The 72,089-nt window shown below is 40.1% G+C and overlaps 1 protein-coding gene across 1 annotated transcript; it reads left to right on the top strand.

Moving 5' to 3' along the window:
• Positions 1–59,319: 59,319 nt before the first annotated feature.
• On the top strand, positions 59,320–60,555 carry LOC119038988 (PC-esterase domain-containing protein 1B-like). Its single transcript, XM_037131630.2, has one exon. The coding sequence runs from the start codon at positions 59,320–59,322 to the stop codon at positions 60,553–60,555; it is 1,236 nt and encodes a 411-aa protein (XP_036987525.2).
• The last annotated feature ends 11,534 nt before the right edge of the window (positions 60,556–72,089 follow it).

The raw sequence follows: 72,089 nt of genomic DNA, 5'->3' as shown, positions 1-72,089 counted from the left end.
CCCCAATGAGCTAACCTCAGTGTGCCCTTTCCAAACTCCCAAAACATATACCCTATGAGCATAATAAAATGGTTACCATTTGGCCCCACTAAGACCAGGGAAGCATGCAATGCATCAGTAAGTATTTGGAACATATACCTCCTCCAAAGAGAAACAGTCACTTTCCACCAAAAGAGAACAAATAAGAAATCAATTAAAGCATCCAATTCTCTGAACACTCAAGAGAGCAAATAGAAAGTTTCCAAAAATCATTATGAGTACGTAAAACTGGTATAATTTGAGAAATTAAAGCATCTTGCTTTAAATAGAATTAAAATTGAATTATTAGAACATACATTTAGTGCCTAATGACTTCTTTACTGCAAAAGAAAAGTCATCAACTTCACTCTTAAGTGTTGAAAACCTTGATTTCGGCCTCGATCATCCACAGCAAAAAAACTAACCACCAAATAGCAGCGGAGAGAACTGTAACATTTTTACTTTGAGAACATGTATATAAGTACGTAAGAAATTTCTACAAGGGAAAAAATACATAAAGATCTTGAGAATAAATTGTTTTTTTAAAAGAAAAATAAGTGTAACACAGTTTTAAGCTACATTTCCTGAGAAAACACCAGAGTCACTAGATGAATAAAATGCAACATTTTTTAATACTACCACAGAGAGAACCTGCTTTATCTAATAATCTACGATCCCTCAGATCAACACAGAACACAGAGTATTCTGTGCTAGGAATGCGTCATTTGACTCTGTGGTACCATCTGAGTATAATTTCCTTGTTCCTTTGGGTTAGTGATTATTGTCCCATCTGGAGACATAAACGTCAGAAGAAGTAGATAAGACTAATTAAATAGTTCTTTGCCATAATACAGTTGTAAGGAAAAAGATCATTAAATCATTCACTCATAAAGTGGAATAAGTGTTAAATAAAGTGTAAGGATATGCTAAGAGACATCTAACAAAGTCTTGGGTTGGGAATAGGAGAGAAAGGTCTATGTCGGTTTCCCAAAAGAGGGCATGTCTAAGCTGATTCCTGAGCAGCAAGTCAGACTGCACTGGATAAAGAGACAAGTTGCAAGATGTTCCACCTCAAATCACAGCCCAAAGGAAAAAGCTTGGAGGAGAAGAAAGGTCTGGTGCACTGAGGAAACGAGTAACTCAGTCCGTCTGAAGCTTAGACGAGGAGCAGCAGAGGGTGAGTAGAGGAGACTGAACAGGGACACAGGTTCAGATGTGATACAACACAAATATCTTTCTGTAGGTCGGTTTTATGCTGTGACTTTGAAGTGTTTTAGATAAGGAAGTGTCATATCAAACTGTTTTTCTCTTAAAATGGAAGCAGACAATTAGAAGGTAGTTTGCATTGATCTGTGAAAAAGACAATACCGACCTCCAATAAAAACAGGGACAATGGAAATACAGAGAAGTGGATGAAAAAATTCAATTTATGTTAAAGTAGAAACATCAAGGATATGTATTGATTTACTGAATGTGGGGCTGAAGAAGAACAAAATTAAGAACTGAGAACACACCAAAGTATCTGACTTGAACAGCAGGACATGGTGGAGACCGTCTCGGAAACAAGAAACAGAAGCAGAATATTTGGTTCGGGTGGGGTGAAGTGAGGCTTCCACCTGTAGACTTGTTGCCTTTGAAGTGTCTCTATGGAACGCACAGGTAGAGACCTTAAGAGGCGGTTGGCTCTAGAACTCGGGGGATGATCGTTCTAGAGATAGTGAGTTGGAGACCAATGGTTTATAGACGGTACTTGAAACATCATGAATTAGTGAGAGCATCTGGCAAGTATATGTCCAGTGAAAGCTACAGAGGACTAATCAGATAAAAACCAATGTTATTTAGGGGCAATTATGTTAGGAAAAGGCGAACATTCAGATGGTGGGGAAAAGACTCAATCACAAAGGTAAAAGGATAGCCAAAAGAGAGCAAAGGCACAGAAATAAAGAAAACAGAACTGTTTATTAAAGAAAACTGTCAACAGTTCAAATGCTCACAGAGAAATCAACAAAATGAACACTGGAAAAGGGCCATTGGGCTTAGCTTTTCTTCCTGCTAGTCCTAAATATTCAACATCCTTGCCTCAGATATGCCTTTAAGTTTCTATTGCTTTCAGAAGGAGAACCTGTTCAATTATAGCAATCATACATGCATGGGCATTTGAGATACGCTGGGGTTTTTATTATTTTTATGATGTCATTCAAAATATACCGGAAAAGCATGAAGCAACATGTTTCCTAAAATTGCTTCTGCACTTAGTTCATAATAAATTCAATCTAATAATTATTAATTTGCCTCAAGTGTCTACTTTAAAAATAGGTAATTGAGTTACAGAAACATTTGGTTATTTCCTCAGGTTTCTTCAAGCACAGGAAGTGGTCTCCAGAGCAGGGCCTCCTGTACTCTGATGCAGACCTAAATTCAAGACTCTGAAACATATAGAGGCAAAGCAAATAATCTTGCTAATTTCCTGTAGGAGATTTTATAATATCACGTTATTCAGCCTTTATCATTTTAAGTAGACCGAAATAACTTTCAAGTTTCACATAATTAAAAGTTTTGTACTTTGTGTGTGATTCTTTAAAACCTTTATCAGTTTGTCAATTAACTAACAAACTAAAAAGCTCATTTATTCTAGCTATGCCTGGAAGCTGCTGTTTCCCATAAAAAAAAAAAAAAGGCTCCTTAACATAAATAGAAGTAAAGGCCTTAAAGAACTGACTCTCCCTAACTTCCAGAATTATAGAAATCAGTTATTGCTCTTCCTGAGTACATTCAATACATTCTAAGTGCAAAACAGACAGAGAATTTGCTAGCCCCTTCTGCACCATAACATCTCCGTGTTTAACCACAGGGATCCATCCGCACACGGGGTCGGCCGATGGAGAGCCACGGCAGACAGGCAAACCAAACTGACTCACAACTGCTGCGGAAACTCACTGTCTATTTGTCAAGGCTCATTCACCACATCCAGCGGAAGATAAATCCAGGGCATGGTCAACAAAATGCACTCACAGGGAAGGTAGTTTTCAGTGCTTAGAAGTTCAACATGTTTTATTCAAATGAAATATAGAAATACAATAAATTCATCATCCTAACCTCAGTATATGAGACCAGTAGCTGGCTGCACCGAGTGAGGCTCCCCCGTCAGGGTAATTTAGAAGTCAACCACCCCTGCAACAAAAATGACAGGTGCAGTGATTTAAGGAATTATCCCTTGTTTATCATCTCAAAGGACTGCTGCTGCATTTCTAACATTAAGCACTGAGGATGATCCACCCTTTAGAACTTAACGCCACAGCGGAATTCAGACTCACCCTATCCGTAGCCGGGCAAGGGAGAAAGGCCAGTTCTACTGAAGAGCACTGTCAGAGATCAACACAGGCCTTTCCCGCACACAAACCTTACGAGTACTTAGCTCTTTTCCTCCCGCAGAATGTGCAGTGTTAGCCTACTGTTTGTTTAGGTGTTTCCCTGTCTCACTGCGGGGCTGTCACCACGTTTCCAGGGGTTCACATCCGTAAGAGTGTGCGGATGTGTACACAGAAACACAAGGGCACAGGATTTTTATCACTTTCTTCTTGAGGAAAAATTATGCTCACGTCAGTCTTTTCTTGCTGCACATTCTACAGAAATTTTATTTCACTGAACTTACAAATATTCATTGAATGCCTCCTATCTTCAGAGTCTCCTGTTTGTCCCTGAAGGGATGAAGGGTGTACAAGTAACAGTTAAATGTGCGGATGACTTGGAGAAGGGAAAACATGGAGATGCTGAGGTCAGCGTTTAGTGGCTTGAACTAAAAGGGTGACTTGGGGCAAGAATGGAAGAACCGTGGCAGAAGTTAAAGATGACATAAAAAGGAAAATCAACAAGATATAAGGACTGCTGGCTCGTGGATGACACGGAGGACGCACAGTCAGCTGGAACTCCGAGCTGTGCGGGTTCCTGCTCTGGGCACTGTGCTACTACCATTAGAAGCAGTCAAAGCTCAGGAGATCCCGTTATGACTGATGAAAACAGGCAAATGGGGTGCAAAAGGCAAGTTTTTAGGTAATTAAATAATATCATTTTTGAAACATAAGTGATAAGACATCAAACTGAAAATATCCTGCTGAACTGAAGGGCAAAGGTTTAAAAATCACCTCTCAAGATCCATAAGGCTAAATGAAAAGGCCGAAGACAAGAAGGAAAAGATAAACACAGTATTTTTCCTCTTCCTGAGCACCAACATCTTCAAATATTTTTAGTCTATAATTATGTCCTCCTCACCATCCCCAAGTCAATGCGTTGCCAATTTTCACTAGGTCTGTAATCCCAGCCTTCATCATAAATCAAAGTTTCTATTCAGAGCATTATGGTATTGCACTGTAATGAATTCTCATAATTTGTCTACTTCTTTGTACAATCTCCTAATTACCCCGATGAACAGAAAAGTATTTTTATGCTGTGGAAGTGTACATGCAAAGTGTGTATATTTTGGAACATGGCCCAGTTCCTCTGTAGTAACATCACCCATGAATAGTATAGCTGTTTGCATGCATCTCAGGCAATTAAGGGTGTTTTTCAGGTTTAACAAGTATCACCAAAGCAACTGAGAGTCTGTAGTTTAAACCCTGTGGACTGATGGTTGCTTTTGATGTTGAACCCGAGAAACAGCATTTTTTTAAAAAAAGAGTGAAGGTTCTATTTTTGCTGAAGATAAATGATGTGTATGTATTTCCGTGATGCTGTGAGAGAGTAATTTAAATTATTATATCTCTTTATGTTTAGTGTGTATTTATAGGCACTTTTCATATAATTTCATTTTTAGAACCCAGCTCAACAGGACCATCAGTGAACCATGATTTGAGTAATCGCAGTCCACTTCAGTAGAAGCAAAACAAAAACAAAATATATATATATATATATATATGAAAATAAATAAAACTTCAGATAATTTAGAAGCTACTTAAAAAGAGTGCATGATTAAGCTCACTCCTTCATTGTTAAAGAAATGAGTTATTTTTATGGCAAAAGTACAGTGTGGCTCAGTTGGTTGGGCATCGTCCCGCAAAGTGAAAGGTCACCAGTTTGATCCCTGGTCAGGGCACATCCCTGGGTTGCGGGTTCGATCCTGGTCAGAGTGTGTATGAGAGGCAACCAACTGATGTTTCTTTGTCACACTGATGTTTTCTCCCTTTCTTTCTCCCTCCCTTCCCCTCTTTCTTCAAATCTTTTCAAAAGTGTATGGGGTGCCAAGGAACTATACGAAAGGTAACTTAGCCTTTTCTGTGGTGTCAGGGACTCTTCCGACCGAGTTAAGGTTCCCTCTGAGTCCTGACGGATAAGCGGGAGCATCCAAAAGAAGGGGAAGGAGGAGGCAGGACCCAGGTACAGGCAACAGATTCTCTTCCCACAAACTTCCATCCTTAAAAAACTAACAAAGCCATATCTGTAGCCTTTTAGAAATTTATGTGAACCACAAATATGAAAATCTATGATTCTATTAAATACAATATAAAATTTTAAATCTAATGAATTTAATATGTAAGACATCAGAATAAAATAACTACTGAAAAAAATGGGGTAATTATTTCACAGAAGAGAAAAAAGCACTTTTTTTCCATTAGTGCTGTTTCTCTGGAAATGGCACTAATATTGGTTGGAGGAGTTTCTACCCAAAGACTGAAAACCATCCCTAAAGGACATGAAAATAAATATGATAAAAGTACTATCTTTTCCCAAGGAAAACTCCTCCAATGATTCCTAATATTTATAAACCTCAGCTTAAAAAACAGTATTCTGAAAGTCTGGAAAGAACTGATAAATACTAACTAAACAGCAGCTATGAGATGGGAATGATTCTCCTTATGAAAAGAACCACAAAAAGAAACTGAAGCTCAAGGAATTTAAGAACTTTGCTCAAGCTCACACAGCTAGTAATTGAAAATATATCTAAATTCAGATTTTTCTAATTCTAAAATTCAACTTCTATCTTCAAGGTTAACAGAAGAGTTATAATTTTTCAGTGTTTTAGTAAATAAGATCTTAGTATGTAGCAAGAAAATCAAAACCACCAAGGAATTAAGTCTATTTGTTGCATATTAAAAAATATTCTATGTAATAGTGAAATTCAAAGTAGAATCTGAATCCAGAAACTGGTCTAATCGAAAACAGTATTAAATTAGCAAGACAACCAACTGTATGGGAAAACATATTTGCCAATGATACCTCAGACAAAGGTTTAATCTCCAAAATACACAAAGAACTTACACGACTCCACTCTAAGAAGACACCCAACCCAATTAAAAAATGGGAAAAGGACTTGAACAGACACTTCTCCAAGGAGGACATACAGAACATTCAGAGACACATGAAGAGATGCTCAATATCGTTAGCTATCAGAGAGATGCAAATTAAAACCACAATGAGATACCACTTTACACCAGTCAGGATGGCTATCATAAACAAAGCAACAAACAACAAATGTTGGAGAGGTTGTGGGGAAAAGGGGTCCTTAGTTCACTGTTGGTGGGATTGCAGACTGGTAGAACCATTATAAAACAGTATGAAATTTTCTCAGAAAAATAAAAATCAACCTGCCTTTTGACCCAGCAATTCCACTGCTGGGATTATATCCTAAGAATCCTAAAACATCAATATCAAAGAACCTATGCACCACAGTGTTCATAGCAGCACAATTTACAATAGCCAAGAGTTGGAAGCAACCTAGGTGCCCATCAGTAAATGAATGGATCAAAAAATTGTGGTACATATACACAATGGAATTCTATGCTGCAGAGAGAAAGAAGGAGCTACTACCTTTTGCAACAACATGGATGGAACTGGAAAGCATTATGCTGAGTGAAATAGGCCAGGTGCTGAAAGACAAATACCATATGATCTCACCTTTAACAGGAAGCTAAACAACAAAACAAACAAGCAAGCAGAAAAAAAAAAAAAAAACAAAGACACTGAAATAGAGAACAAGGGGATAGTGACCAGAGGGGAGAAGGAAGGGAAGTTAAGGGGAAAAGGGGGGAGGGATTTGGAGGAACAAATAGGAAGGACACAGGGACGAGAACTGAGGGGGGTGGAAATGGGAGGGAGGTGGGGAGCAAGGGGCGGGGGAGGCTGGGATGGGAAAAATAGACAAAAAACTGTACTTGAAAAATAACTAAATAAAATTAATTAAAAAAATAGTGATAAAAATGTAAATGTGGAGAGTGTCTGGGTAAAAAATGGTAGTGCTTACAGAATGTGTTCAGACTTAAGCAACCATCAACTTCAAGTAGACTGCTATAAACAGAGCTTGAAGTACATGGTAACCTCAAAGCAAAACCATACAAGAGATACAAAAGAAATAGAGGAATCCAAATACAGCACCGCAGTGATGCAAAAACACAGATGAGAAGAGAGCCAGAGAATAAGAAACAGAGAAGAACTGCAAAAACAGAAAAAGAAATAACAAAATGGCAATACATACCTATCAATAATTACTTTAAATGTAAATGAATTAGATGTTCCAATCCAAAGACAAATGCGTGGGGTGTGGTACACACATATAAGGGAATATTACTCAGCCATAAAAATGAAGTCTTAACCATCTGTGACAACATGGATGGACCTAGAGGGTATTGTTTAAGTTTTTTGATACACATACCTTTATATTACTGTTGGGTATTTTCATAAGGGTGTATTTTCCAGGCCATACCATTTATTATGCTCCAGTTGTGGAAATAAGCCAGTTTTTCAGTTTTATAATTTTTGGCTCCTGAACTTGGCTTCCAGCGAGTATAACTGTGAAAGTGCCAGCCCTTCCACATATTCCCTGACAGTATTAATTCAAAAATTCTGAAAGAATTTTTAGCCCATTTTGGTGGCCATAAAGAAGTATACCACTGTGATTGTAATGTTCTTGACCTTAATTACTATCATTTTATATGTTTATCGGACCTCTGGATATCCTCTTGGGAATTACCTGTTCATATTTTTTGCCCATTAAAAATGTATTTGGTCTGTAATTGTATTATTATTTTGCAGGATCTTGTATGTATTTTTATTCTTATATATAAGCACTATGTAGCTTTTCTTATCTTTTTTAAATGTCTTTCTGTAATAAAAATTTATTCATAAACTGATAAAAATTCATGGGAGATGGTATCTCATTGTAGTTTAATTTGCATTTCTCTGATGATTAATGACATCAAGCACATTTTCATATGTCTATTGGCCATCTGTATGTCCCCTTCAGAGAAGTGTCTATTCAGGTCCTTTGCCCATTTTTTAATTGAGTCATTTGTTTTTCTGATGTTCAATTTTGTAAGTATTTTGTAAGTTTTGGATACTAACCTTTCATCAGATTTATCAGTGAATATGTTCTCCCATTCTGTGGGCTGTCTTTTTTATTTTGTTGATTGTTTCCTTTCCTGTGCAAACTTTTTACTTTGATGTAGTCCAATTTGTTTATTTTTTCTTTTGTTTCCCTTGCCTGGGGACATATATCTGATAAAAAATTGCTACAAGCAATGTCCAAGATTTTGCTGCCTATGTTTTCTTCTAGGATTTTTATGGTTTGGGGTCTATCATTTAAGTCTTTGATACATTTGAATTTATTTTTGTGTGTGGTGTAAGAAGGTGGTCAAGTTTCATTCTTCTACATGTATCTGTCTAATTTGCAAAAAAACATTTATTGAATAAACTATCTTTAGTCCATTGTATGTGCTTGCTTCCTCTGTCAAATATTGGGAGTTTATTTCTGGGCTCTCTGTTCTGTTCCATTAATCTATGTGTCTGTTTTAATGCCAGTACCATGCTGTTTTGATTATTATCACCTTATAGTATAATTTGCTATTAGGTAGCATGATTCCTCCAACTCTGCTCTTCTTTCTCAGGATCACTGTTGTTATGCAAGGCCTTTTACAGTTCCATATAAATTTTTAAAATATTTGCTCTAGTTCTGTGAAATACATCATTGGAATCCTCATAGGAACTGCAATGAACCTAGATTGCTTTGGGTAGTATGGCCATTTTAATGATGTTAATTCTTCCTATTCATGAACACAGTACGTGCTTCCACTTATTTGTATCTTCTTCAATTCTTTCTTCAGTGTCTTATAATTTTCCAAGTATATGTCTTTTACACCCTTGGTTTGATTTATTCTTAGGTATTTTATCCTTTTTGGAAGAATTGTGAATGAGATTGTTTTCTTAATTTCTCTGTCTGTTGGATCATTATTGGCATATAAAAATGCAACTGATTTCTGAATATTAATTTTGTATCCTGCCACTTTGCTGAATTCATTAATCAGTTCTAGTGATTTCTTAGTGGAATCTTTGGGGTTCTCTACGTGCAGTATCATGTCATCTTCAAATAAAGACAGTTTTACTTTTTCCTTTCCAATTTGGACGACTTTTATTTCTTCTTTTTGTCTGATAGCTGTAGCTAGGACTTCCAGCACTATGTTGAATAAGAGAGGTGAAAGCAAACATCTCTGTCTTGTTCCTGATCTTAAGGGGTATGCTGTCAGAATGGCTATCATCAATGAATCAACAAACAATAAGTGCTGGTGAGGATGTGGAGAAAGGGGAACCCTTTTGCACTGTTGGTGGGAATGTAGACTGGTACAGCCACTGTGGGGAGCAGTATGGAGTAATGCAAAAAATTAAAAATGGACCTGCCTTTTGACCCAGGTATCCCACTTCTGGGAATACACCCAAAGGAACCCAAAACACTAATTTCAAAGAACGTAAGCACCCCTATGTTCATTTCAGCATTATTTATAATCACCAAGCTATGGAAGCAGGCCATGTGTCTACCAAGAGATAAGTAGACAAAACAACTAATGGGCATTTACACAATGGAATACTACTTGGCCATAAAAATGAAGAAATTTTTACCTTTTGCGACAGTATGGATGGACCTAGAGAACATTATGCTAAGTGAAATAAGCCAGTCAGAGAAAGACAAATACCATACGATTTCACTTATATATGAAATCTAATGAACAAACTGAACAAACAAAAAAATGGGGACAGATCACAGATGGAGAGCAGATGATAGCTATTTTGGGGGGAGGAAGGTTAGGGAGCGGAGGGATGGAGCAAAAAAGGGAAAGGACTCGTGAACATGGACAACAGTGAAGTGATTGCTTGGAGGCAGGAGGTATAAAGGGACTGAAGGGTAATGAAAAAATACAATAAAGATTTTTTAAAGTTTTAATTGGCAAAAATTAGTTAGTCAGATTACTTACAATAATACCATTCCCAATTACATCAAAAACACAAAATGCCTAGGAATAAATTTAATGAAATCTGTAAGAGGTCTATTCCCAGACAACCATAAACCACTTTTGATAGAAATTTTAAAAGCCCAGAATAAACAGAAGGCCACACCATGGTCATGGTGATGTAGGCTCTGTGTTGTAAAGGTGTTGATTCCCCCAGTTTACGCATGAATTCAGTGCAATCCAAATTTTAAAATGAGTAAGTTTCCTATGTGAGGTTGAAATCAAGTGGTAATAAATTTTTTTATGAAAATACACAGAGGCAAGAATATTGAAGGTAATCCTCATGAAGCAGAGAGAAATTGATACTGTATACCAAGACTTATTATAAAGCTAAACTAGTTAAGACAATGTAGTATTATCACCAAGACAGACAAGTAGCCTAATGAAATACTGAGTTCAGAAACAGCCACATATACATTCACCCTTGATTTCTGACAAAAGGGAACAGCTGAGGAAAGAATGTCCTTTCAATAAATGGTTCTGGGTCAACTGGGTATCTGGATGAGTACATGCTGCTCTCAACTTTCTTTCTGCTTAGTAGTGTATTCTAGCAGTCTTTCCATAGTTAACGCTTGCCAATCAAACTCATTTTAATAGCTATATAATAGTTTATTGTGTAAATATATCTCAACTCATTCACCTGCTGCCATCTCAATTGATATTTAGCTTGTTTCCAGTTTTTGCTGTGGGTACTTTTTGTAAGTATACCCGTAGTATAACATTCTAGAACAGAATGTTCAATAGAAGACTGTGAATTTAAAATTTTTGACATAGTTCCCTCCAAAAGTCCACCACTACATACGCTCTTATCAAGAGCTTCTGAAAGTGCCCAGATTGTAACATAAGTGACAGATATTCCCATTTGTTCCACTTTTACTGTTCATGACTCAAAAAGGACTTTGTGAACAAATGTAATCATAGTAAACACTGATAAATGAGAATAAAAGCCACGCTGACTCCACAGAGATTAAAGGGCTGGCAGAGCAACAGGATGAACTAATCAGTGTGCAAAAGTGGGCTCGGAACATGGGCAGCCAAAGCAGAGAAACACCCTTCTCAAAAACAAGGCCAAGGACCAGCTGCCGGTCTTGGGCTCGGTGGCGAATGCTAACTCAAGAGGCAATATGCTGACTCCAAGTAAAGTGTCCTCAATTTCTATGCTGATTAAATGACACCCAATTGCCAGAAATTGAGTACATCGTCATGTCATCAAGGAATTTTGTAGTACTGAACACTGTGTGGTATTTAAATAAGTGGGTCATCTGCTGGGGTGCAGAAATCTCATTAAAGCTTTTCATTGAAATGGCACTTCTGTAACTGGATTGGACTTTTATTGCACCCAAGCAATTGAGTTAGTGCTTCTCTCCTTGGGAAAAAAAAAAAAGACTCTTTTTCTTTCAAATTAGACAAATTCTCCTCCCATCTTTCAAGGTTCAGCTCAAGTCCCATTTTCTCCCTGAATATCCCTTCAAGACTCTACTCTATATTAGCAGAATTTTTCTTGCAGTTCAGGGTTGCACTGTATCAAATGCAGTTCTGTGGTATTCCTTCCCTGGTTCGTGTCTAATTGTATCATGCATTTCCACTGATTCCCCAAAATTTACTCGGAGAGAAGGATGAGATGGGAACCTATCTTGCACTTTTATTGTGCTCGGCATTTTAGCATGATATTGAATCATTACAGCTACTCCCTGAGATATGTATTATTATCCCCGTTTTTCAGATGAGAAAATAGAATTCCACCTCGCCTGGCCACACACCTACTTAAGTGTAGGTTCAAACTCAGATTCAAACTCAAGCTAATTTTATTTCCAAGTCACTCACCACAGCATCTTCCCAGACGCTACTCGTTATGCTTGTTGCGTTGAAGAAATTATAGCTAGTTCCTAAAGGCATTTCCATCTACAATAGCAGCACAACCCCCACCCACTAAAGCAGAAAGGTCACGGGCTCCAGGGACTAGAAACTCGAGTTCCGATCCTGACCACACTGCTCTGAACCCCAGTCTCCCCTCTTTTTGAGACAGACCAACCTCTGAAATCCACAGTCAGTCTGTACATAGTCCATGCAATGCTGTATACATGTGAGTGCACACAGGTGCTCAAGTTAGGCTTTCAAATAAAAATAACTCTGGTTCTGCATACAGACTTACACGACTCCTGTGCCATCCTCATTTCAACACTTTATTTAATTTCTCTAAGCTACCTATCACCGTTTGTAAAACGGGTTTGATTGTTGGCATCTCACTGAATCGTTAAAAGGATTAAATAAGATTCTAGTAGGTAAATTCTGTATCATACCGTTGCCCCGTAGAAAGTGGTTCATGAAACTGCATTTGTACTCACACCCACTGAGTTAATAAAAAACAGGCATCTAGTAATCGCACAGAAACACAGAACCTAAATCAAAGGAAAAATTTTGGAAAAGGAAAAATATTATCTTACTTCATTTAGTCTTGGTGTTTCATGTTTAGTAGGTCCAATGTCAAAGGACTAATTAGACTATGCTTATAACTCATGATGGTGCAGCCAGAAATGTTTTGAAATTTTATAAGGAAAAAAATGGTCTTTTCCTAAATTGACTGGAAAAATAAGTTTATGACATAAGGTTTTCTCAGTCACTTGTTTTTGTTTTATCGCAAGATTTAGTACATCAGGACTCCTGTCATAAAGATACATTTCATGAATCCTGTGTATTAGCTAAGATAATAAAAACATAAAACCATCCTATTGTCTCACTTTTGTTTGTATTTAAGTAATAAAAACAGACAGATCTAGAACCAGTAGCACTGACTCAGTAAAAAATGATGAACACAGACTCTAGTTCTCTTAATGAGAATATTTTTTAAATAGTCAAGGAAACACATGACTTTTAAATGAGACCCCATGTTAACGCGTGTTCTCAGACTTCTATGGAGACGTGCAATTAAAGGTGGCAGAGCCTCTGTATGTGACTTTATATTGTGGACACCTTTATAGGGAGAAAATATTATACTATATTTTTTAAGTTCTCTTGTATGAAAAGTAGCTAAAGGATGCTGATTCAACTGACTCAAACTTCATCCTAAAAGCTTGTACACTTCTTTGAAAAAACTTCCAATGCTAGCCTATGGAATCAAGCACAGCTATTTTACAAAGAAAAAAATGGACAGCAGGAGTTACATTTGATTTTCATTAACATTAAGGGACTTTCTTGCTCCATTTAACTAATATCTTAGTCAGTACAGTGTGACAAACAAATTTTAGTTGTTAAAATCTATTATACCTGCTTTAAATTGCATCTCCCCATAGCCAGAGGCTCAATAGTTGGTTAAATTCAATTTGAGTTGCCAGGGGCTGTTAATGAGTAGGCTTTTCTATTTATTCTCTTAATTGTTCTCTAACTAAATTATCACTGATGATGAAATCTATGTGCGCCACATTCCCACATAATCAGAAGGTCTAAATAATTTTTCCTTTTCAGGATAATGATATGGCAATAAAAGCCCATAAAAGTCTTTAGGGATAGTTTCTTGTTGTTGCTGTCATTGCTTTTATAACATGCCACACTGAATTTCAAAACAAACTGAGTGTTATAACTGCTAAACCCACAGTAGGTTCTTAATAATTGTACACGTGTGTGCTGATTGACTACCACTGTGCATTTCTAGCATTATGATGTCCTTCTAAACCTTTAAAATGCAATTGTTCTGCACTGAATACAGCTTTATAATTAAGGTGTTAGTGTATGGCATGACACTGATATGTCAATTTTTAATTAGTTGCAAAACTCATGATGTTATAGCCACAGGGAAACGTAAACAATGAATTGGAAAGCAGCATCTATACCAATCACTTCCAGCAGAGGTCTCTGGAGAGCAAGTAAAGTTATGGAAATAAGGAATGTATGTTTAGTAATTTAAATACAAAATTTAACTCTTCAGCTTTATGGGAGCCCTTTTTTTTTTTCACCCACACTGCTTTCTCTTTTGATGTCTGTGCTCCTTCATCAGATAAAAGGCTGTCTGAAAAAACTGATCAGAAGTAGACACAAGAGAACAGGTTAATCCCAAGTGCACCGGTGTAAAGTGTCACAAAACAGACAATGTAATTATCTCAGCAGCCAGTTTAACCAGCTAATTCGGCAGCTTTGCATACCAGGGGTGAGCTCATCTGCTCACTGCATTACCTGCCAGGATGTTTTCCACCAAGATCACTACAGTTTTACAAAGGCTTGTAAAAGCCTGAGGACTGAGTGACTCCTTGCATGTGGTATAACTGATTTTTGCAATCTTTTATTTATAGGGAAGCAATAGACTAACAAAGAGAAGAAAATGAAGATTAGTGTTGCATGATAGCCAAAAAAATGCAATCAATGACATAAATCTCTGTATGTGTTCATTTAAAATGAAATACCCTCTTTTTACCAGACATCCCTGGAGAAATGTCAAATGATTTAACAGAAATGTGATTTTGGTGGCAAAGGTATATAAATCTCAATCCACTTTTCTTAGAAGTAAATGTATTGGCCTCACGAGCATTCTGCACTTTGTTAGTACTAGCACAGTTTGGGGTCATCGGTGCAGGCTCTGGGTTCACATCGACCTGTACCTGAATCCTGGTTCTTTGACTTTTTTATCTCCTCATCTTTAGCAAGGTAGCCCCACAGTTTCCTAATCTTTAAAATGTGAACAATACCTGCATATTGCATGGTTACTGACAGTTTAAATCATGTCAGGAAAATACTTACCATAAAGATATAGGTAAATAAATAGTAACTATCTTACTACATGATATGCATACAGATGTAACAGACAAAATTATACACATGTACAGACACATACATACATGCATTACATATACCTGATGCTTGACTAATGCAGGGCTTAGGGTATCAACTCCCACACAGTTGAAAAATTCACAAAGCTTTAAAAAATTTTGTTTTATCCTAACTTGAGGACATTTTTTTCATTGCTTTTAGAGAGAGGAAGGAGAAAGAGGAAGGGAGAGAGAGAAGCACCGATGAGACAGAGAAATATTAATCAGTTGTTTCTGCTACGTAACTGGACCAGGGGTTGGAGACTGAGAATCAAACCTGCAACCCAGGCAGGCACCCCGGCCAAAACTGATCCTGCAACCTTTCGTAAAGGATGACACTCCAACCAAATGAGCCACACTGGCCAGGGCCATGTATAATTTCCCATTCCCCCAAAACTTTACTACAATTGTCTCTCAATATCTGTAGGGGACTGTTTCCATGATCCCTGCAGATATCAAAATCTGTAAATGCTCAAGTTCCCCACATCAAATGGCATGGACCAATGCGCACAGTCAGCCCTCCGCCCCCACAGACTCCCAACCACAGACTGAAAACCATGCAGGTATTTACCAAAAACAAAAATCTGCTGTATGGGCCCAAGCAGTTCAGAGTCAACCGTGTGTTTAGCTCAGTAAAAAAATAACAAAATAAAATAACCAAAACTTCAGGAAACATTCATGTATTATCCCAAATCTGTTCCTTAAAATGACTACCCACTGACCAGTGACACCACCGTGTAACTGCAGGTCCAGCAACTAGCAGAGCCTCATGTGCTCAATAATATTTGTTGAACAAAATAAACAGAAATGAGAGGAAGAAAAGTACTGCAGAATAGATAATATTAGTCAACAATACTGACAATATTTTAAAGTGATATGTTTTGCTGTTCAGTATTCTCAACAGATTAAACTTTCACATCAAGTGACAATAACTTTTGTGTCTAACAGCCTAGATGTCAGTTACACTTTTGATGTCACGTGTCTCATTTGACATAGTTAAATGGCAACAGGAGCAGGAGAGTCAAAGTCTTAGATGATAATGAAAACAGTCTTTATCGTGAGGCAGAGATAAATAAAGGTTTGTATTTATAGTAAAATCTGCAGAAGTGCCTATTACTACACTAACGTGATTGAGAAAACTCAAATGGGCTACAAGTGAACTGTGAAAACCCACAGGGAGATAAGGAAAATCTCCAGACAGGGAGGAGTCCAGAAGATCGACTAAAGAGCAAGCCAAACACCAACTTTCTAATGCCATGGCATAGAGGTCTCAGATCTTCAGTAAGTTCAAAATCGGGGGGTGGGGGGGGGGAAGGACAGAAAGTCTCCCTGACTGGCTTCCTTTTGGCTCTCCATAGAGACTTTTCTCCACACATCAGCTGAAATGAAAACTGATTATGCAGCTTGCATATCCCAAATTCTCCTGCAAATCCTGCTATGACTGTACCATTACCTCTCCCAAGACATTTTAAACCACTCTTATTTCGAAATGCTCTGTGGAGACCACACTGGCCTCGTTGCCATTTTCTTTAAGAGCCTCGCACATTTTTATCTACCACTGTCAGTTACGTCTCTTCCTTCTGAATTCTGCAAGGCTTGCTTCTTCACTCCATTGCCCCAAGTCCCTGCTCAAATGTCACCTCCTTACAAAGGTCTTAATTGATCACCCTCTCTAAAATAGCAATTCCAGGCACTCTCTGCCTTTTAATGCTGCTTTACTTTTCTTCATAGCACTTGCCTGGACCTCGGTTTATGTTATTTATTTGCTTGTGTATTTACCCTCTCTCACCCCACTGGAATAATTAGCCCAACGAAATGAGGGATTTTATTCCATTCACTGGTCTATCCCCAGTGCCTGGAAAGGTCCCTAGCACACCTATCGGGCTCCCATAGCTAAGTCTTGATACAGATGGAGCTCCAGAGCCCTTCCCTGCATGACGGGTACAGAGACTAGGCACATGGGCAAGAAGGAGGCACTGCACAGCTATTGGAAGAGGGGCATCGCAGGGAAACCTTGGCTTTGACCACTACTCGTGTTGTACTCTTTTGCTTCACTCACCACCTGGGCTTTACCAGATGGAACTGCTTTATAAAGCAGCTTGGAAACTCCAGCAGATCACCTTCAAAAAGACAAAACGACACGCAAGCTTTTGGAGGTGTTGGCGCTTTGGGGCGTGTCTAACACTGCAGCTGCATGGGAACCGGTGGTCACTCTCAGTTCTCATCGGACCCTTCACTGTGAAGTTATTGATTGAATTTCTTTGATGTGCCGTTTCCACCACATTTCGTTTATTCTAGTTTCATGCTGCACAGGAATCATGAATTTCCAGGTTCTGCTGCTGTCATTAATCTGTCGGCTCCCGAGGCAGGGCAGGGCCTGGAAATTGGTTTGAATTTGATTACGTGTGGCACACTGTGGCTGCTGAGGAAAAGTGGCCTCGTGAACAAACATTTTAAAAATACACACGAGACCAAATATCAAAGCCACTAACGTATCTTTAAAAATCAAGATTCATAGCATATTTCCAAAGGTAACTAAACATGTCAAGATAATACTTCTGTGATGTGAGGAGTGAGCATCCCAGTAACAAATACCTGCCTCAACCATTAATGAAAAGTAGAAAATACTGATTTTATTTCATACAATATTCCATGTCCCCTGGCAGGGGCCCCTTATTATCATCCCTAACTTACAGTTGGGAGAACTGAGGCAAAAAACAGCTGAGTATCTTGCCCAGAATCACACAGCTAATAAGTGCCAGGATCTGTATCCTAATCCTATAAACAAATTTCTTTGGGAGCCCTTCAGTATCTGCCCTGCAGACAGATATTCTACTATTTCAGACACTATTTCTTCCATATGCTTCTATCATTAATACCCAATTCCTACTTCTCTGCTCCAATAATCAAGTTAATACCACTAAACTAAGCACTTAAATACTGCAAAGCTTCAGTAAAATTTGAGTATCAAACTCTCAAAATGTACTTAATAACAAATATGCATCCCCCCAAAAAGGGGTTGGGTTAACAAAGGTTAATGTTGTCCTTGGGGTAGTAGAATTTAAATCTCGTAAGAGTCTCCTAAGAGAGACTATTTCATAAGTCGATTTAACGGAGAAAAAATATTGCTACCTCTTCATAAAACCTGCATTTCAAGGCACTTTGATGATTTATGAATTTCTCTCCCATAGAGAACAAGTGATGTATAGCTGGAGTCTAATTCATTCCAACTCATCACATGTATTTTGTAACTTCATATCACTTTTCAAAATCAATAGACAGTTAATACTGAGGAGATGAATTAAGGTTTGAAAGAAGATAAAAATTAGACTGTGAGTGATTCTTTGTATGGGATCCTGTCCTCCTATTTTCGTACAGCATCAGGTCAAACACCTTAACTTGTTTTTGTTTTCTAGACTCACTGTCTGGTATCTTCAGCTCCTGTATAATCTACTCTGATACTAAGCCTACAGGCCATATTAATTTGCATGGATGTGCAAGGGTCATTACTGCTAAGTATCTATGGCAAAGATGAAGGGTTACATAATCAGTTACCGCATGTCCCACATTATCGTCCCTTCCTCAGAACCTTTACTTTTAAATTTTGTTCATCTTTATTTTATCATATAACATATAGTTCTGTTCACCAAGCTCATCATTTTGAGCTATCTTTCCTTTAGTCACATATTTATCTATTCATTTACTCAACAAATATTTATTGAGGGCCTATTATAATGGACTCTATGATCGTCTATTATGGTGGCACCTGAGAAAAGAGTCCTCTGGCAAACAAAAAATTTAATAATGAATTAAATCTGTAAAATTGGTAAAGAAAAAAACAGACAAAAAGTAAAAATCAATGTCCAAAGGCATCTCTGAATGCCATTATTATTATAAAGTTAAATGAATAGTCACAACCCCCTGGCATATGTCAGAAACAGGGCGGGGACATGAAGGAATACTTTGAGGATTCCATCAATTCTCTCCGTTTACTAAGGTAAAAAATATATATACAATGTAAACACATTAGCTTGTCTAGTATTTGAACATGCAAATTATAAATAGACAGGTTGCTCTACATTCTACTGATACTAAATAAAGCATATTTGAAAATTATTTCTCTGGAGTCTTTGAAAAAATACTGTTCTATCATTTGGTCATGGTTTAGGTGTGTTTGCAAAGACAGAGGCGTGGGTTAAATTTTCAACCACTGTCCTGGTGTTAAGAAGGAACCATGCGAGATGAGGCAGAGTCTGTGTGTGCCTAGGCCAGCGGTTACTCCCAGGGGGTTAGAGATGGTCACGGCGGGAGATAACGTTGAAACTGCAGTTTGGCGGGGGTGTTGAAAGCTGTGCTTGGTTAGTCAAGGAGTTGACAGCTCTTATGCAGAAGCGTAACAAGATCAGAACTGGGCTCTTCACAGACTAATCTGACCACAGGAGAGAGAATGCATAGGGGTGGGGGAGGGGAGAAGTAGAGGGGCTGAAGGGGCACCTGGGTGTCAAAACCAACGCAGGCCTGAACTAGAAGAGCTGAGTATGAACATACAGGTAAGAAGAACAGGTGCTGCAGGAGGACAAAGCCTGGGAAGCATTAGCTTTGGGCTGAGAAGAATCTTCACACAAAACATGACCCCTTTTTTAGCATTTGTCCCAGTATAATTTCTGATATAACAAATCAATACGAGGATTTTTTAAGGTCTCCTTTCCTGAGACAGTCTCTAGCCAATAGAGTTGACTATGTAGAAAACATTACTATTTCTTAATAATAACATATTATGTAATAGTATGTTAAATATTACATTTGCATATATTGATTAAAACCGTTTTAATGACAGATTAACATTCACTGAGCATGGACAAGATAGCATGTAAAAATGTACCAGACAGCATGCTGAAGATTAAACACATTGCATTCACTACCCAGTCAAAACCACAACAAATTTACAGGTAAATTCAGTTGTTATCCTCTTTTTACAAGGGGCATGTTAAAAATTGGAGGACAAAACCACATCCAGCCATAATGTGAACTCAGCTCTCCCAAAGTGCAGTGTGAGCACTTAGTCAGAGTTCTACGTGAGTCAATAACTTCTTCACCTTGAAGACCAAAGAAGTGACAGAGTTAGTCCCACCTACTTATCAAGATGAAACCTTCAAATCTTTTGTTCACATAAAGTGAATGTGTGCTGAGCCTCTAGCAGGTGCCGACCTCAGTTTCAGATGTTCAGACACTGACTTCTTAAGCATTAAATTACATTCATTAAGTAACATGCATCAGGACTGCTCTGAGATAGGGCCCTATATCTCAATGATTATAATCTCTAATAATCATTAAAGTAGCAAGGCTTAAGGACAAATGAATTCCTTTTTCTTTGTAAATTAAAATAGATTAAAGGATAGTCCCATAATAGTGGTGTCCCTTTAGTCAAGTTCTGAAATCATTTTTTTTTTTAAGTGGGTGAAAATGAGGTAGAGACAAATTAGTAGGAAGACAGTGGAATCTAGTCTGCATGGAATGTGTAACCACAATTAGAATCAACTACCACGTGAAGTTTAGGTTATTGAAATAATCTACTTAGGGGAAAAAGGGGTGGGGAGTCAGGAGTGGGAGGGAAAATCAGGGACTGAAAGTGGCAATCTTAGAAAAAGCTCCTATTCACAGGTAATGAGACCCAACCCTGGGTCTCCAAATTCCTTAATCCTACACTCAGCCTCCCCCCAAATTCTAATACTGAGTCTGTGGATATTAATGAGGCATATACCAAACATTGGATCCAAAGCTCACTACAGTAAATCTGCTATCTCTGTATTTTAAAGAAGTAGATTGTTATACTGTTTTTGTCTTTGTTTTGCTTTGCATCCTATTTTCCCTGAAACAGGATTTCTCCCCTATGTTTTCCCATCACATATGGATTCATGTTATTAAACTGGACATTACACTCTGACAAAGATGTGGGAGAAAAGGTGAGTGAGGAAAAACCCCTGCTATGACTATTAAACGTCAAATCTTGCTTGCCTTTTGCCTATGGATCGATCTCCAGACACATTTTTACCACTGACCTTACTTTCATGTTTGAACACGGTTTTCACCTTTGTCCCGATACGTGCCCGGATTTCTTGTTCCATTTCTTGGCAAGCTATGTCTTCCTTCCTTTAGACTCCAGAACAACTCTGGCCTTACTCTTCTACCACTCCATTCCCCAAACCAATCCCATCCTCGAGTTTCCTGCTACATTACTGCTGAGCCACAGGGAGGGGAGAAAGATCAGACCAAAACAAGAACAGGAGCCCAGCAGGATGTGAGTGCAAGCGTGGCAGAGAGCAGATCGTGTCTTGAAAAGTTCACATAGACAGGGACCACGGGTATCATGAAGTCACTCAGGGAGAATCTGGGTTGGCATCTAAGATCTGAGATCCAACCCAGAGTCTCGTGAGATTCAGAGTTTGAGTCAGCCAGCTGAGGCTGACGACCAACACGGATCCGAGTTAGGCGTGGTGAGAGGCAAGCTGAAGGTGGTCAGAAATCCAGAGTAAAGCAGTGACAGACAGAAAAGGGTACTGGACAGTCGAAATCAAGAAACCTAAAAATCATTTAGGTGTGGTGTACATAAGCAGCCCAAAGAAGAATGAACAGAAGATATGACCCTAGGGCAAGGACTAGGTACCTTGCATCCTGATTATAAATGTTCTTCTTGGTGTGGGTAACCTTGACTATTCTGAATCAGCATTATAAAGGTAAATGTTTGTTGCTAATTTTAACAGGAATTGAGCTACATATTTTAATGCTACACAGCCAAATATATAATGCATTTGCCTTATATTAATAGTTTTCCCCCAGAATAGGTGAACATTTTTGTATACAAAGCCTGGTAGAAGTAACACCTACTTGAGTGTGGTTGGTAGGGTAATAATATGGGTGTAATAATTTATAGTTTTAACCTGAACATTTCACCTAAACTGTCATATGGTATGCTTGAGTGTAATATTATTATGTTACAGAATTACATGCTTATGATTTTGTAATAAAAAATGTGTTTGAATAAAAAGGGCAGTTATTTGTGCCAGACCCTGTATAATTTCTGCTCATTCAGAAATCAGTTATAATTTAATGTTAACTAAATGGTAATTATTGACTCTATATAAAAAAATACTTTGTCTTACATAATCTCTCAGACAATAAACCATTAAATGCTGCCCTGTGCCAGATGATAAGCATATTTTATAACCTATTAGAGGGGTCATGGACAGGTAGGTTAGGGGACTGAGAGAACAGATATCACTGAGCCAGTTTTGCACCACAGGTAGAACAAAGAATGCAGATTTCTGTCCTCACTACTGCCAGCGTTGCTGCTGCCAAGTGTGTTAGATTACCTGATTTCCCCACCCTATGTTTACTCTTCATGTACTACAGACCATACAAGGGCTAATTGTGAAACTGTAGGTTAGACTACATAAGATCTTCTGAAAAAACATATCTGTAAAAGTGCAACATATTGTAATTAAGATATTTCCACAGCGCTGAAATCCTTGAAAGGCCCCAGGCTTGGTTTGGTGTGGTGCCAGACAGAGCAGGTTGACAGCCAACGATCATTGCTTATTTTAATTTTTTTTTAATAAAGAGAAGCCTCCTGGCATACTACTCTTGCATGTTACATCACCACACTACCACAGGAGTCTGATGAGTCTCCATTGATTTAAATCAGTACTCAGTGTAAAATGAGGGCTGCTGACTGACGTGTGAGGCCAGGGCAGACGGTTTTACCTTGGTGGATGGGGGCACCACACAGGTGTATCAATAGAGAGGCTCTGGACTCCCAACGGAAGTGGGAGTGAGGGCAGTTAGGGAAATGGCAGGGGGCAATCAGAGAGAAAAAGTCTAGTAAAACAAAGTCAAAAAAGACTTTTTAAGGGTTGGGGAAAGGAGTATACTCACTTCCTCACTGCCTGAATGGCAGGAGCCAGCAGGTGAAAATAGATTAAAGACACAGTTGAAAGAACAGAGTACTAGGTACATTTTGAATCCTACCTGTGTGTTCAGCCGTCGCTGAGATCCTGAGACTAATTCTTATCCCGCAGTCCATAGGCCACATGTGGCCGAGGATGGCTATGAATGCGGCTCAACACAAAATCTTAAGTTTACTTACAACATTATGAGATTTTTTTTGCGATTATGTGTCACAATACATTTAATGTGTGGCCCAAGACAGCTCTTCTTCTTCCAGTGTGGCCCAGAGACGCCAAAAGTTTGCACACCCCTGTAAGGTGTGACGTGTATGTTTTTTACTATCTCCCTAGCCATCCCCTACCTCCTTCTTCCTGGTAAATACAACCCTCATTCTGCACGATTCTCAAGCAACTGTATGTGTTAAGAGAGACTGAGCTCCTTCCCACCCTAGGAAGGGGGATTTTTTTTGTCACAACCAGTTAATGTAAATTCTATTCCCCTGGACAGTGTTTTCGAAAGGGTAATGTCAAAATTCTCATCTTCTGCTGGTCCTTTAGAAGAGAATAAGCCCTGGAAGAAGGATTTCAACTTTTTCTACTTGGTGTCTGTGTCTACACAGAATACCTGGGATGTGGACCCAGCCAGTGACCAGGAAAGAAGTAGCCAGGACTGCTGAGCAGGAAGAGGGAGAGAACCTGGGTCACTACAATACCGGTCAGCCTTGGAATTGCTGCCTTCCATCTTCCTGCTATATGAGATGATCAGTTTTCTTGGATACTTCAAACAAAAAGTATTCTACGTGACATATTGCAGAAATAAAAGCTAAGAAAAACTGATGTATTGAGGGCATACTATTTATCAAATATGTATATGTATTAATTTTTACATATTAGAAATGGTAGCTAATGTTTATTGAACATAGACTGTATGTCAAAGTTTCCCAAGTTTTCTACAAGAACAAACTCATTTAATTCTAAGAACAGTGCTCTAATACGGGTACTGCTAGAATCATTTAACACAGGTACTGCTAGAACCATTTACCATCACCATATTTATGGATTATCAGAACATGCACACAGAGGACAATTAAGAGAATACATGAAACCATCATTCTTTAAGATTTATGTATAAAAAAGCCTTCCAGGACAAGTTAGTTATTATTAAATTTCAGTAAATTCATACCACCGAAAACCACTTCTATTTGATTTAATTTTCATTAACAACCCTGTGAGGTTCCTATTCGCTCCCCGTTTAAAGACAGGCTGACTCAGAAGCCTGCATCTCCCCATGAGGTTGAAGACACAACAGCCTGACACCAGATGCTGGTCTGAATCATTAAGTGGCACTTCAATGCTTCCTTGATACCAGTTTCTGGACTTCAGGAAGTCCAGTAGAATGAGCACAGACTGAAAAACATACAAGACTGTTCCCATCCTACTGCATTTGTTAACTAGATAAATGAAGACAGATTATTCAGGTACCAGATTCTGTGTTGATAGCTGTTAAACACAAAAGTACCTACCCCAAAGACTGGTGCAGCATTACATTACATCAGGGTTCTTTCAACCAGTGAGCCGCAAGAATCTGTAAAGCATGCAACACCTGCCTATTTAGTCAGGGACACTGACCTCTTCTCCCTTAGATAGTCAAGTTAAAAAATGACAACAGTCCTTCCATTCTAAATGAAAGTTTTGCTGGATAGAGCAGTCTTGGTTGTAGGTCTTTGGATTTCATGACTTGGAATACCTCTTTCCAGCCCCTTCTTGCCTGTAAGGTCTCTTTTGAGAAATCCTCTGACAGTCTGATGGGAACTCCTTTGTAGGTGACTGTCCTCTTATCTCTTGCTGCTTCTAGGATTGCTTCTCAGATAAGATCAAATTCAAGGAGTTCATCATCACCAAGCCCTTATTATATGAAATGTTAAAGGGACTTATCTAAGAAAAAGAAGTTAAAAAAACATGAACAGTGAAAGGACAGCAAACTCACAATTAACAACCACACCTAAAACAAAAGCAAACTAAAAAGACAGCTAGATCAGTAGTGGAAACATAGAAATGAAGATCTCAAGGAGGGTTAGTAACAGGGGAGTGGGAGGAGGAGAAGGGGGGAGAAGGTACAGAAAATAAGTAGCATAGATGGTAGATAGATAATAAATGGGGGCAAGAATAGTGTGGGAAATATGGAATCTAAAGAACTTGAGACACATGGTCATAAACTAAAGAGGGGTAATGGTGGGGATGGGGGGGTGCAGGGTGGAGGGGAATGAAGGGGGAATAGAACAACTGTAATGGCATAATCAATAAAAAATAAATTAATTTTAAAAAATGACAATGGCCACCACAACAGCAGCCATCTGGTGTGAATCAATCAAAATTATACGTATTTTATGTCAGATAGGCAAAACTTTAGTACTTAGTTTATGTGTGCAACGATATGAAAAAGCTTGAAAATTCCTGAACTGGATAATACCTGTATAACAGACTGCAAATATCCCTGCCAATTTAGATATATAAAAAGTATACTTTATCTGTATGGATACTGCTATAGCACATTACACAGTCACTTTTTATAAATCACATCATAGAATTTCAGGAAATGTGAGAGATGGCAGAGACGAAATTTTGTAATATCCTGATATTAACAGGTAAATTTTACCTAATTAAATTTTGTGATACCCTGCTATTAAGAGGTAAAAGATACCTAATTAAAAAACTAGCTCAGGGCAAAATATATAAATGACTTTGTTAGATGTTATTTTGAAAAAGCAAACTACAATGAATTTATATCACTGTTATGATAATAGTCATTTGAAGTTAATGACCAGCTAACTAAACATTGTGGCACAATTGCATGCAGGGAGAAGGAAGAGCACATCTGGTTAACATTTCGGAACCCAATCATCTTCACCGCATTTTATCATACCTGGCTGACAACTTTGTACCGTTGTAGAGCTGAAAGAACACTGAACTTGGAATCAAAAGATGTCGCTGGGATCAAACCCCTTCTGCATTATTTATTGGGTCTGTAACTTTGTGCAGGTCCTTCACCATCTCTAAACCTCAGCTTCTGTATCTTTAAAATAGGGGTGGTGATTTCCCTTTGCTTATCTCACAGGATGATTCTAATAATCAAAGTATATGCGCAGACTCTTGTACATTAAAATCTGCAGTCTACTTGGAAGGAAAATAATAAAAATTTCAGGAAGTACAAATGGTGAAAACTTTAGATTCTGCATTTTGTTAACATGTTCTTCAAGTTTTTTCCCCCCTTGGGATATTTACTCATTACTTATTCTGAAGTGTCAGCAGCCTTTTTGAAACCGAACAGTACTAACACAGCACAGTGCCATGGACGCTGCAGATTCAACCCGAGCCTTTTGATGATGATAATCTTTGAAGATTTCCCATCTACAGAGCTGCTCTCACTCTGCTCACTACAGTTGATAGAATCAAGCTATGGGTTTGGCATGTGATAGTCGGTTTGAGTCAAGGCTGGAAATCACTCAATCAAGAAACCACTCAATCCCTCTGTCTACAAAACAAGTGGATTAAAGAAAAAAAAACAACAAGATGACTCAGACCCAATTCTGAAAACGTTTTTTAGTGGGGCATTGATTTAGCCTGTACTGAATATTTACGAAAAATAAAAAATAATATCAGCAATACGTTTCGTGGAGTCTCTTCCAGACAGCTGTGACATCTTTAAAACACTTGGAACACTGTAGATAAAAATTACATAAAGTATAGCATCATCCTTAGCTATGATTATTTTTCTCATTCCAAAAGGCCTGGAATAAAATGAGCTATTTTTCCAGGAATGTCAGAAAGCTCTAAAAATTTGTAAATTTGATTCCACTACTCACTAAAATATTACTGCAATTCTTCGTTTATATAAAGTCCAGAATCCCTTTTCCCCATAGAAACTATGCTTTAAATACCGGTTGGATTCTCAGACTGGCCCAAACACTGATAGCAAATTCAATGTGATACAAAATAGGAAGGGGCTGTTCAGAAGGTCAAGGTAATCCATAGCACTGACAATGGACACTATACAAGAGCCAGAAGAAACCAGGAGCAAGAGGGTCACATACTAAATCTAAGGGTCACGTGTGAGGAGGAGTATGTCCAGAAAAGACCAGTGAGTAAACTGTATGGAAACCAAAGTTATCTCCCTCTTTTCCTTCATAGCCAAGCATCTGTTTTCTGAAGTCATTGTACCAATTTCTTATCCTACAAACAGTATATAAATTCTCATATAGTTGCGTATCCTGCTCAAATTTGATATAGGCAGATTTCTTAATTTTTGTCTAATGGATATGAAATCGCATGATTATGCCCTTAACTTGCATATTTTTCTGGCTATTAAAGAGACTGAGGGACTTTTTTTACTTATCTGTCATCTTGTTTCATGTTTGTGCATTCTACTTGTCTGTTTTTCTATTAGGTTACCTACTAGTTTTTCTTACAGTTTAGTTAACTGATTAGATATGTTATATATATATATATATATATATATGTGTGTGTGTGTGTGTGTGTGTGTGTGTGTGTGTGTATGTATATGTATATATATGTATATATATAATAATTGAAAACTAACCATTGTTAAATAGTTAAATGTGCTGCAAATACTGTCTCTAGTTTACTGCTTGTCTTTTTATTTATGTACCCTTTGATAAATGGAAACTTCAGTCCAGTGTAGTTAAATTTATCAATCTCTTCTCGTAAGTTAGTACTTTTTGTTTCCTACTTAAAAACTTCTTACCAAAGAAGCACGAGATAGTCTTCTTTATTTTTTCTAAAAGATTCAATTTGCACATTGAAGCCCTTGATCTCCCTGGAATTAATTTCCAAGCACAATGTGGTCCCTCCGATAACTTTCCAACCCACGTGTGTCTGGAACTGTGCTGCACTCGTCCCCGAAACTGCCCTGGCTCAGGCCAGGACTGGCTCTCGTGTTCTCAAATCCAGAGGACAATTTCCTGCCTCTGATTTTTTCTGCAGCATTTAAGAATGCTTTTCTTTTTGAAACTCCATCTTTCACCTTATCTATTACATTACTCTTCCCTGACTTTCCACGTTTTGATCCAAACTTTTATTGGCTTTCAGACCTTTCTCTATTTGCAATCTAGACGGTGTAGGGCTCACATGTGGGCTCCATCTTCCCCCACGCCTCTTCTCATCTACTTGGTCTTTTCCTCCCATAGACAGGTTTAAATAAACACATGTATTCTAATGACCTGCACATGCATTAAAGTCAGCCCAGGCTGCTGTCCAGAATGCTAGGCCCCTTGAGTCAAGTGTTTATAGACAATGCTCTTGGGATATCCAATTAAGGCACCTAAAAATAAAACATTTTTAAAATAGAAACTTTCTTCCATCTCTCCACCTTCCAAAATCTGCTCCTTCTACTTTGTTACCTAACTCAGAGATCAATGCCTCCCTCTACCCAGTCCGCGAGTTAGAACCAGGGAGCCCTCACACCCTCGTCCAACAAATCCTTTCACCTAAGTGCCTCTCGGGTGTGCAGACTCCTCCCCATTCCCTCTGTTACTACTTAGTTTAAGGACTCACCCTGTTTTCCTCGGGTTTTGGCAGGAGCCTTTTAGATGGCCTTCCTAGAGCCAGACTGGTCCTCCAGAAGCCACCATCTGCACCTGTCGGAGTGACCGTCGCAAAATGCAAATCTTATCATGAGGCAGGAAGGGAAAGCCCTACCCTCTTATAAAATTCCTGCGCCCTGGACCCTCCCAGTGCTTCAGCCCACACATCCAAGTCCACCGCCCCACAAGACAGGGTCATCCACCCTCCTGCAGGTGCCGTCATAGAAACTACTGCTGAGCTATCATCTTGGATGAAGGGGCCACTCTGCCAGTTCCTAGCTCACCGAGCCTCCCCCACAGTATGGCTTTTCCCCTTAGCCCCCTTCCCCTTCATCCAAGTTGCCACTCCTGGGTCTTCTTCTTATCTCTGAGACTCCCTTTCCACAACTTAAATGACTCTATAAATCTAAACTCTTTACCAAATGTTCTCTAAAGCTCCTCACCTGAGCTCAAAGCTGACTGTTGCCTGAAGATATACCATGAACTATCTCAGGTCACACTGGTGATTTCCTTACCCAACACAGGCTACAGTGCCCACGGAGAGTCCCTGTGATCCCAACTCCTCACTACCACTCCCAGGCTGTGACTGCTTCATCTTCATGCAGAATACATGAGGATCTACACACTCACTAGGAACACCACTACTCTATTATCCATTACCTCAGATACCGACAGATCAAGCCCCATAGTTCCCCTTTGACCTTGTTGCTATATAATAACTGTAACCATCTGGCCTCTACTCTTACAGAACCTAACATTGCCATTGACATTCACTCCAGCATCTCCTGCCATCAATCCTGGCCTATAGAGAACAGCCACCAGGGAGCTTTTTAATGATGCCGGTATGTCCACTTACTAGTGTATTTCCTATTCACTATTTTTTACATTCAATTTTTTAACTTAATTTTATTTTAAGTTAAAGTTGTTAAGTTTAACTGTTGATCAAGTACAGTTTTCTGCCCTTTTACCCCCATACGAGCCTAGCCCCTCAGCCCTCCCCACCTTCCTCCCATCTCCACCCCCCTTGTTATTGTCCATTTATACTAGTTCCTGCAAACTCTTCTCCCCTTTTCCCCTGAAATTCCCTCCCCTCTCCCCTATGGTCAGCCTGTTCTCAATTTCAGTGTCTTTGGTTATATTTTTGTTTGTTTTGTTGATTAGACTCCTGTTAAAGGTGAGATCAGATAGTATTTGTCTTTCACCGCCTGGCTTATTTCACTTAGCACACTGCCTTTTGACCTAGCAATTCCATTGCTAGGATTATATCTTAAGAACCAAGAAACACCAATCCAAAAGAACTTATGCACCCCAATGTTCACAGCAGCACAATTTACAATAGCCAAGTGCTGGAAGCAACCTAGGTGCCCATCAGTAAATGAATGGATCAAAAAACTACAGTACATCTACGCAATGGAATTCTATGCAGCAGAAAGAAAGAAGGAGCTTCTACCCTTTGCAACTGCATAGATGGAACTGGAAAGCCTATTCACTACTGTTTTAGTGAAAAGAGTTTTTTCCTGCCCTACTCCTACCCTCAAGGAGAACACAGAAAACTACTGAACTTTTTCATCTTCTATAGTAAGTGAATCTTAGCATTTACAAATCTCTAAGACCATGGACTCTTTTGTTAGTATCTTATCAAAGCTGTTTTGCTGTCTCTACTTCATATACTATTAGCCGTAGTTGTTTCTAAGCTTCAACTAAGACACTGCAGTAAAATATTAGCACCATCTCCAGGCATCATTATGAGGATATTAAACTAGAGACACAAACATCTCTCGTATCAACAGGCTGCCAACTATGCAGCTTATATTCCTGCCCCCAAGTCCCATCCATCACCACCATTAATACCAGGTATCTTCTAGTTCCTGTCGTTCCAGGTCCTCCCATTCTTTTGGTTAATACTTGCTTCCCTTCCATGGTGGGGGTCAGTACTTCCTTATTCAGATAATGCGGAGATGTGACCCTGATTGCTGGTCCAGAAGCAATGATGTGAGGCATATATAGATCTTATGGAGGTCAAGCATCCTCTTGCAACTCATTTTCCATAGGCAGAGTTTTTTGTGTTTTTTTTTAATGGAGTTCAGGCAATAGGAGCCCACGCTCCTCTACAAATAGAGGGAGCCACTTTTGCCTGCCCAGAGAAATCTGGAGGTTCAAAGTTCTCAAGCATGTTCACTAAAATGTCTACATCTTACATCATAGGATCTTCTTTCTTTCCTGACATTAGCACAGGAGACTTTGAACTCAGCCACCTTTGAAACTCTTCCTTCCACCCCTATAACCCAGACTTGGGCCTGATTAACAGCAATGTCTGCCCTCTGGCAATGGGAAGTAAGTATTTTTAAAAGCTGCTATGAAGACATTCTGGCTTTACCCTGAGCCCTGCTAATGGTTGGCCTGAAAATATCATTTTCTTCCTTCAGGGCTTCTATGGCTTTATCAGTAGCCAACCCGTTTCACAGTCCTTAAGATCATCAGCTCCTTCCTACCTCACATAATCCCAATTCATGAGAAATGAGACTGAAGATTTACTTAGTAAGAGTGATACAACGGCATGTTAGGGGCTATCAGCAGCCCACTTGTCACCAGGAATGGAGTTCCTGTTGCCATCTGACTGGTAAATGATCCAGTTCCAAATCCAGTCCTAAATATTTTCTGCTTAGGCCTATTTTTGGTACTAATTGTCTTCAACTGGGTTCTCTCAAAAGCAGATCTTGAGATAAAGGGTTTGAGTGCAAGTAGTTTATTTGAGAGGTTGTCTGAAAAAAGTTTCTGTAGATAATAGGGGGAAGAGAAACTAAGAAATTACCAAGCCAACACAGGGCACGTTACTATCCAGATTACCTCTTAGGATCACTAGGGCATAATCCCATGGGAGACCTCTTAAAGACAGGGCAGAGCATTTCTGAGATCGTCCCACTCGAGCGGTTAGGAAACTGGGGCACTTGTCCACCAATTCTCATTCATAGTTGGTTGAGGCCAGTCCTGAGTATGATAATGTCCCAGCCCTTCTTCCCTGCCCAGAACACTGACCGAGCATACTGACATACATGACGTACACATGTTGAGCAGTCACAGGTACCCACAACATGGAACGGTCAGTACATACAGAAATGGTGCATGCTGACCAGACACAGTCAGGGCACTGATATCTGCTATAAGCCTCATGTGTCAGTAGGAGCATGAGGAGAGATGCAGAAAATGTAGATGGTAATAACTGTACTAAGGGCAGTTCTAAACTAGAAAAATATGACGACATTTAAAAAATAATTTTTTTCTTCCACTTTCTGGAGTCAAGCATATTTCAACTAGGACAAAGGAGAGATAGACACTCTTTTACACAATAAGAGATAATAAAATTGCACAACGACGTGAAAATACTGATTATCTAGTAAATGCCACTCGAGGAGAGCACCCCACTGAGGACAGCCCATCCTCCTACTGCCTCTTCTTCATGCCCAACTAGCAGGGGAGTCAGCAAAGCTGACCGTGAGCTTGCACAAGGAGAGATATGACCCTGAGAATGAGGCTAAGGGGGCACAAAAATACTTGTTCAGGGGAAAGAGGACACAAAGTTCAACAGAACAAAAGCTTCTGAGGCTGGCCATGAGGACAGTGGGGAGGTTAATAGAATAGAGTGAAGGTTTGCTCTTGGACTTCTATACCAGCCTTACAGACAGACCTTGTAATGCTGATGGGTAACTACAACCTTAACCTGAAGTGGATGATGGTTTCATACATGTATCCAGATTCCTTCTGTGTTCTTGACTTGGGCGCCCTGAGACTTCTGGCTTTCCCCAAAACTGAAATCACTTTTGAAAGGGAAGAGGTTTCAGACCATCAGTGAGATTCAGGAAAATACAATGGGGCAGCTGATGGCGATTCCAGTAAAGGATTTTGCAGAGTGTTTTGAACTGTGGAAGAGACACGGGGAACTGGGTGAGACCCCAAGGTGTCTCCTTTGAAGGGGACTGATATGTCATTGTCCTATGCGTAATATTTCTTGTATTGTCTGATGTGTTGTCTCTGTGAACACTGATGACACTCATAATATGAAAAGGGCTTGTGATCTGGAAAAGACTGTTCCAGATGTTAAAACTGTCAGTGAATGGGGAGAAGATCAGAAAACCTATAGACAACACTGCAGTGAGGAATATACATAGGTTCACACAGTGGAATGACACAGGTCTTAAAGGAGAAGGATATTGTACAAGAAATACGGAGATCTACAAAAGAGAAAGCCCTCTAGCGTTGTACAGCTTCAGTTCAAGCAGACCTTCTACTCGGCCAAGTGACCCACCAGCTTCCATTTTCTAGAGATATCTGAGGTAAATGAAAATGCTATAAGCCTCCAGATTGAATCTAAGATTTTTGAGCAAGGCCATCTTCTATGCAGCAGAGCATGAGTGAACAAGAAGGTTCGGATACACTACTACTAGAGACTAAGTACTTGGACATTCACAGAGGCCTAAGAGACGATCATGGGAAATCCCACGGCAATGCAACTGAAAATGCCCATCATGAACTGGTCACCTTCACACCCCCATGAAGACAGTAGAAACTGACAACACAGTGGAAATGGGAATTGGGTCCTAAAAGGTGCAGAGAGTACAAGTTAACATGTTTTAAAAAGTAGCTCAGACCTACCCTTCTCCTTCAATTCACACATATGGCCACAAAAGGCATGTCTTATGACTTGATGGGCCACAAATTCACTGCTGATTCACTATAACCCAAGTCAGGGATGGCCCTGAGAGACTGTGATGAAGGCAGACTGAGCAGCACACCTGGTCGTCAGCTTCATGATATCACAAAGGCTAAATTCACTGCCAACCCCCACCCCCACACCCCACACCCCCATACCCACCCCCACCCCATACAAACAATTTAGAACAGCCAACATGTTAACTAAGGCAAGGGGAATCTAGAATCACTGGTAGAGGACACAAATGTTGGCCTTGGAACCACCTGCTGCGGCACTGTCTTGTCCCACTACTTGTTCCATTGTAAGTCTTTTTTTTTTTCCCATATGTGACCAACAACCTTGAAGATCCACTGACAGACGTGAGTGGACTCAGCTTGGAATACTGCACCTAAACACATTTCACTGCCAGCGTCAACAACTCTGCAGGAGTGCTTTCTCTGGCTGTAGGAGCTTGTTCAGTCTACCTGCTGGCCTGGAAATGCTGGCGAGTTTACATCCTTAAGAACAACCTTTGAGAAATAACAGATGGAATTTGATGGATGCATAGCCTGTCTCCCTCACCCCCAGATATCACAATTCTGAGGCATATTCTTCAAAGTCCCAGAGGCCCACAGTAGGACTGGGCCCCAGTATTTCAAAAAGGGCAACCTGGTCTTAACGCTTTCTGCACTGAGTTTCTTATGTTCCCAATCTTGCTTTTCCACTCTCCTCTGATCATGTTCTAAATAAACTACTTCCACTCAAATTCTTGTCTCAGAATCCACTTCTGAGGAATCCAATCAAATAGCAACTTTATTTCAGATGCTCAGGCCCTGCTGTGTCCTCTCCTAGTACGTCTTCCCCAACCATCAAGCGCCACCGCCCAGTTCTAACTAAGGTCTACCAGCCTTTTCAATCTTAGCATAATGATTATTTCCTTACGAAGCTGACTCTAATCTCAGGACCAATGAGATTCTGAAACCAAATACTCTCAGAGCTTCCCCTAGGCCCTGTCACAGCATCAGACTCATTATTAGGGTTTGTCTGTGTTTTCCAGTTGATTGTTAAGTATTAGGAAAACAGAGATGATGTCTTTGTTCACTGCAAATCCCACATGTCAAGGACAGAGCTGGTATACAGTAGGCACTCGGTAAATATTTGTTGAATGAAGTCACATACAGACTAAACTTATTACAATGGCTTCCCTCTATCTCAGTTTAGGAAAGTCTAGTCCTCTCTAATCTAATCTCCAGCTATTCCCTGAGATGCACCCTTCACTCCAGGGAATGGAACTTCTTGCAGCTCCCTGCATACATCATACTAAGTTACAGTGCCAAGCCCTTGCTCTCTTGTTTCGTCTGTTGTTATGGTGTCCACCTCCTCACCACCTGACTTATTTCTACCCAGTGTTCAGGCCTCATTAAGTATAACCATCTCTGGAAATCTCTCCATAAAGTCCTGTACACTTAGAGGTCTCTGCTCCCAAAGAACTCGGATTGTAATTCTATAAGAATTCTTTAATACACTATAATCATTTTTAAACTTTTCTCCCCCCAAAAACCTGTAAGCTGCCAAGCAATACATTTTTGAGAGTTTTGTTTTTATACAGTGAATACCACATTGCCAGGGTTTGGAAAAGTATGTACTTGACAAAGAGTTTCTGGATAAAAATGAATATAAAGCATTATTAAAGAGCCAAGGATGCTTAGCCTGGGGAGGAGAGGTTTTAAGGAAAGCGGGGCATCTGTTCTCAGGTGTGCCATAGCTATCTAATAGAAGGAGTACCCATCCCAACAGAGGTGCTTTCCTCTCCTAGTATAGCCGATTGCTTTTGACTTTGCAGAATTAGATGCTAGAGAGGAAGCAAGGAAGGAAGGTAGGAAGGGAGAGATGGAGGGAAAGAAGGCTTGTTAATTCCAACAACTGCTGATATATGTTACTTCTTCACATCAATTACCAAATACTGTTTTGGATATTGTTAACAGTTTGATGTGTATCTGTACTTGTTCATAGCAAAAGGCTTGGAATCTAGCTGCCTAGGTTCAAATACTAACTTTGACTCCTAGTAGTAGTACAACCTTGTCTCTTTAACTGAGACCCTTCCTGGGATGCATGGTCTAAGTAACACACACTGGAGAGTCATAATATTGCTACTCAGTCTACCATGTGCAATAGATGGGGGGATGCAGAAGGGCGGGGGAAAGGCTGAAAAACATGAGAAAGCATAAGGAAGTTCGAAATTCTCACTTTACTTTGCAAGACCCTGCACGTCCTGTGAAGAAAAGTTAAACAGCCATTCTCTGAGGCCCAGCCCTGAGGTCCTCTCTGTAAAAAGCACCGTCTTCTCCAATCGTCCATACTATCGGCACTGAGTTCACCGGCACCAGCACCCTCCGCCACAAATGATGTGTCTGACCCTGTGCACAGAGACTCTCTGCAGAAATGGTCTCTATTTTTTTCCTGATGGAGCTATTATATTATATTGCAATCCTTGTTTCACCACCATTTTTATTCCTTTCTATAGTGTGTTTTGGGTTGCATAAATCCAAGATCTAGAAAAATAAATTGATACAGAGATTGAATTGAATCTCTCAAGCAGAAGAGTCACTTTGAAATTCTCTAAGTACATTAGTGCAGGAACTAGAGTTCAACAATGAAGCCTCTAAAAAATTTACAGGCCTGACTGTATTTTTCTTGACCATTCTTTACATGCAAACTGCACAGGACACTAAAGCCTTCGTTAGCATGGAGGTGTTCTCCCCCAAAACCACGGAGACAAGTTGTAGCTCTAAAAGAACAACTCTATTCAGTTAACTGTATATTTTTTTGTTGTTACCATACTCTCCTCTTTGCCTATGTACTAATTAAAATTTGCTCCTCAGAAAACACTATTTAGAATTCCTAGTTTGAACTCTTAAACTGGCATTATTTATAAGAAGGTAAAATTCATACTATAGCTTATTTCTGCTTTTACAGTCTCTATATTGTAGCATTCTTGTCTTTGTGTTTATATTAAAGTCTCTAAGTATAAGGGACTTGTCTTCTAAATGGTAAACACACTAGTTTAAAGAGCAATGATAGGCAAACTCTCAAATTCTCTTTGCCAGATACACTGTTCAATTGCTTTTTCTTGTTCTTTTCTATGGAAGTAAAAAAAAAACAAAACTCTTTACTCTTTGGTGCCAAGTAAATGAAAGATAGAATAATTAGGGTTTATGGAAATATCCCCCATATTGTTATTAAATATTCTATAAAACAACATCTCTTAATAAACATTTGCTCAGTGAGTCTTCAAAGTATCTCTTTTTCTAGTTCTACCCTTTGGAGCTTATTTTATAGAATCTTGAGTAAATCAGCCTCAAATCCTTCACTTCCTATTTCATATAAAGTAAAAGGGCAATAGAAGTGTGAGCTCATAGACTGTTTGGAGAAATCCATTCTAAAGCCACCAGCAGACAAGTTCTTGAACTGCAATCTCTGTACCAGGAATGTCTCTCCTAGTGAGCCACACCATCCAGTATACTAGCTTCTTGCCAGCTCATTGCCATTACCAATGGTGTCCAATTAAATATTCCAGAGAAACAGGAACTGAAAGCAAGGTAGAACTGCCATGCCTCAGAATGCAACCTATGCGTCCTTGTTTTTTAAAACAGAAAATGTGATGGCTGCTAGAAATTTCACTAAGTACAGATGTGAAGAATTCCAGGAGTTTGGGTCATTATTTGTACCATGAGGACAGTATTTACACTAGTTCTACCTCCCTCCTTCCCTTAAATCTCAAAGATCGAAGACTTGCCCTATTTATGAGTTATCTGAAGTTTCTATTATACCGGGCTAAATTGTGATTTCCTTCTCTATAGTCTGTGTCCTCCCAGAAAATATTACCAGATGAAGAACTCTTCCTTTCATCTCCTCATTTCCCTTGGACATTTTATGTGTTACGTGGCTAATGGCACCAGATTCCTCCTATCCCAACAGGCATGTGTCTTCGTAATGGGGCTTGGTGGCTACTCCCATCTGGAGGCAAAGTTTATTTTTGTACTCCTTTGAATATGCACTGGCCTTGAGACTTTCTTCAATAGAAAGTGTCAGAGGTGACCTGTGAGTTCAGGTGTCTAGACCTTATAGGCCTTGAGGCTTTAGCCTTTAACCTCTTAGAATACTGCCCTGAAACTTTCAGGTAAGAAGCCAGGCTAGCCTATTGAGGAAAGAAAAGTCACATGGAGACCTAAGTGTTCCAGAGGACAATCAGCGCCAGCTGCCACCTCAAACATTCCAGTGGATCCTCTAGCAGAATGCGGTTACCTGAATGGTCCAAGGCAAGAGCACTCGCCTTGCCAACCCATAAAATTGTAAGAAATAATCAGTTTTGTTTAAACAAAGCCACTTTGGGAGTGGTTTGTATATAGTTACAGATAACCAGAACTACTTGTGTGAAAGTCCCATTTCCTCCACTCCATTCTGGTTTTCTGGTGGATCTGGAACAGCAGCAGCTTATGCTTCTTATATCTCTAACTCTGGAGAAAGTGAAAATATAAGAGTCTGAACCTGGGTTGATTCATGCTTTTCTACTTTCCTGGCTAAAACTGTCCTGCTAAAGGGTGTACCCTGGATTTAGAATTTTGACTACTGTGAATCATTACTGGCCATCACAAAGGGTCAAAGATCAGGAAAAAAAATAAATTTCTTTGTTATTTAGGAATAAATCTTCCCATTTCATTTACCTATAATTTTATTCAAGATGTGAAAGGATGAATACCCGTAGGTTACTAGCAAACCATCTAATGTGGGGGCAGGTTTAGGACATTAGGACCATGAGTTCCAGTCTATTGTTTTAATCTAATGATAGCCTTGTGGTCTAATTCTCCTGTTTTTGCCCTTGCCTGGAGAGCAACAGCCATCCGGGCAAAATGCCTTTGCAGCTTTTTGGAAGTAATGCAATCTGAATGTGCCCATAAATGCAAGCGATGAAAATATTAGGGTCCTGATATTATTTTAAATCTTTTCCTCACCTTCCAGTAGTCATGGCGTGTTCAAAAAATAAGGGGCGAGCCACCGTGGCCAGTACTGAGCAACAATTGTGTGAGTCGTTTGTTCCATCTGCCTAGAAACTGTTCCAGAGCAAAACAGGCGAGGATTCTGAAAACGTGCAAGTGCTGTTTTGTTATAGTAGATTCAGAAAAAGAGAGATAACGATGCGGTCTAGTGGTTTCCACATGTACTTGAGTGTCAGCAACTCTGACTGTAATCTCATCCAACTAACTGTCTTTCTGGCTGACTCAGATTACTTAAGAAAAATTACCTACCTCTGTCTCTCTGTCTCATTTTCCTATCTATAAATTGGAAGAAATTGCTCTTCCTGCACAGAGAGAATTTAAAAACCTAATTGATGTCTATAAACACATTGGAGATACAAACTGTAAGTATCCCAAATACACACACATATACAGACATGCACACATACCAAAAAAAATCTGGACTGTCAATGTGCTTTCTCCATCCAAGCTCTTAGGGAAAAATTAAGATGGGAGCAGGAAAGTTTGCGATTTTTTTTTTCCCATTCTAAAGGCATCTCCCCCCTTGTTCAGCGGCACAGAGAAAGGCTTGCTGTCAGCTCCTCTGCTGGGCAGAGATTCAAATTCCCGAGGTTAGTGGCAGTGTCTCCGAGAGAGATTCACAGAGATTTTCAAAGCTCCATTTTCTTTTAATTAGTTCCCTCTCCGCCTCAGGCAACAAGTTCAGGGAATCAATAGGTGAGACTGAGTACAGACTTTGTAGGTATCAGGAGCTGTGGTATGTTGGGACTTGTCAGCCCCTGGATTCAGGTTTCAGGAGGTAAGCAGCCCTGGTCGAAGAATATTTAGAAAGGAGACTTCAAACGGAAGCAGCTCACCAGTTTCTGGAGACTACCAGACAATGATTCCCAGACAGGGACTGCCATTTCTTTCAACCACTTGTGGGACCTGCTCAAGTCACCAAAGCACCCGGGCTTACCCTCAAGGCTTGCAGGCCTGGCCAGACACTAGTTAAAAGTTAATACCACACTTGAGACCAGCTACAAGCATGGATTCAGCTGAGGTGTGAAAATGCACATGAAGAGGTTCTCAATGCCACAGACTAGCTGTTCCCTGCTCTCGTTATTTCTGTGGTCCTCTGACGGTTTTCTCTGTACCCAGAAGCTCTATATTCTTACTTTGTGAGGTATAAATTTAATTTGGGGCATTATTATTCTTTATTTGTGATAAACAGGAACTACACAGAGTCCAACAATAGCTTTGCTAAGCAAGGCACAGTGGATCTGCGTCTAGAGTTCAAACCTCAAATGAACAGTCCCTGCTGCTTGGGTGTTGCAATAATTATTCTGGCACAAACTATACAAAGTCAAAGGCAGAACACTTGGGATTCTTTGTGAGCATTTGTTATTCATGCTGGGAATGGGACACTAAAATTCCTTCTTTGAAAAAACCAGATGAAGTGCCAGGGAAAAAATAAAAAAGACAAAGCCTTAGTAACAAGTCAGTCGGTAGCCAGTATTAAGTGACAGTAAACACCATTCGGCCCTGTTCTCTGTGGAAGCTCCCAGCAGCATGACCCTGAATGTTTGTCTCCAAGAATCATAACACACAGTATCTGAAAAGCAGTGAAACAGGTAAACGTTGTCAAATGTATGCTACATTTTTTAAATTTGCTCAAAATATTCTGGAATGCAGCCCTGGCCAGCTAGCTCAGTTGCCAAGAGTGTTGTCCTGACCCACCTCTGTTGCAGATTTAATCCCAGTCAGGACACATACAAGAATCAATCAATGAGTGCATGAATAGGTAGAGAGACAAACTGATGTCTGTCTCCCTCTCCCTCCCACCCCTCCCCACCCCTGTCTCTCTCTCTCAAATCAATAAATTAAAAAATATTTTGGGGTCCAATATCTCTAAATTTCAAGCAATGGGTTTAATTTTTAATCTAAAAAATTACTTGAGTAATTTTACACCTGAGTATGCAGAAAGTCTGAAAACACAGAGAAAGTAGTGTATTTATTAGTTTTGTTTCTTTGTTTACTGTTTTTTACTTTCAGATTAACATTTGAACCATTGCTTTAAAGATTTTTCAAATTTATTTTTATTTTTAGAGAGAGGGGAGGAAGGGAGAAAGAGAGGGAGAGAAACATCAATATGTGGTTGCTTCTCGTGCATCCCACACAGCAGGTCCAGCAACCCAGGCATGTGCTCTGACTGGGAATCGAACTGGCAACCCTTTGATTTCACAGGCCAGTACTCAACCCACTGAGCCACACCAGCCAAGGCTGAACCATTGCTTTAAATTTCAAAGTACTTCAGCTGAAAATGTGTCTTCTGGTGGAAGAAAACCATTATTAACCCTATTAATTGAAAATGTGACCAACATACCACTTAACAATGATTACAAACATTTTTGGACCCTATACAATGATAAAAGACCCAATATTGCTCGTGCTAAAAATCAAAAGAGAGGGCTTAACTATGGTCATAACAATCCCTTTCCTGGGAATCTACCTGAAAAACTCAAAAACATGCATTTGCAAGGATATATGCACCACTATGTCCACTGCAGCATTATTCATGGCGGCCAAGACACGGAGACAAGCAAAGTGTCCTTCAGTAGAGGACTGGATAAGGAAGATGCGGTCCATATATACTACAGAATACTACTCATAGAACTAAACATAAGAAAAGATTAAACACTGCCATTTGTGACAACATGGATGGACCGTGCAAGTATTATGCTAAGTGAAAAAAGTAAAAAAAAAGCTAAGAACCATAGGATTTCACTCATATATGGGATATAATACCCAGACTCATGGACACTGACATCACTGTAGTCGTTGCCAGAGGAAAACGGGGTGGGTGGATGGGAGCTGAAGGGACATAAACTGTATGGTGACAGGAGATGGCTTGACTTTGACCAGTAGGCACACAGTGCGATTATAGACCTTGTGTCATAGAAACGTACACTTGAAACCTGTATGATCCAATTAACCAGTGTCATCCCAATAGATTTAATGTTTAAAATGGCTTACCTGGAGTTAATCAATTATTCTAACAAAGGCAGAGAGGAGGGTTGTGTATGTGGAACGGAATGAAGGTAAGATTGTAGGAGAGAAAGATGGTAATCAAGAAAGTTAAATTTTACTGTATGAAACGAGAAATAATGGGACAGGGTTCTGTTACTTTATGGATATATTGGGTCAGGGGTGTTTTATCACTCCTCCCAGAAGCTAAAGTGAATCATCCCTCAAGGCTGACCACCTCTCTGTTTTAAATTCTTGCTTTGGAGGAAACCTTCAGGATTGCTAATTCCTGCTTTCCCATTTAAGCGTGAAGCACAAAAAGAATGTATGTTTCTCAGCCTTCTTCTGGTTTCGACTTTTCTTTCTAATATGTGTGAGACCAAAGAAAGCACAGGTGCTATGTTGGATCTTAAAGCTGAGTCCCCCTCCCACCGAACTGAAGTGCAGAGATCAACATATTAAGCACATAAATTTTCTCCCACCTTCTGTCTTCCCCTCAACCACAGACTTAGGTATTTCTTCTACTCTGGGGATGGGACAGAATAAGAGGGTCATGCCCAGACTTAAATTTCAAGAAAGTTAACTACACCAAATCACACTCTTCTCTGACCATTCCTAGTCACCCAAAGGTTATTGCTAAGCCCTCCCAGCCTTTTGATAGAAAGTGAGCATAAAAAACCCGTGCCAGGTATGACCCTGGAGTCTCTGTAATGGTTGAGAGATGCCAGCCAGAGGCCTCACATGTATGACTGAAAACTCACAGCAACACTGAAGGACTGGTAATCACGAAGGACCATGATTAGAAATCCTCCAACCCTTTAGTTTCCAACCATTGTTACCTTTCTTCACATTTATGCAACCTGTCTCTCTACCCTTCTTTATTTTTCCCCCCATACGTGGCACAGATAATCAAAGCAAGGAGGTATTTGTTAATACCTCATCTAGACAATAAGCACTTGTTGAAACAGTTTTATCCTATAATACTTGGATAATGCATCAAGCAGACATGTCCATGTAAGTGATGAACCAATGACAATTCAATACAGCTTATGTGAGATATCATTCAGTTGCGGACTTAGCTGGTAGCACCACTCTGCAGTACCCTCTGTGGGTACCAAAAAAATAAAAATAAAGTTTCCGGACCTGCAAAACTGAGGATCAGACTCCACCACCTGATGAATTCACACACAGGCATACTCCTACTTTTCAAAATGTTGCTGTCTCAAATTCTCATTTTGCTTGTCCATATTTTCTCTTTACAATGTCCTGTATCTATGAGCACTTTCAGAATTAAATTTGAACCAAACTCTAAACAGGACAGAGGCATCACTCAAAGTCCATGGTTTTCCAGAAAAAATAAATAAATAAATAAAAAGAACTTAAAATATTTTTCAGTAAACAAGTACAGTTTGAGGGAGACCTTGCTCTAACAACTGGATCTAATAGTTTTGTTTTGTTTTTTCTGATGACATTTCTCTTATTTCATTTCCTTTGAATTGGTGCTATTTGGGGTGGGTAAATTTGACAGCCCGAGAAAGAAAGGCCCTAATAGCAGTGTCAAGGGCCAAGGGCTGAACAAGCTTTTCCACATCCCCCCTGGGTCTCAACACGGGCTGTACCAAACGTCTAACTTTAGTATTTGGCTCAGCACCAAACACCTGGAAATGGCATTCGGCCAGAGATGAACACAAAGCTAAACAGTGGGTGAGCAAGCGCATCTGTCTCCCCGTGTTTCTCCCTTCTCAGCTATTAAGCAAATAAGGTAGTTATTAAATGATGACTTACACAAAGCCTACCATTTTCACGTTCATGATTCCATCTTACCGACATTTATCGGGCTCCTCGACAAGCAACGTTTTGACAATCTTTGTTATGAGAACCAGCTGGACTTGTACTAAATGCTACCTTTGAGGATGGAGTTCAACCTGTTTTCTTCTGAGACCAGAATGTATCTGTGAAGCGTGTCTGGTGTCAGATGAGTTGAAATGGAGCATTCGAAACTGGTAAGTTTCCAATTGCTGGTTTCTGCATGAGCAAGCTTCTAGGCCCTTCCATGCGTCTGTGTTGGAGCACTCAGGACTCCTGACTCCATTTCTTCACCCACAGAAACCACACTTCCTCTCACTCCTTCTCACTTCACCAATCCACAAACCCTTTAACTGCCCCTGAAATATGGAGATATTTCCCGACATCTCCACAAATATAACAGAAAGCTTTTGTGGTCTCATGTAACCCAACTTGTAACCATATGCACGCCTTATGTGACCAAGAAAATCACTCATCTCTCTGGTATGTCCAATTCAGGATTCTCTGCAATAGACCATGGTACATGGAACTTGAAGGCTAAATCCTGATGCTATGGATCTCAAGGGGGGCAGGCGCATACAAGAAATCAGTGGAAGCAACGCCAGATTTTAATGCTCTATCTTTACAAGTGTATAAGTTGTTTACTCTTTTTAAAAGACTCTTAATTTTGCTTGCTTTCTAGAGAAAACATGCCTATCTCCACTTGATCTCAGAAGAGCTCTGTGAAAACCATGATTTAAAACAAAGTTTAGTAATATCATGATGAGCTCCTAAACCATATACATTTCTAAGAACCCTGTATAAATACATAAAGTAGCAATAAGTATTTTTCCCTGATTATTAATAACAACCTGTGGTTTTAAACTGTTTTTCCACACTGTATCAATGCCTCCTGAGCACCCCCTAGGGTTTTCTTGGTCATCTATCCCATTTCAGGCACCAAAGTGACCATCTAATTGGTAAGGACTCTGGGCAGCACTCTGCCCCAGAGCTCCATCTCTCACTTCTTACTTGGGGCTTTTCTATGGACACTTCCAGCTGGGGACAGGGAGGGGACCCACTCTCCACTCACACATGTATTATACAACCCAAAGAGTAGAGGAGTTAACCCCCTGTATTAGCTTCCTGGGGCTGCCACAACAAAATACTACAGACTGAGTAACTTAGACAATATAAATTTATTTTCCTGCAATTCTAGAGGCTAGAAATTCAAGCCCAAGAGGTCAGCAGATTTGGTTTCTCCTGAGGCCACTCTTCTTGGCTTGCAAATAGCTGCCTTCCTGCTGCACCCTCACGTGGTCTTTCCTCTGTGTACATGCACCCGTGTCTGTGTGTGTCCCAATTCCTCTTCTGCTAAAGACACCAGTCAGGCTGGATTAGGGCTCACCCTAAAGGCCTCGTTTTACTTAACCACATGTTTTAAAGCCCCATCTCCAAATACAGAGATATTCAGAGATATTGGGAATTAGCCCTTCAAGGCCTTGACTTTGGGAGAACTCAATTCAGCCTACACTACACCCATGAGTGACCCGTGGAGGAAGGAAACTGATGAAAGATCCTTCTTTCATTCTTCCCCTAGGCAGATGGTCCCGATTCACATTCCATGTGTAGGCTTTCAGATAGTATACTTTGTGATCTAGCAAGTCCGTGCTTACAACAATGGCCCAGCGCCAAGTCATGTGGATGCTGACTTTCTCACCTTCCTATCTTGGCTCTCCCACCCCTTCTTCCGTCCACTTCCCAGGATTACCAATACCAACAAAAAGCTTGCTCGCAGGCTCTGCTTCCTAGGCAGCCCAGACTGAAACACATAAGTTATCTCATGTCATCTTTACAAGCACCATGCCAGATATGTCTTTTTATTTCTACTTCACAAATAAAGAGAAGAACCAGAGAAGATAAATGACTTGCCCAGAGTCACACAGCTCATAAGCTACAAAGTCAGAACTCTGATTTAAATCTTCTGACATCCAGTCCTGTACTATATTCCAGGTACCATGATACCTCCTAGCAATGTCTATATGCATAATCTGATAAAATTTAATTTCCATTTCCCGTACCAATTTTTAAAATGATTTAAATGGACTAAAGATAAGACATCCCAAGTACATAATTCATCTCCCTATTATTTAAATGCTATTCCTTTCCTCACTCCCAAAACAGAGTTTTATATCCCTTTATTCAAAGCTTACCTATATCTGAAATTATTTGTCCTTTAGTAAAAATTATATAAACTGCAGTATCTTTATTGGTAGTATCACAAACCATGCCTTCCCAAGCAAACCATGTCTCACAGTCAAGTTGTTGAGGCTCTTATATCTTAATCAAAGCCTTAACCATTTAATCATTCATTAAGCATAAGAGTAATTTAGTGTCTTACTATGCAATCATTATTGTTTCCTGAAAATCTGATGTGATGAGGTACAATAAATGCAAACTGAAATATTGCCTGTGGAAGGTTATTTATTATTTCTTCCAGCTAAAAACATTCATAACAGAAATTTATTGGTCCATACTCCCTTCATTATAAATATTTTATGTTCTGCCTCAGGGATCCATGTCTTAGCATTTAAATGTCTCAATCTTGTGTCAGTAACAGGAAGAACAAGTTCACTGGGTGAAATTTTTACCCTTTACTTCAGAATGTTATAATAATAGGCTATAAAGATGTTATAATTATGCCTTTGATCACTATTGTAGTCTTCTACTTGGCATAAATTAAATTCAAAACTAAAGCTAAGCTGGTTGACAAAAATAACAGGAGTTACCTTAAACTAAGACTTGGGTGAAAGCCATAATGATATAGTGAGAATATTCAGAGTGGCCAACATAATACCCACACCATTTTTCCTCTTACTTCTGCCTTAACATGAAGTAGCACCTACACCCGTCGCCACCATCTTTACAGTGGTTTGCATGTATATAAAGCTTTATATTCTTATTATGTCCATACCCTGATCACCACAACTACTGGCGAAGCACTGAGCAGCTGTAAAATCCTCCACTGTTCAAATGAGAAAGCTTAGGTTCGGATCATTACAGAGGTATAATTTTGTTTTAATGTTTGATCATCAGATACAGTAAAATTGCACAGCAGTGAGAATCGGTCTCCCGTTTTCTGCCCATCCCATCTTGTGGGGGGCGGTGTGCAGGGGTGGAGGAGCGCATGGCAGAGAGGAGAGGACGTGAGTGGGTGTCAGAACCGCAGGAAAATGGGGTGTGAGACAGAGGGAATGGCCTGCATGGGCTATAAGGCCCATGGGCTATAAGGACCCGCCCCGGTGCAATGCCTGAAGAACAGAAAGCTGGAAGTGCTGTCGCTTTCCCAGGAGCCCCCGCCAGCTACGGTACCACGAGCTGCCCTCACTGATATGAGCCTTATTATACTGCATTTGTTAATGAATACTTTACAGTTCTAACTGTGGGACCTTTCAGAGGTCTTTATCTCAACTGTTCTCTTCCACATAAAATCTGGACACAAACTTCTGAGACCCACCCAACACGTGAGAGCACACAGAAAGAAGACTGAATTTCAGTTCAGTGAAGATTAAAAAGAAAACTGTATTCAGCCATTAAATTGCCCAAACAGGAAATACATAAAGAAAGGATTAGTCTCTTTTAGTATACGTAAGTATTTTCACATAAGTTTTCCTGAAAAACTAATTAATTTGAAGAACAGGTGATGTTTCATAGCTTGGCGCCACACTTTCTTGGGCACTGAATTTTCCTACACAATCCTGAGCCCACATGGCCTCCGGTGCATTCTGGGAAACAATGGTTCCTCTAGATGCAAATCGGTTTACGTGACAAGTATTCTGCATCAGATCCTCCAATGCTGATCCCCTGAAATATCCTGTTGACAAAGCAAAGCTGAGTTTACTGCCATTGTGTACCATGGTGAGGGAGATGGCTACTCCTCCGAAGTAGGGACGGCGAAGGGGAGATGTTTAGGAGATTTGAGGGATCTGGGTAAAGTGAGGGCTTGACTAGGACCCTGGATGAAGGAGATGCACGAGATGACAGGGCTTGTGAGAACAGCATGGGTACGGTCACACAGGGACTCTTGAAGAGCTGGCCTTCCTGTCACATCTTGTCCTCATGAGAAACAGTATTTACTCGGAGGAGGGGACATGGACCAGTGAGTCTTTTTGTGGAAAATTCCTAAAATGAACAATAAAGTTCTTTGCAACTTTAATGTTCTGGGCAAGTGTGACTGAAGAGTAAAATCGTGTATTGAAGACAGCCACCTAGTAAGGTCATGGTAATGTGGTAAGTAGCCAATAAACCTGTAGGTGTCCATGGTTTGGATTCTCAACGAAAATTTGAGAATTAACAAAGTCAAGCATATGCTTTTATAGTGGAACTTTGCAGACTATTTATGATGTGAACACACCTGTAATTTTCAAGGAAAGAGTATATAGCAAGTAAAATTTCCTAAACATTGACCACAGAACATTTTTCTTTTATTCTTTTAAAAAAGAAATCTGCCAGGACTGGTATGCCATGAAATATTAGTTGCAGAAACAATGAACAAGGCTTTAGGATATTCATTAAAAAAAGATGTAAATATAAAACCCAAAGTAAGCAGTTTTATTTGAATGAGAGAAGAGACTGACATCCTAAGCAATCAGCATAAGGGCACCCGGAGATGGGATCGGTTCATGAATTAAACACAAGCAGAATGCATCAGGGAGTGGAATGAGGTGCGTAGTGCCAGGTGGGCTGGGGAAAGCGAAGCAGATGATACAAAGGGAGAGCAATCCTTTCGATGGAGATCCACTGCTTCTCTCATAAAATGAGTTATGGGTCTTTTTGTATGTCTTCAGTTTACCCCACCATGTCAATACTGAATGACCCAGTGACAATGCTCATATTGGCTGATAGTCTCCTAGGAGGCCAAAAATGGGGCGGGGGGTGGATAGAATGCCCTGCTTGTCATCAGGCCTTTGTATAAAACACCCAGCCAGGGGTCTTGTCACTGTTGTTTTGCCTGTGTACAAAGACTGTTGTGAGACATATGTTATTTTAAACAACATTTTAGAATTTAAAATATCAGCATGACTTTATACATTTCAAATTAAAGGCAGTGACTTCAACCCCAAAAATAATTAATTATTTATTTACTTGCAGGGGCGGGGGGGGGGGGAAGTAGGCTTGATTTTTATGCCAGGAAATAACTGTGTCAATTCCAGGAGATCCTGAGATGTTTTGGGAGTTCACATAAATGTAATTCTAACTGTGCAGTTGCCAGTGAAGCCACAGAGGAAGAAAAGGACCAGATAGTCTACGGAAATCAATATAGTTCCTGAGCTTAGATTCGTAAGGGACTGATAAAAACCCAAACATCCCTGGCCCTTCTCGTGGTTCGTCTGCCCAGCATGCTAGATGTAACACAGCAACGTTTAAGACAGTCATGCAAAGGGGCCCAGGTCCTTAGGAGCAATATACGAAAATGATATGTGTCTTCTCTTTGCTCCTTAGCTGTCTTCATGGCGGTTATTTCCCTACCACCTACTATCTCTCTGGATTCTTCCCTATGACTCTTCTCTAAAACCCTTATACTTTTTAGTCCAAACAAGAATGTCTATCACTCTTTTTCTAGGGTTTCTTTTTTTTCTGTTGAAAATAAATCTGATCTCTTTCTATTCTAAGGATCCAAATCAAAATGTTAAAAGCCCAAACTTTAACAGTACAAGAATAATAAACGATTCTTCCTTCATAAAGCTAGAGGCAAACAAGGGCCAGCCGAGCCTCTGAGTTGGTATGTTAATATGCTTGTCCTCTCAACATGTTCAAAGGAAGAAATGACAGAAGCATGAGCAAGAATTCGTATTCGCACAGAATTGTTAGATTGTTTCAGGAAGTCTCTGGCACCAAAATAACTGCAGTTTACGAAAAAATAAATTTAAAAAATTCAAATCTTATAAGCCTTGATCAGAAACAGGTAGAGGTAGGGAAGGGAATGGTCTGTGTTTGAAGCCATTTCATATGTTGATGACAAAAGAGGAAGCAAACCTGTCTGTGAGTTGAAAGAAGACAAAACTTATTGGTAAGAAGGAAATAATTGGAACTCTAGCAGGGGAGGACAGGCAAGTTTCAGATCTTGACTCGTCTCTAAAGGTCTGTAAAGGATTTGCAAATAAGATCATTAAATCCAATATTGACGCTGACCTCTGAGGGGCTCTCAAGAACAATAAACGGGAATAAAAGTGGAGATAGGCAAATGCCAACCAATTCTGGAAACTGGGATGAAGAGATATTTGACAAATTAAAGACAAGGGAGAGTTACATTGATTTCAGCTAAGTTTGCAGAATCTTTTGTGTAAGGAATGAGTTTGGAAAACCTAAAGAAGCAAATACACTAGGAGTCCGTAACAGCTGGCACGAAAACACCAGACTGTTCTCATTTCTCTCTGTATGAATCAGGGTTCTGGAAGGAACCGGACAGCACATACAACCGGAGGGTAACTGAAGAGTGTTTATAGAAGGGACTCTTCACAAGAGCCTTGACCAGAGACAAGGGAAGCCAACAGGGATAGTGAGCAACTATATACATCTGGTACCACCCAGCACAGGACTGTCTATATAATTTGAGGGGCCTAGGAGAACATGAAAATGCAGAGCACGTTATTCAAAAATTATTACGAATTCCAAGACAGAGACAGCAGAGTGTTCAGTCAAGCATGGGGCCCTATGTGACCACATAACCTCCCAGCCTACTGCAGCCATCCTTGACCCTTAAGTTTCAAGGGGTGAAGAGGAAAACATGTACAAGAACTTGGGGGGAGCGGTGTGTCTTTAGCTTGAAGAGGAGCCTATTGGAGAGACACTGAGGCCCTTGGTAGAAGAACTAAAGCCACTTGTACTAAGCCATTGATTAGCTGTGGTTGTGAAGAGAGGGATCTGGGGAAATGCATACCTTACTCTCATTCTTCTCCTGCCCTTCCACAATCTCCTGCTCATACAGGACAATGGAACGCTGTTAATACAGAGCATGAGGACAGCTTCCATGGCACAAAGCAGGGTGAAGAATGGATTGGCAGAGGCCACCCTGCACTCCCCTGTGAAGTTACCATGCTATTCAATCTGTGAAATGAGGTAACCCTAATCTGTAAGGACTTCAGGAAGGTCCCTGAAACAGTATCTCAGGAAATCCTTTTGTACAATATGGATAAATATGTGGATCAATAATGAACAACTAAATCTATCCAAAGCTTACTGAAAACTAGATAACGGTAAACCTGGAGGTGTTCGGGTACCACAGTGGCTTCACTCCATCCTATCCAGGTTAGCATTACTACTACTGACTTGCAGATCCGAAGGAATACTACCACAGCACAGTCTATAGACTGCTGAGTGGTTCAGTGACTAACCAGGATGAGAGAATTAGGATCTATAAAGACCTCGACAGGCTGTAGCAATGGGATAAAAAGACCTTGGCCAGCTGGAACAATCAAATAAATCAAACAGTAGTAAATCTTGGGATTTGCACTCAAGTTCAAAAAGCCAGTGGCACAGGTTTGAGACAGGGAACACGATACTAATGACTCAGGCATCTTAGTGGAAGGCAAAGTCAAAGTGAGTCATGAGTGTGGTGGATCATCCAGAAAAGCAGATTAGGTTTTAGACAGCATTAACTGAACAAAGGAGGTGATAATCCAAACCTGGGATTGTGTTCATCAAACCACACCTAATACTGGATTTATTTTGAATGCCCTATGTGACTTGTGATATACACTGAGAAGAGTAGCTAGGATAGGAAAAGAGACTTATGAAATATAACAAAAGGTAATCTGGCTTTCATAATTGATGCAAATGACAATGTGAATGTGATAGTTTTGAGATTACTGCTCAGTCAGCAGACAAAAGAACAGCAAAGGTCATAGATGACATCAAAGATATATGTGAGGGACTCTGGGCAACTCTTGCCTCCTTAGTTCCTCTCTCTGAATTTGCAGAGTTCAGAATCCCCCAGGACGGAGGACCCCAGAAGCAAAAGCTCACTGCCTTTTAGAAAGAAAGAGGGTCATTTTCCCACAGGAATCCACTTGACCACATACAGAAGGTCTGTTTGAAGACAGAGCCATGCCCTAACAGGGAATGGAAATTATTTCTTAGTAGCAATATTTGAAGAAACTATTAGCCTAAAATAAGAGACCATTCAGGAGAATGATAGTATGAAATTGTATCCAAATATAGTAAAGACTACCACATAGAAGAACTATCACCATTAGCTTTTGCTAGCTCAAAGAATAAAGCAGGATCATTTAAAAGAAAGTTGGCCAGTAGTTTTTACGGGTCCAATTTTCTGAGGATAACATGGACTGCCACGGGAAACACAAAGTTCCCCATAGTTAAACATGAATGACATAGTGACACAGTCTAGAGGACTCTTTAGCAGACCTGTGTTTTAGGCAATTCCAGCATTAGATGGGTATTTAAAGTAGGTTTTCAGTATCACCAAAGCTGAGCTTCCATTGTTCATTCTCTCTTTCATTCAGTAAGAATTTATTAAGTACCAGCCACATAGCCAGTATGATACTAAGACAGAGGATACAAAAGCAAATAGAAACAAGCCATTTCCTCATGGAACCTAAGTCCTGATGAGCTAGGTGGATAACAAACAAATAATTAATACAACGTCAGGCAGTAGCAGTAAAAGTTGTAAAGAAAAATGGAGTGAGGAGCTCAGGTGATGCAGAGTCCGAAAGGAGATCCAGACACGATGGTCAGGAAAGGCCTTTCCAACCAACGTGCTCATCTCTTTATGGTACCAAACTTCTCTAAACCTTTAAACTGGTGAAACTGATCACATACTTATTTCCCCAATAGCAATATAATGAATAGCAGAACAACCCAAATCCTCTGTTCTCCTCCTGCTCCTGGCAACACTGAAGCTATAGGAAAATTTTATTTTAAATAAAAATTAGCAGTGTGCTAGAAAACAAAAAAGGTTAAGAAAATGCTAGAAGAGAAAATGTACACAGGGTCTAATCATTGGAGAAATCGCAGCAGGAAACTACGGCCTCAGATACCCTGAGTAAAAGGGAGAAGGGGCTGGTCTTCCATCAGATCTTCATAGGTTCTCCGTGCTCAGAATCAACAATTACGAAAAGAAAGATTAGACTGTACAAAATGCCAGTCATGAAAGAAACACAATGAAAAGCACCAGCAGGAAGAAGATCTCAAGATGTTAGATGGAGGCAGGAAAGGCTGTAGATTGGGTTCAAAAAAATTCACTGACTTGGTCTAACTCAAGACTAACAATCAATGTCACACCCTTCTCATCCTTTACTGCCCTATTTTCACCATAGCTATTATTATTAGGACACCATTTAAGTAAATGGTAGTACATCCCTTCAGTGAAACACTACTCAGCCATTACAAGGAATGAGCTATATCTGTAAGACCCAGGAAACACAGAAGGGCAAGTTTCAGACATCAGCACGGACCACCAGCTCAGATGTTTTTGAGACCCTGTGTCCCAGCTGTTGTGGTAGCATTTAACTCTTCTAGGGCCTTACCGAACCTCGCACCTCGTGCCTCAGGGCTTTGCTCTTGTTCATGAACTATCAGCGGTAAGAGGCCCCATTTCATTCTCACACACTGGCAATCTGGAGTTGTAGGGGCATGAATGCCCTATGCAGTGAATACACTTCTGACATATGGGAGGTATGAGCTTACAGATACATTTTTCTTCCTCTGCCCCAGAGATTAAGTGTCCTGAGATGCAGTAGTTTATGCAGACCTTGGCACAATGAACCTGAGATCACAGTATCTGCTGTAACAGACCCCCCAGTGGCCAGCCCAGTAAGGCACACCATCAGACTCGCTCTCCTTTCTCCCCAACTCACTCCTACTTCTTCTCTGGCATTGTACTTGCTAATAGATCAGCACTTTGGCTTCTTCTTTCAGCTCCATTTTCTAGGGAACTTGATGCAAGGTCCGTATTTGTTAGAAAATGTTTCATGAAAAAGTAAGTTACGGAATACTATGGAGACTGAAAAATTTTTTGTAACATTTCCGGCCAAGATGGAGGCATAGGTGGAAATACTGTACCTCCTCGCACAACCAAGTTTAAGGACAACAAAGATTTAGAAACAAAAACACAACCAAAACAGACAGAAAGTTGAATTGTACTGAAGTCCAACAACAACGAACCTTTCACCCAGACCAGTAAGGGGGGCAGAGTCAGCGGCGGAGTGGGGTCGCAGAGGAAAAAGCCACCAGACCAACCCAGGCCCAGGCGGTGGTTGGCAGATCCCAGGCGCAGGGTTGTGACGGGCAGACTCAGTGAGGGCACAGGGTGGCTGGCTGACTGCAGTCACACATTCGTGCACAGATAAACCAGGTGAAAAAATGAATAGTGTTAAAGGTTGCACAACCAAGGGCCCCAGCAAAGGGAATTAAAGCCTAAAAGCACCAATTAGAAAAACTTTAGGGAGTGGAGGTGCTGGGAGAGGCTCCCAGACTCATAGGAGAGTTTGCTGGGGAGACCCACAGGGTCCTAGAATGTACACAAGCCCACGCACCCAGGAACCAGCAGCAGAAGGGCCCAATTTGCTTATGGAAGTGGCAGAGGGGACCAAAATCTGAAAGAGATCAGAACAAACACCATTACTCCCTCTCTGACCTGCCCCCACATACAGTGTCACAACCCAGCGACTGGATCGTCCCACCCTCGTGAACACCTAAGGCTCCACCCCTCATACATAACAGGTATGACCTGACCAAAACATTATGGCTCAAGAAGAACAGCTCAAAGCCCCAGAGCCCATATTTCTAAGTGACCAAGAGATAGCCAACCTATCAGATGCACAGTTCAAAACACTGGTAATCAGGATGCTCATGGAATTGGTTGATTTTAGTCACAAATTAGATGAAAAAAATGAAGGCTACACTAAGTGAAATGAAGCAAAATGCACAGGGAATCAATAGTGATGGAAACAAAATTGGGACTAAAATCAATGAAGTGAACCAAAAGGAAGAAAGAAACGACCAAACAGAAAAGAAGGAAGAAACAAGAATTCAAAAAAATGAGGACAGGCTTAGGAACCTCCAGGACATCTTTAAATGTTCCAACATCAGAATTATACGGGTTCCAGAAGGGGAAGAAGAACAGCGACAAGTGGAAACCTTATTTGAACAAATAATGAAGGAGAACTTCCCCAATCTGGCAAAGGAAATAGACTTCCAGGAAGTTCAGAGAGTCCCAAAGAAGGTGAACCCAAGGAGGAACACATGAAGGCACAGCATAATTATATTAGCCAAGATTCAAATGAAGGAGAGAATTCTAGAAGCAGCAAGAGATAAGGGGACAGTCACCTACAAAGGAGTTCCCATCAGACTGTCAGCTGACTTCTCAAAAGAGACCTTACAGGCAAGAAGGGGCTAGAAAGGAGTATTCCAAGTCATGAAATCCAAAGACCTACATCCAAGATTGATCTATCCAGCAAAGCTTTCATTTAGAATGGAAGGACAGATAAAGTGCTTCTCAGATAAGGTCAAGTTCAAGGAGTTCATCATCACCCAGCCCTTATTATATAAAATGTTAAAGGGACTTATCGAAGAAAAAGAGGATAAGAAATATGAATAGTGAAAGGACAGCAAACTCACAGTTATTAACAACCACACCTAAAACAAAAGCAAACTAAGAGGACAGCTAGATCAGGAGTGGAACCATAGAAATGGAGATCACAAGGAGGTTTAGCAACAGGGGAGTGGGAGGAGGAGAAGGGGGGAGAAGGTATAGAGAATAAGTAGCATAGACAGTAGGTAGAAAATAGGGGGGAGGGCAAGAATAATATGAGAAATATAGAAGCTAAAGAACTTATGACACATGGACATGAACTAAAGGAGGGGAATGGGGGAGGGGGTGTACAGGGTCGGGGGAATGAAGGGGGGAAATGGGACAACTGTAATGGCATTATCAATAAAATATATTTTAAAAAAAGAAAAATTTTATGTAACAGAATATGTAAGTATATATACATTTAAACATATTACCTGTCAAAGTATAAAAGGGGTCTGAATGAATGTGCACCCAACTTTTGAAAATGTGTAGGACTAAGGAAAAGACTTCGACTATATATATTTCTCTAAGTTTTTAAAGTTACCTATTACAGCAATTTTCAACTGGTGTGCTGCAAGAATTTTTAAACATGCAATACCTCACTATTTAGTTAGGAACGCTGACCTCTTTCCCTTAGATTGATGACAACAGCCAACACAATAGCCTTCTGGTGTTAATGCCCTGTCTTGAACCATTAAATATATAGGCCATATAATGTAGTAGCATCTTATCAGTCACGTCACATAATAAGGTTGCATCTTACTGGTTAATTCTTGGTTACAGAAATCCTTATATACAATTACAGGCATCTGATTTTTTAAAAGTCAATTCGAAGTAAAAACGGTAGGTAATTACTATTGTTATTTTTTGTAAATCAATCAAAATTATACCTATATTTTGTCAGATTGGCAAAAAAAATATCTTTTTGGCATGCCACGGAATTTTAGTATTGTATGTGTGCCACGAGATGAAAAAGGTTGAAAATTGCTGAACTATTATATTTGTAATTTTAAAGAATACAAAAATATTATAAAATAAGCTAATATGATAGTGTAACGCTTTAAATTGAACATATTGCAGATTTTTATATTAAGAAAGAATAAATTTTAGGCACTAGATATAAAACACGTGAAAAAACTATCATGTTGGAACATGAGTTAAAGTAAGCATTCACATCTCTTATCTGCGCTACCATTCAGTGGTCCTAAACTGAAATATTTCTGTCTTGAGGGCACAGAATCCAATGCACAGTGATTCTTTCACAGGTCGTGCTTATACAACACAAAAGTAAATGCAAACTTGTCAATGAACTGATCATTTTAAAAGTCGATGTAAATAAACAAGGAGATGAAAGTATTCTTAAAAAATTAACTGGCTGTCTTTATTTCACCTGTGCTCTAACAACAGAGCCAAACTCTTTATCTTTGGAAAAAATTAAAAATTAGCTTTTTAAGAAAAAACTGAACTTAATCTCTTCCCTCTAATTTTATTACATTAAAAAATGTTTCCTATAATGAGTATTTAGGCATATAAAATCTACATTGATATTCTAATAAATAAAACACTTCTTTAGCTATCCACATGTGTCTTTAAGACATAGTAGCATAGGGGTATATTTGAAATATCATCATTACTTGTTTAAAACCTTTTAATTCATGTTGTGCTAGGAGGAGAAAGTCTCACCCAGCAAAGGGTAACACATCCATGAAATAACAGAGTATGAACAGAGGGTGATTATATGCAGGTTATTCTAAATTGACCTTACTTCCATTACTCAATTATTATCTTTAAAATGCAATATACAGCCGTGGCTGGTGTAGCTTAGTGGATTGAGCGCGGGCCTGCGAATGACACAATGGCAGTTCGATTCCCAGTCAGGGCACATGCCTGGGTTGCAGGCCGGTTCCCTGCAGGCCGGTTCCCTGCAGGCCAGTTCCCTGCAGGGGACGCAGGAAAGGCAACCATACATTGATGTTTCTCTCCCTCTCTCCTTCCCTTCCCCTCTAAAGATAAATAAATAAATTAATAAATTTTTAAAAAAAGATGTTAAATATTTAAAATAAATAAATAAATAAAATGCAATATACAAACTAATTTGTTTTCATAAAATAACAAACAAAATTTCAGGTAATTCTTATATGCACTATTGAATAATTCCTATTTACTTCTTTTTTTTTTGTCATTAAGAACAAACAATTGATTTCAGAGACCCAGAAGTAAATGGCTAAATCACTATAAACAATTCTTTTGTTTGCAGTGAAGGTAAGACACTTTGAAGACCCCACTAATAAATTTGTAAAATATAAAATGAAACCACCAAACCAATTCATTTATGCCTTGTTTTTTTTTTAATTTTTAGTTTTTAATTTAGAGGAAAGGGAGGAAGAAAGAGAAGGAAACATCAATGTGTGGTTGCCTCTCGCACACCCACTACTGGGAACCTGGCCCGCAACCCAGGCCTGTGACCTGACTAGAAATTGAACTCGTGACCCTTTGGCTCGCAGTCCAGCACTCAATCCACTGAGCCATACCAGCCAGGGCATACTTAGTTTTTTAAAAATTAATATAAAAATGTAAAGAAAGTAAGTAAAAGTGAAAGAATATGAATTTTTCCTTTGATATATAGACAAGCATAATTCTTGATAATATTCATGCATGCTATTTTATGAATTTTATGATTTCATGAATTTATATTTATGTGCATAACTAAAAATAATTACAGTGGCTCTAAAATAAGCTATTTCATTCAAAGGTTTTTCAGGACTGATAAATATAACTATAATAGGGGCATTTAAAAGGGGATTGCTCATTTATCTGTTTAAAATAGATTAAAAATTGGTCCAGGAAGTTTGCATCTCAGACCAAGGACAGTAAGAGAGACAACAGGGTTTATTCAGCAGAAAGCCCACATCCCTAATCAAGGATAAAGAACCTGAAAGTTGCACAGGCTAGAAGCTCACATCCACGCCTGAAGAGGAAGGGGGGAGGGGTTTACTGCATGATATAGCTGGAAGCTATACTCATATCCAAAGAAGGAGACGATGAGGGTTTATACAACCAGAAAGGTCGTACCCAGGTTATTCATATCTATATCCTACAGAAGGCAATTGGCCATTGATGGTGGAAATGTAAAATGAGCCTCTCTGGAAAACAGTCTGGGGATTTCTTAAAGTGCTACCTTGGCAACCATCATACAATCCAGCAATCACAGTTCTAGGCTTATCCCAAAGAAATGCAAACCTACAGGTTCTCACAGAAACCTGTGCTGAAATGTTCACAGCGGCGAGATTTCTAACAGCAAAAACTGGAGCAACCCCAACAATGACGGAATGGCTACACTGGCTGTGGGACATCCATACCATACAACAGTACTCAGCAGATAAAAAGGGAACGGAGTATCAACCAATTTGTGCCCCTGGGAAACTCACTTCCCAATGCAGAAAAACAGTGGTTGTAGTTTATACAGGGCATGCGGGATGAATCTCCAGAGAACCTGGATGAATCTCCAAAGAATGATGGTGAGAGGGAAAAGTCAATTCCCTGAGGTTATATACTGTACAATAACCATTTAGACAGAATTCCCAAAATGGCAGAATTCTGGAAACAGGGAACAGCTTAGCAGTTGCGTGGCATTAGGTGAATGGGGCAGGAATGAGGTGATGTAGTGAGGAGGGGGCACAGGAAGGACTCTTATAGTGAGGAAATGGCATGTATATAGCATATGTTGGGGTCAACATCCTGGTTGTGATACTGTATTGTGGTTTTCCAAGAGATTATCCACGGGGGAAGTGGGTAAACAGTACATGGGAATCTCATGGTATTACTTCTTACAAGTGAATGAGAATCCATGCTGAGACAGCAGTAAGTGGTTTAAATAAAAGAAAAAAAAACAGTTGAAACGTGGTATTTGCACAGTACTCTACCAATCACAGCTTGGATACCCTGGTTATAGATCAGTTTCCAGAAGCGTTCTGCTTCTGGAACTGGCATCTCTCCCAGTGGGGTCATTCCCCAAATGCCACGAGTATTAAGACGTGGCTCAGGAGAACCAAGATAGCAATGAACAAATTCTTAAGCATTGGTGGGAATGCATACAGAGAACAGGAGCCAGGACAAAGAACAGCATCCCAGATGAGACAGTGGTAACACAAAAGCGGGCAGTAAACTGGAAATACTTAGAAGTACAAGCTAATAGCGTACGAGACTAAGTAACTCGAAAAAATGCACATGCACTGATAACATTGAAACATTAAAAGAGCGTGCTTGCCGCTCAGTCCAGAGGGGCAGGTTCCGAAAAGTATGGTTCCGCGCCTCCACTCCGCCAGGTGGAGCTTGGTCCTGCGCTGCGCAAGGGCCTCCGCGGTTCAGAGGTCACGCACGCCCAGGGCCCGAATCAGCTTTGGCGTCGGAGATCTCGGGACCCTGCTGCCGCCTCCATTCCCTTCTTGCAGCTCAGACCCCGCGCAAGGCAGAGCTCCGACCCAACCTCACACCGTCAGGCGTCCTCTTTCCAGGGTGTTTTTGCCCCACCCCAAGCACTCTTCCGACCTGCCCTGAGGAAAGACACCCGCCCTGCCTTCAGCCACCATGGCCCACCTGCGTGCCTGCGAAGTCCAGCAGCTGCTGCACAACAAGTTCGTGGTCGTCATGGGGGACTCGGTCCAGAGGGCCGTATACAAGGACTTGGTGGTCCTGCTGCAGAAGGATTGCCTGCTGTCCACCAGTCAGCTGAAGGCCAAGGGTGAGCTGACTTTCGAGGGGGACGTACTGCTGGAGGGTGGACGGTGGGGCCGAATGCACAATGGCACCCACTACCGCGAGGTCCGCCAGTTCCGCTCGGACCACCACCTGGTGCGTTTCTACTTCCTCACCCGAGCGTACTCCTCCTACCTCGTGGACGTCCTGGAGGAGCTGCGTCGGGGTGAGCACGCCCCGGACGTGGTCGTCATCAATTCCTGCCTCTGGGATCTCTCGAGGTATGGCCAGGATTTCCGGAGAGGCTACCGCGAGGATCTGGAGAGCCTGTTCGGGCACCTGGGCGAGGTGCTGCCTGCGTCCTGCCTCCTGGTGTGGCACACGGCCATGCCGGTGGCCGAAGTCGTCTCGGGTGGCTTCCTCCTACCGGAGCACCAGCTCCGGGGCGCCCACCTGCGGGAAGACGTGATTGAGGCCAACTTCTACAGTTCTGTTGAAGCCAGCAGGCACGGCTTCGACGTGCTAGACTTACATTTCCACTTCCGCCATGCTGGGCACCACCGCCATCGAGATGGCGTGCACTGGGACCAGCGCGCGCACCGCCATCTCTCCCAGCTGCTGCTGGCGCACATGGCTGATGCCTGGGGCGTGGACCTACCACAGCGCTACCCCGTGAGCAGATGGATCAGGGATGGACCCCCCAGTGGAAGTGCAGCTCCAGCAGGAGGGAGGCAGCACCGGGACTGCAGAGATGATGGAGGTGGACAGACCTTGTCTAGGCCCCCACCCAGATCTGTGTCTGTCCGCGCCCCAGGGCACTTTTCTGCACCCATTGCCCAGTCTCCACCTCCATTGCGGCAGTATGGCCGAGACGCCTTTGTGACCTCCCGCCGATCTTTTCGGCCCAGGCAATTCTATAATGACTTTTCAACGATTCAGGTGGAATACATTAGCGAAGCAAATTCGAGTATTGGCCCCGAGCAGCATCTCGGCCCCATCCGTAGAGTTTCTATCCAGTACCAGAGCAGAGTGCCTCCTCCTTACCCACTCCAGCACTCCAGCAGGCCACGCAGATACCGACGTGGGCGCACCCAGAGGCAAGGCCTCTACGGCGAGGCCGAGACCTAGGTCCCTTCACAGCCCAGTTGGTGGGCTGGACAGACTGCCAGACTTCTCTCACTCAGGTCTAGTCTTCAGCAACCCCGCCACAGTGAGGGCTTCTTAGGCTTGTTACTCTCACCAGGGAATAGCCTCACACACACTGCTTCACCAGAGCAGCTCCTGGTGAGGAGGCAAGAACCCAGACCACCATGCCATTCTCCTCTTAGCATTAGTGCAGAAACGAAGTCTAAACGGAAAGGTTCACACACACACACACACACACACACACACACACACACACACACACGGTTGTCTTACCTGAATATGTCTTCAAATAGTAAGTATTCTCTGCAAAAAATTTTTTTTTAATTTTGATCCTTAAAATTTATCAAAACATCTCTATAAAGACTACAGTATCACCATTAGTTTTTACATACATTTACAGAACTCAACCCTCAAAAGTTTTCACCAGAAGCTGTTTTGCAGATTCTTTACGTTTATCAGTGCTTCAGCATAACACTTTGGTATCTTTAAAAAAACGGATTCCATTCACTAATGAATAATTGTTTTTCTGTTGGAAACAGAAATCTCTACTCTCAAACTCACTAGATGCCTAGTACATTTTTAAAAATAGGCTTAATTTTTAGTGCAATTTTAGATTTGCAGCAAAACGGAGAGGAAAGTAGAGAGTCCCCATGTACCTGCCATACACAGACCCCCCCATTATCAACATCCCACACAAAGATGGTACACGTGTTATTTTCAGTAAAACTACAGTGTACCTCACTATCACACAGAGTCCTTTGTTTAAGGTTTAGATTTCACTTTTGGTATTGCGCATGCCATGGGTTCTATATGTGGTATGTGTCCAACATTAGAGGATCATATAGATTTGTTTCACTGCCGTAAAATTTCTCTGCTCCTCCTCTCTGCTCATCCCCTGTCCAATCTCTGGCAACCACCTGTTCATTGCAATCTCCCTAAAATTGCCTTTTGTAGAATGTTACATAGTTGGAATTATATAGTAAATAGCCTTTTCAGGTTGGCTTTCTTTTTACTTAGCGGTGTGCACTTAATGTTCTCTCGTGCCTTTTTATGGCTTAATAGCTTATTTTCCTTTAATGCTGAATACTGTTCCATTATCTGGATGTAACACTGTTTATCTGTTTTTCTACTGAGGAATACCTCAGTTGTTCCCAAGTTTGGACAATTATGAATAAAACTGTTTTAAACATTCATGTGCAGGTTTTTGTGTGGACACGTTTCTGAATTCTTTGGGTAAATACCAAGAAAGGAGATTGTCAGATTGCATGGCAAGGGTATTTTTAGTTTTGTAAGAAATTGCTAAACTGTCTTCCAAAGTGACTGTCCCAGGTTTCATTCCCATCAGCGGTGTGTGAGAGCTTCTGTTGCTCCGCATCCCAGAGAGCATTTGGTGTTGTCAGTGTGTTGGATTTTTCCCATTCTAATAGGTGTGGTGGTATCTCATTGTTCTTTCGATCTGCAATTCCCTAGTGACAGTATGGGCACCTTTCAGATCCGTATTTGCCATCTGTATATCTTCTTGGGTGAGGTGTCTGTTCAGATTTTTTGGCCATTTTTAATTAGTTGTGTGTTTATTTACTGTTGAGTCTTAAGGATTCTTCATATATTTTGGATAACAGTATTTTATCATATATGTCTTTTAGAAATAGTCTCCCCCCCCCCAGTCTGTGGCTTGCCTTCTCATTCTCTTCACAGTGTCTTTTACAGAGCAGAAGTTTTTAATATTAATGAAGTCCAATGTATCTGTGGTTTTATTCATGGGTTGTACCTTTTATGTTGTATCTAAAAAGTTATCACCAAACCCATGATCGTATAAAATTTTGGGGATGTCCAACCCAGGGCCCGCAGGCCACATGCAGCCCAGGATGGCTATGAACGTGGCCCAACACAAAATTGTAAATTTAATTAAAGCCTTTTTTTTTACTCATCAGTTTTTCTTAGTGTTTGTGTCAACTACTTTTCTTTCAGTGCGGCCCAGAGATGCCAAAAGGTTGGACATCCCTGGTAAATTTTCTCCTATGTTATTTCTAGGTTTGGGGTTTGTTTCATATTTTTTTAAGTTTTGCATTTTACATTGAAGCACATGATCCAGTTTGAGTTAATATTTATGAACAGTGTAAAGTCTGTCTGGATTCATTTGCATGTGGATGTCCGTTTGACCCAGCACCATTTGTTGCCTAAAGTTGGGTACTGTCAGTCCTCCAGCTTTGTTCTTCTCCTTCAATATTATATTAGTTCTGGGTTCTTTGTCTCTCTGATGTACTTCAGAAGGAGTTTGTGAATATCCACAAATAGCTTGCCATGATAGTCACTGGAATGGCACAGAATCTAGAGATGAGGTTGGGAAGAATTGACATCCTGACAATTTTGAGTCTGCTGACAAACATGGATTACCTCTCCATGTATTTAGTTCCTTGATGTCATTCATCAGAATTTTATAGTTCCCTTTTTTTAGATCTCGTACATATTTCGTTATCTTTATCTTGTTTCTTTTGTACTTGTTTCTTAAGAATACTTGTTCATATAGAAAAGCAGTTGATGGATGTGTGTTTACCTTGTGTCATGCATCTTTGATGTTATTGCTTCCTGCTTCCAGGAATATTTTTACTGATTTTCTTAGATTTTTCTACATAGACAGCCATGTCTTCTCTCAGGTACAGTTTTATTTCTTTATCCCCAATGTGAATACTGTCCATATATTTTTTCTTGTCTTGTTGCATTCTCTAGGTCTTCTAGTACAATGTTGTAAAGCAATGGTGACAGGGGACATTTTTCCTTCCTCCTGATCTTAGTGAGAAAGCTTATCATTTCACCACTAAGTAAAATGGTAACTGTACATTTTTGCATATGTTGTCTATTCAAGTTGAGAATGTCCCCCAGTTTCTGATTGGCTAAGTTTTTATCATAAGTGGGGTTGGTATAAGCATGTGATTTTTCTTCTGTAGCTTGTTGATGTGGTAGATTACATTAATTTGATTTTTGGATGTCAAGCTGTCTTTGCATATCTGAAATAGATACCACTTGATCATGGTGCATACTTTTTTGTGGTACATAATTTTTTATGTGCATAATTTTTTGGACACGATTTACTAATATTCTGTTGAAGATAATGGCATCTGTATTCTTGAAAGACATTGGTCTCTAATATTATTTTCATACACTGTCTTTGTTTTGGTATTAATACTGTGCACGTAGAATGAGTATGTAAGAATTCCCTCTGCTTCTATCTTCCAGAAGAAGTTTTAGAGAATTTGTTATTTGTAGAATTTACAGTGAACCTATCTGGGCCTCATGCTTTCCGTTTGGAGAAGTTATTAATTATTGATTTAATTTCTTCAATAACTATATGCCTCTTCAGATTGTCTATTCCTTTTTGTGTGAGCTTTGTCATATTTTGTCTTTGAAATAATCAGTCTATTTCATCTAGATTAACAAATTCGTGGGCAGTAGTCGTTCATAATGTTCTTTAATTATTCTTATTATTTTAATGTCCATGAGATCTGCAGATATCCCCTCTCTCATTTTTGATATGTGTATCCTCTCTATTTTTCCTCTTAGTTTTCCTGGCTAGTATTGATTTTTAAACAGACTGACTTATGGCCTCATTGATTTCTCTCTATGGATTTTCTGTTTTCAATTTATTTGGTTTCTTCTCCAAATTTTTTTCTTCAGCTTACTTTAGATTTAATTTTCTTTTTCTAGTTCTCCAAGATGGAAGCAGAGATTACTGATTTTAGATGTTCCTTCTTTCCTCATTCTTGTAACCAGTGCTATAAATTTTCCTTTAAGCACTATTTTGCTACATTCCACAGATTTTAATGAGTTATATTTTTATTTTTATTCAGTTAAAGTAATTTAAAATTTCTCTTGCAATTTCTCCTTTCACTCCCACATTGTTTAAAAATGTATTATTTAATCTCCAGGTATTTGGGGATTTTCCATCTATCCATCTGTTACTAAGGATACTAATGTATCCTTCTCTTACTAGAATAATTGCATTCTAGTAAGAGAGCAGACATTGTGTGTTTCCATTCTTTATAATTTTTATGTGTTCTATAGCCCAAAATGTGGTCTAGCTTGGTAAGTATCCCACGGGAGCTTGAGAAGAATGTTTACCCTGTTCTTGGATAAAGTATTCCATAGCTGTCATTGATATTCAGTTGTTTGATGATGCTGTGGAGTTCAACTGTGTCCTCACAAATTCCCTGCCTGCTGGGTGTGTCGATTGCTGATAAAAGTGTTGAAGTCTACAACTCTAATAATAGGTTCATCTGTTTTCTCATTGCAGTTCTATCAGTTTATGTATGCCTCAGGTATTTTGACTTTCTTTTGTTAGCTGGATATGTATTAAGAAATGTTATTTCTTCATAGGCATTTAGCCCTTTATCATTACAGAATGTCCTTCTGTATCCCTGATCATTTCTCTTGCTTTGACATCTGCTTTCTTTGATTAGTGTTAGTGGGGTATATTTTTTTCATCTCTTTATTTTTTATCTACATGTGTCTTTATATTTAAAATGAGTTTCTTGTACATAACGTGTAGTTGGGTTTTTTATCCAGTCTGACAACTCTGACTTTTAATTGGTGTGTTTAGACTATTGACACCAAACATGATTATGGTGTAATTAGATTAATATGTATCATATTAGTAATTGTTTTCTATTTGTGGTCCTTGTTCATTGTTCCTATTTTTGTCTTCTCATGTAATTTTTATTGAGCATTTTGTGGGATCATATTTTTCTTCTTTCTTAGCATATAAATTATTACTTTTGTTTTTATATTAAATGACTGCTCTAAATTTTTCAGTATACATTATAGCTTTTCCAAGTTCACTTTCAAATAACACTGCTTCATGGATAGTGCAAGGTTATCCACACATCACACACTTTGTTGTTTTTATTATTGTAAACAGATTGTTATCTGTTCAACCAATCATGAGTAAAAACCCTGGAAGTTTTTATTTCACTTTAACTTATCCCTTCTCTAATGCGCTTTATGAGATTGAGTTCTAACATCATTTCCTCTTCTCTGAAAAACTTTAACATTTCTTGCAAAGTAAATCTACTGGCAACACATTTCCCTCAATTTTTGTTTATCCGAGAAAATGTGTCTCCTTTATTTTTGAAGGATAATTTCATGGGTACAGAATTCTAGGTGTTTGTTTTTCTCTTGATACTTTATATGTTTCACTACACCCTTCTTGTTTCTATGACTTATGAAAAGTTAGAGGTAATTCTCATCCTTGCTATTCTATAGGGAAGGTGTTTCCTGTAGCTTCTTTTGAGAGTTTATCTTTGATGATCTGCAGTTTAAATATGATATACCTAAATGTAGATTTTTTTTCTTTTTCACATTTATTCTGCTTGACGTTCTCTGCATTTACTGGACCCATGGTTTAGTTTCTGGCATTAATTTGGGGAAGCTGACAGTCTTTGTGGGCTCACATTTTTTGTTTCTTTCCTTTGTTCTTTCTCCTCTGGTATTCCCATTATATTTAAACCTCTTGCATTTGTCCCACAGTTCTTGGACATAATTACTTTTCTTTTCAGCCTTTTTTCTCTTTGCTTTTTAGTTCTGGAATTTCTATTGACATATCCTTAAGCTCGCTGATTCTTCCCTCAGCTATGTCAGGCTACTAATAAGCCCATCAAAGGCAGTTTTTATTTCAGTTAACAGCTTTTTTTATTTCTAAAATTTGTTTCACTCTTTCTTAGAATCTCTGTCTCTGCTTACATTAACTGTCTATTCTTAAATGTTGTCTGCTTTTTCCTTTAAAGCCCTTAGCATATTAATCATAGTTGTTTTAAATTCCCAGTCTAATAATTGCAGCATCCCTACCATATCTGAGTCTGTTTCTGGTGCTTTCTCTGCCTCTTTGAACTGCGATTTTTGCCTTTTAATATGCTTGTATTCTTTTTATTGAAACCTAGACATGATGTACTGGGTAGAGGAACTATGATAAACAAGCCTTTAGTTACCTGGGCAGGGTGCGGCCAGGGGAGGAAGCCTTCTATAGCCACCATAATTAGGTCTCAGGATTTCAAGCCCCTGAACGATGAGCTGCATAAATGCTTTTCATTCTGCCTCCCCCCTCACCCCCACTTAGATGGGACAGGATGACTAGAGGTGGCTAGAGTAGGATCCTTCCCTTCTGTCAAGTTGGTTAGGCACTGAAATGTCCCAGTAGATGAGGCTTTGGTAAAGTATTTTCTCCTGCGGGGAGGCCTGTTAAGGACACAGAGCTCTGGCATACTTCAATATAGCTACATTTCTTCCCTCTGCTGGGACCATGAAAAGATCTTTCTCTCATCTTCACCGTAAGAACCTGGCACGGCTCCTGGAGGTAAAACTCACAAAAGTGTTGGGACTCCCCCAGGACTGGTCTCTCTGGGAGTTTTTGGCTGTCAGATTTGTTCATACCGAGCTTCCAGCAAATTTTCAATTACAGTTTAGGTTTTCCTACCCTAGTACTGGTTCCCACAAAGGTTCTGCTTGTGGGTTTGTGTTTCAGTAAGTTGTCATTCTCTGTATCTGCGTCTCTCTCCAATTTGGGGGACAGCAGCTTGCCCTGTGACCTCAATTCTCTGACACATCCCAGGAGGGTTGTCGATTTTCAGTTTGTTCAGCTTTTTGCTTGTCAGACTGAAATGATGACTTCCAAACTCCTTACACTCTCTACCGGAAACCAGAAGTCTGGTCTAGCATTTGAAATGGCCCAGAGAATTAAAGCATATTGCAGTGTAACCTAGAATCCTCACTAAATAATTTCTCATAATCTTCTTGTGTTTTTTTATTCTTTAACACTATCTCCTTCACTTATATTTTATGTATTTTTTAAACTTTTGGTTTAAAAATTGATATACTTCCCCATCAACTGTCCATGGTTAGAATTTTACTACTGATTACCCTTGCTAGAAATACTGCCCCCTATGTGTTGTGGCAACGTGTGGATTTACACCAGCCGGCCCTCAGTCTCTGTGCATCCTTTCTCCAGTGTAAGTGTGGTCATCAGCTTGGGTTAGAAGCCCTTCTGCCAGGCCCCGTTGCAAAGTAAAGGCAAAGTGAACATCATCACGTATTCAGCTTTATTACATGAACAGGAAATTAAAAGCAACATTTCCACCACATTCCCTGAACACTCAATGCCATGGAGTTTCAATAATGAAAGAGGGAGATAAACACATTGTGATGTAGAGTGTTTTCAGGGAATTAGGATAGTGCCTAAAAATAAATGCGGTCGAATATTCCCTCACTGCTGCGTTTATGCTGCGGCCCCTTATGTCTCACTTGTTATCACTCTTTGGACCAGGTTACTTGGAGGAAAGTTCCATTCTCTTCCCATCCCTTGTTAGACCCTCCCCACATTTTCACAGGCCCATAAACTTGCTAATGCATACCCGCGGCACGGACTAAAGATCGTCTGAATGCATCATGCATCACACTGTACCCATCAGTCCACCACGCCTAGAGAAAAGACTACAGTCCTGCAACTTCTGGACTGGGGTTTGTGCTTCTGCTTAGAGTCACTGCATCTGTCAAGCCGTTCTTTATCGGAGAGTCTAACAGCCTTTGAGTGCACAGTGCTCTATCACTTACAGAAGTGATTATGTAATAGGGGTTGTATTGATCTTTCTGGTGTGTGCTCTAAAGTGGCTGGCATCGAAAGCCAGTAAGGCGGCCAGTTTGAGCAGTGCGGGTCATTTACAAACTTCAGGATGAAATGCCGCAGGATGCCAGGGAAAACGTTTTTGTTTTTCCAGAGGGAACCATAGTTCATGAAGTGTGGTTAACGTCCCGTATTTGTGTACCCTTAAAATCATTTTATAACCACACTGAGTGCCTCTGAACATTAAATATATTTTATAAGTAGTTGGTTAACTAGCTGTTGTGTGCTTTAAATAGTAAATAAAATGGAAAGGCACTAAACAGTGACTATATTTCATAGAGTAAGATGCTTTTCCAGCCACTCAATAATTCTCAATGTTAAGAAAAATTGATTTTCTAACTGCTGAGTGCCTCTAAAAATTAGCATCTTATCTTCCTACAGGGGATGCTTTTCAGTTAGCCTTTTTTCTTTCAGCTTTTGATTTAATGGTGTCTAAGGTTCTCTTCTTTCTAAAAACTTCTCTAGGTTCTGTCGGACTATAATTCCACTCGTATGTAATTTATAGGGTAAGATAGAGAAGAAAAAAAATTCCGTGTTGCCTTTTGAATGTTCACTTCAAAAGAAATAGTTTTTCACTTACTGACTATTCCGTATCTGCACATAAGAGCAGGACCGCGTGGGGAGACCTCGGACAATAATGTAGAACTTGAGTACTAATGCCCAGGCCCCTTCATGTGCATCAGAACAATGGATGCACTTGACATTTGTGCAATCCCAACAAGGGAAAGGAGTTCCCTAAGAGGTGGTAGTAGTCACATATCTTTATGACACATTAAATCTTTTTCCCAGTTTTTTTTATAAGTTCTGTCTGGCTTTTCAGAAAATCAAACTACAATTGCCAAGGCCTTCCAGACAGTTACAATAATCTCATAGCATCATAAAAAATGAAAGCTGAAGTAATCAAACATTCTACAGTTGCAGGAAATAGCATTAAAGAAGAGTCGACTCCTAGTGCTTAAATCACAACCAGCTGGGTGGCTGCTGGGACGCCACAGAGGGATCCGTGGTAACCTTGTCAATGGAACCTCATCTGTAAAGTGCGTGGTTTGAGCTCGACTTGTAGAGTCTGGCTCCTGGATGACCTCCATGAGCGCCTTAGATCCAGTAACTTTAAAATGTCTTCCAGCCCCTCACTGCACGTGTCTCAAGTGTGTTACCAGCTCCACAGCAGGAGGAGGTGGCTGTCATGATAAGCTTCACACTTCCTGGGACATGTGCTTACACTTAGACTGCAAGGAGTAAGTGAAATTCTTCTCAGATGCACCCTCAAAATTCCCACTAATGTCACTGGAAACTCTATGGGGGTAGATGAGGACAGGTTTCTGATTCAGGGCCAAACCCAGGGATGAGCTGGCACTGAGTTGCCCATGTTAGACTGATGTGGTCTCCTGTTTCATCGGCTTGAGCAAAGATGTGACCAAGAACGAAACCCTCCTGGGGACTGTAAGCTCTCTGGCATGAGGGCGTTATCTGAGTCACCATTTCATCCCTCGCTTCTAGCCAGTAGTATTTTCTTAGTAAACATAGTGGGGCTGAACTGAATCCCATAAGTGAATGCAGCCTACCAGACAGATGTGTCTCAAACACAGACAATCCCAAATGACTTGTGATCCCTCAGTATAAGCCCTCTCTATTCAATAGTGTTACAGAAGAAACGTGAAAACACTAATTGTTCAAAGAGGGAATCATTTTGCTGGTTGGATTTAACCCATAAACTGTTTTTTTTTTCAGTCAAAAAGCAGAATAAGGTCTCATCCCTCACCTTGAACTCACAAGTTCCAAAATACAGAAGAGAAAAACAGAGAGTGCAGACCCGAATGTTATAGCATGGAGTTTTGCCCTCCTACTGAAGTAAGCAATAGTAATTAGCCTTAAGTGATGGAGTGCTCTGTGTCATTATCTAATTTAAATGTCACTCCAAACCTAGTAGGTAGGCATTATCATTATCATTTTATACATAAAGAAAGAGGAACACCAGTATTTATAAAGAACTTCAAAGCCTGGGTAATTCAGAAGGCAGATGGCTGCATCTATAGCGGTAGTCATTAGAGATAGCTCTGTATTTAAAATGGGAACTTCTAGTAGTCAGTCAACATTCAAATAAAAAGATTCTCCAATTAATGTAGAACTCCATGATAGAAAAGAACAACACATGAAGCACAGGAAATGAGTCAGCAAACCAGAGGTTAACAGGGATGTGGCCAGGAAAAGCAATAGTCACCATAGCCACAGTTGGAGAAAGACTGTATCTGTCTCCTTGGGTATGAGCTCAGTGAGTACAATCCCAGTGAACAGGGTGTGTGTATATTTAGACCTTCGGTGCATTAGAAAAAGAAAGAGGCCAGCCATTACATATACAAAAGGGCATTTTTCCCCACTGCTGGTCCCTAGGCAAAAGTGTTGACTATGATGGAGTAATCAACTTATGTTTCAGATCTGGGTACAACTGCAATTCTGTTACCAACTGGTCACATAACCTTGGACAAGGTCACTGAACCTCTCCAAGTCTCAGTTTCCCTCATGTGGTAAACACAGACCATGGGCTCCACAAATTTAAAGGCTCCTTCTAAGTTTGAAAGTCCATGTCCTGGACAGTTGGTTTATCTTGGTGTCCTGCTGGATCCTATTTCTGTATTTCTTGGATCTTGTTTCTGAGCTACCTCTGACCCAATTCATCTGCTCCTTTTTTGTCTCCTTATAGTTCCCCTCCTTCTTCTGAAACATGCATCAGCCAGATTCCAGCAGGAAACACATGGCATAGTCAAACAAAGATGATTTAGTGAAAGGACTAAGAATATAGGTGTAGAGAAGGTACAGCACAATTCTCTAGATAATGGAGCAGGTAGGAGCCAAAAGGAGAGAGCTGTGTAGAGAAAGCCACTTTGAGAAAAATGGTGACTTTGGAATCAAGGAAATAGGTAACCAAAACTTGTACTTCTTTCTTCTGATATCCTACTGGGATACCACATGTGCTGAACCAAACTAGACCCAAGACTAAAGGAATGTTGCTGATATGGGTCACATGGCTTAATTGCAAAGGGCACAAAATGGGGCAGAGTGTGCAAAATGCATTGGGAAGGCAGATAGGAGATTTACAGCAGATTCACTCTGAAGAAAGGCTCTACAATTGATTCATCTATTATATTTCAGGATAAATTATGTCAATGTGATGAAGAAGTCACATACACTTTTTAGTCCTTTCTTAAAAGTAGATGATGCATATACACAAAAAGTAAATAAAAGAAGCAAGCAACTTCAAAGAGAATAAAGGCCTTTTCAGTAAATTGTAAGTCTGTCTTCCCTACCTCACCCCTAGTATCCAGCCTGTCTTCCTCACTCCCACACCTAGTCTGCTCCCATCACATCTAGAGCCTTTCTGGGAAAGCAAAGAAACCCTCTGGGGAGACCTCCATGGCAACACCAGCCCGGGCAGACACAGAAGGTACCTGGATAACCCCAGCGGGATTCCACTGATGCTCTCTCAGCCCCGACTCACCTGCAGCTCACAGCCCGCCTGATGTGTCTGTCTACGGCCGTTCCAACAGAGGCCAGAAGAGCAAACATGCCTGCCCTGGCACATTTCACTTTTTCCTTTTAACTGGGGCATGCAAGCTCAAACTTAGATTGGGGGGAAACAGGTGAGTAAGCAAGAAGAGAAGCGCGAATGTGACTTCTGAGCCATCTACTCACTGTTAGCCAGTGCCGTCTACTTCACCTAAGTAGAAGACCTCCCCTGACCTCATGTTTGCTGTTGAGTAAGAAAGGTTTGTTGAAGCCTGCAATGTGTCAGGCACTGATCTAAGCTCAAAGTTAGTAGAAAAGATCTCTACAAACATCATTAACCGGAGAG

The sequence above is a fragment of the Artibeus jamaicensis genome, unplaced genomic scaffold (assembly GCF_021234435.1).
Source record: "Artibeus jamaicensis isolate MK-2021 breed Jamaican fruit bat unplaced genomic scaffold, CSHL_Jam_final contig_1015, whole genome shotgun sequence".
NCBI lineage: Eukaryota > Metazoa > Chordata > Mammalia > Chiroptera > Phyllostomidae > Artibeus > Artibeus jamaicensis.
Note: the sequence above shows the minus strand (reverse complement) of the source record. Positions and strands in the feature narration are given on the sequence as shown.

What these genes read in the sequence shown, in the direction of transcription:
- LOC119038988 (XM_037131630.2), top strand. Translation starts at nt 59,320, where the DNA reads ATGGCCCACCTGCGTGCCTGCGAAGTCCAGCAGCTGCTGCACAACAAG.